The sequence below is a fragment of the Lycium ferocissimum genome, chromosome 2 (genome assembly GCF_029784015.1).
Source record: "Lycium ferocissimum isolate CSIRO_LF1 chromosome 2, AGI_CSIRO_Lferr_CH_V1, whole genome shotgun sequence".
NCBI lineage: Eukaryota > Viridiplantae > Streptophyta > Magnoliopsida > Solanales > Solanaceae > Lycium > Lycium ferocissimum.
In genome coordinates this window covers 23,584,167-23,649,442 of record NC_081343.1, presented here as the reverse complement: position 1 = coordinate 23,649,442, position 65,276 = coordinate 23,584,167, and the positions used below count along the sequence as shown (strand labels likewise).

The 65,276-nt window shown below is 40.4% G+C and overlaps 1 protein-coding gene across 2 annotated transcripts; it reads right to left on the bottom strand.

Moving 5' to 3' along the window:
- Positions 1 to 39,788: 39,788 nt before the first annotated feature.
- Positions 39,789 to 60,449, bottom strand: LOC132034206 (pterin-4-alpha-carbinolamine dehydratase 2, mitochondrial). Of its 2 annotated transcripts, XM_059424493.1 has the most exons (8): positions 60,318 to 60,449; positions 60,185 to 60,240; positions 58,803 to 58,906; positions 47,182 to 47,267; positions 46,994 to 47,117; positions 44,931 to 44,999; positions 44,319 to 44,515; positions 39,789 to 39,943 (listed from the first exon to the last, which is right to left on the bottom strand). In XM_059424493.1, exons 1-7 carry the CDS (start codon positions 60,345 to 60,347, stop codon positions 44,409 to 44,411), a joined length of 576 nt encoding a protein of 191 aa, XP_059280476.1. In that variant the 5' UTR covers positions 60,348 to 60,449; the 3' UTR covers positions 39,789 to 39,943; positions 44,319 to 44,408. The 2 variants fall into 2 exon arrangements, with proteins under 2 accessions (XP_059280476.1, XP_059280482.1); XM_059424499.1 differs by lacking the exon at positions 58,803 to 58,906 and having other exon boundaries at positions 60,185 to 60,340.
- Between the last annotated feature and the right edge of the window lie 4,827 nt (positions 60,450 to 65,276).

Sequence of the window (65,276 nt, the reverse complement as noted above, 5' to 3'; positions counted from 1 at the left end):
CAAGCTAAGATGGTTTGGGCATGTGATGCGGACAGATGCAAATGCCCCAGTGCGGAGGTGAGAGAGGCTGGCTAGCAACGGTTTCAGAAGAGGTAGAGGTAGGCCGAAAAAGTATTGGGGGGAGGTAATTAGACAGGACATGGCACATTTTCTGCTTACCAAGGACATGACCTTAGATAGGAGGGTATAGAGGACTCATATTAGGGTAGAAGGCTAGTAGGTAGTCGCGTTTATCCTTTCTTACGAGTAGTTATATTCCTCTATAGTTTCTTGTCTCTTGATTTCTGCGAGTATCTGTTGGTTTATAATGGCTTATTTACTTTCATTGTTTTCATTTTCATAATTGCTTTGATTTGTTTGCCCGTATCTGACCTTTCCTATGCTTTTTCTTGAGTCGAGAGTTTTCTGGAAACAGCCTCCCTACCTAAGGTGGGGGTAAGGTCTGCGTACACTCTACCCTCTCCAGACCCCACGCTGTGGGATTCACTAGGTATGTTGTTGTTATTGTTGTTGTAAAGGATCATATTTATTTCTTCAAGTATTTTGGACCGGAGATAAGAAGTATCCCCAAGCCGGACCAATCCGCTTCGTTGACTAACTGTCCTTTTTCGGATTTGATTGTTACTGTTCAATAATATTTGCTATTACTCTATAAGATCTCATATCATTAAAGATTTAGCTCATCCACATATTCTATTCACCACTTACAAATTTAATTGTTGTTCACAATCCGGGGTAAACAATCATGCTCAAATAAACAACGGGAAAGATTTTATTTTAATTCTTTCTTTATGTTTTAGTCAAAACCCCTGAAGTCCTCCTTTCAACCGCAATACATCGTTTTAGCCTCAACTATTCAAACTGCCGGTCAACCGCATTTAGCGGATTTTTCAAGGTGCCTAACACCTTCCTTGGGAGATCACTAGAATCCCTACCCGTTCGTTGATACTTAAAAGTTTTTCGAAATTAACCTTAAAAATGATTTCCTAATTTTGAGATAAAAATTAGTTGTTAACTTTGACATTCGATCAATAAAGAGTCAAGTTATGTGTGTAAAAGTAAACCGTAACATCAGGGAACCAATGACTCAACAGAAGCTGAAGCCATCTTATTTTGGCTGAAATGGTGTGCCAACGGGGGATTATCCTTGATTCTAGGGGAACTGATTCAATGTTATTCACTAGATGCATCAGAGGGGACTGGAAACCACCTTCGAGAAAAAAAGACCACATACAGAAGATCCATAAGATAGTTGAAGACCAGAGAATCAGCATCAATCATTGTCAGAGAGGCTATCAAGCCATTTAGCCACTTTTAGTCAGAGAGTTTGGGATCAAAGTCTTCAACCTCTTCTCTGACCTTGCTAATCATCGTAGAGGGCTGGTTAACATGGATAAAGGAGCCTATCCTCCTTTAGAACTAAACCTACCAAAGCTCACAACATCACATATGAACCCTCATGAACATGCTATTGTTATCCCCCAATTTTTGGTTAGGACAAGTTAGGAATCTCATCTCAATGATCATGATACTAAACTCAAATTATAACTTTTGCACTTCAATGATTTAAGGAGACTGTTTATACACACACACACACACACACATACTTCTCTTCATTTATTTGAGATTACCTCGAAGGTTTACCATTGAGAAATAAACGTACATCCCATTGGTTTAGGGGTAATATTTGGTTTTTGTGAGAATAGAGTTGGAAGTAGAAGAAACTGAAAAGGAACTTAACAGATGTCTAAATTTTTGTTTCTCCATAAACAACGTGGCAATGCAATTGCTTAGGCAAGGATTCCTCAAAATGTTTTATCAATTCACAACCGATTTTAAACTAAAGTATTCGGATAGGATGCAAAGTGGAGAAATTGCACTGTACCTCCTTGACTACACTTGCAATACACTGTTGATTCATTAATAACTATCATACTCCTTCCCCCTAAGCTACTTCTTTTTCTATAAGACTGGTGTGTTTGAACCAGCATGTCTAAACCTTAACTCTTCTACCAAACGTCTAATATCTTGCTCCAGCACAAGTACTGGGTGGCTTTAGTATAGTCAAAGCTAAGAGCCTAAGATGAATAAAAAGAAGTCACCCGGTATTATCTTCCTCCAATACTAGTGGTTATACAACTAATGGGTAATGTCACGACCCAAACCGATGGGCCGTAACAAGTGCCCGACCACTACTGACCAAGCACTTCTATGCTTGCATTTATTCCTCACTGACTGTCCTGGGCCCATACACAATCTGTAACTGAGCTAGACTATCTCCCGGACAATCAACATTGGAGACACCATATCGGGAACTCACGGCCAACACATACAAATAAACATAAATGCTGAGAGTAACAGTACAAGCCGATTTGGCCACTACATATATGATGTACAACAAAATAAGCGCCGACGGGGCTGCATAACATCACGGCTACATATCACTGTCTACAGACCTCTATGGAGTACAAACAGTAGAAAGGACAGGACAAGGCCCTGCCGAACTCATATAACAAGATAGCATACCAAAAAGGGCTAAAGCTCTGGATCAATGGAGCGTACCGACTGCCGCTGAGGGGAGGTCCTACTGCTGTGGATTGTTTGGCTGGCTACCTGATCCTACGGGCATGAACGCAGCGTCCACAAGAAGGGATGTCAGTACGAATAGAGTACTGCGTATGTAAGTCATGAATAATAACATAGTGAAAGATCCGTAACATGAATAATAACAGGATGGAAATATAGAGCATATCGTGAGGTAAGAGAGTAACCTGTACATCTGAGTGCCCTTAAGGCGGATATGCATGCTTAGTGCTGCGGAACGTGCATCCCGATCCATATATATACATGTATACATAGTAGTGCCGAGGAACGAATGGCCCAATCCATTTAACCACATATATCCCGCGTCCGGGCATTCCGTGTCCGGGACGATATCATATTATACAAACTGATTAGGTGGCTATCCGTCTATAGCGCCTCGCCCCTTTTCCCATATTCCCCATATACATATACATATACATATATCATATTCATATATCATATAAGCAGCATGCATGAGAGCCTAAAAAAAACTATAACTCTATCGGAGTAATGTAAGGTCGGTAACCTCTGATTATATTATGGAATAATCATCGCTCTATCTCACCTTGAAGGAACAATTATTATAAGATAAGACCAACAACAGTGAATAAAATTGAGAAAGTCACGAAAATAGCTCAATAATCTCACAAAAACATCGATCTCATAACTTGAGACGTTTTTCCATGAAAACATCATCATCATAATCATCGTAGAAAATATTCTCACTTTTAACATCATCACTATCATCGTAGAAACATGTTCGTTGCTGTTATCACAAGAGCTCACATAATCATAACCTTTGGTTTGGAAAATACGAGCATTTGGAAAGACATTTCTGGGTTATCGGAAAAGGAATCATGCTTTGGAGTCATAAACATCTAGCTTTTGGAAACAAAGAAGTTATGAAAACATGTATGAAATCATAACATAGGAATCATGCCTTTGAAAGAAAGGGACAAGCCTTAACATACCTATTCAGCCTCCTATTAGCTACGCTTATTTGTCCGAGTTCGCAAGTCTACATTTAAGAGGATTTACACTAATGTTAGCCTCCTTATCGCACACTTGTATCAAGTTTCAAATCAAACTATTCTATATTCTGTCAAAAATTGGGCAGCATCCCCCCTGTTTATATGCCTAGCCCGAATTCTCAACTCAACAACCAATAACCACAACAACAATATCAACATTAATAGCATCATTTCCCACACTAAAATATTCCATAGAACAGCCCACACACTGTTTTCCAACTTCCATAACTAATCAACTCAGTATAAAATTATTTAACCACGCTTTCTTCGTAAATAAGCCGGTATTAACATAAATAGGAAGAGATTCATACCTTTTTCTTGGTAATGTTGCTATATATTCACTTTTTCACCTTGAGCTTAAGCCACAACGCGCTGATACACAATTTTATAGTTGCAACTATACGTCGTTTGGATTGGGATTTGGGAATTATACCTCGTTTTGGGTTAAAAAGTTGAGGTTTGGAAGGTTGTGGAAAGTTCCAGAGGAATAGAGAGGATTTTGGGGTGTTTGGTCTGAAAAAATGAGGGGTATCCCCTTTTTATAACAGTCCAGGTTTTGCCTGGACCGACTTAAAATTTGCTCAGCGCGATGGCGCTGCCATGTGGTGCGTTCGCACTGAGTTACCAGGTCCTGCCCTGCGCTTTCGGGTCACCTTCTAGCGCGTTCGCGCAGGGTTATTTTTCTGCCTAGACAGCCGATCTTAAAATGTGCATAACGTGTGATCCCGGTATCGTATGAGGGCCCATGACCTATGGTTGGAAAGCTAATTCAATTATCTACAACTTTAATTTTTTTGTTTTTCCAAATTACAAACTTATAATGGCGCTTTGGCCTCTTCAAGTCAGATCGTCCGAAAACATTTCCTTAAATCATCTCTTTGGAGGGCTTATGCCCATATTTGGCTTAAGGGTCCTTCTTAGGACTTGATCAACTTTCCATGTACTACTCATATAATTTTCCATATGTTCTTTATAAACTCTGACGTGTGGGCCCCACTTGGCTTACAGTAACGAGGGCTTTTTGTCAAGCAACCTATGAATTGATTCACCTCATATGGTCTCCAAATGTCATATACATATATATATTCTTATATTCATATCACATAATCTTTGTCCCTAATCTTTGTATGCCTTTACTCTTCCCTGAGCTCATACCAAGTCGTCTACAATCTTAGTAGCGCGAAATTTTTTGGGGTGTAACATCCTTCCACCCTTAGAACATTCATCCTCGAATGTTGCAGTTTGTAAACCCAAGACATCATCTTTGATTCTCTAGAGCGGTTATTCTCCTCTTAGGGCCCGATTACCATGTGCTCAGACTATAACTCGAGTCAGTCTCTTCTCATTCTTCCTTAACTCTTTTATCGCCTTCAATCAATTTCTTTCACTTCTTTTTCCTCATGTACATGATCAGAAATTAACTAGTATTTCTCTCTCATTCTATCTCCATTATTGTAGTCTTGACTTGCCATGCCATAGCTATTCATCGTCTTGCAAGTATTCTCTTTTTCTCGCTCCTTGTTTCCTTGTTGGTGACCAACTACCTTTCTCGTATACGGTGCCCTTTTAGCATTTACTCCTTCGGTACTATCTCGGCTATCCTTTTATACTCGTTGATCTTAGATGTACACTGTACTGACTCCTTGTAGTTCATTGGTCAGGTTCTTTAGTCCTTACATCCTTGTCACCATCTCTCTTACCCTTACATTCCAAATGTTTATCCAATATGACTTTGTCGCTAGTGAGCATAATGGATAAGCTCCTTTCCAAGGCCAGTTATATCAATATCCGAAATACATATATACGAAATGTTTCTTCACTGTTTATTATCCTTCGCAGTACAATTACACTTATGGCAACCTTATCATCCGAGTTCAAACTAAATTCGTAGCTCACAATATCTTTGAGCTCCTGCCACACTGTTTCTTTAACCTTCTTCCCTCAGATCTCGCAATACAACCCAGAAGCATAGGACTACGGCAATTCTTACTCCATTACGTGCAATGTAAATATATTTTTCTTCGATTCCCTTGTACCGGCGATCACTTCGTCAGTCATTATTCCATGTTGGCTTTCCGGTGTGACTTTCTTGCAATTGTAGTTGGGCATAGCTTCATGTTGACGGTTCATATAATTCCATAGCATATGCTCTCATGTTCAGTATAATTAGTGATCCATGAAATATTTTCTAATATCCGGTGAACTTTTTTATTTCCATTCATAAGAGCAGTGTTCTTCCTTTCTTCGAAAAATTAACAAACTACCAATCGTTGTTGCTTTTGTTACAATAGTCCCCAAGTGTCCTTTGGGTTCGTCATCCTCTCTATCACCCTTTGTGAATTTAGCTTGGAGACCTTTCTTTATCTTTTTATTACCCTTTTGGACATGTCCCTGCATACTTAGGTACGGCGCAATTTCGCCTGATACGAGGGGTTTAAATCATTGTCTAGAAATATCGTAGTTCATATTGGCGTAAAGTGCTTTCTTGAGTTGTCTTCCATATTTTCTCCCTATGTCTGCCTCATGGTACACTTATTGTCAATTCGTTTCTGCCTCTTTCTGCTACCTTCCTAATATGCCAATACGCCTCGAACTCTGGCCCCGAGCTAATAAATTTCCTTTTCTGGAGCTTGAAACGTCATAATTCTTTTCAAGTCTAGTATGTTCTCCCCCCCCCCCCCCCTTATTAAGGAGGTCCTTAAACGCCTATAGCCTTCGAGTATCTGCTGTCTTCGATAATTATTTGTCGCCCTTCACGATCTTCTTAAGGCCGGGGTTCCGTCATTGTATGGTCTGACTCATCTATCTTCTTTCTAGTTACAGTCTTGTATCCAATCGGAATACTTATAAGGGTTAGATCCAATTTCGATGCCTTCTTTTCCGTCTTTTCACACCTCTGTCTTTTATGACTAACGATTTTCCGGACTCGTAAGTTAATGGGGACATCGAGATTCACCACGTCCTTTATGAAGTCTTCGATTATACCTTACTCCTAGTCTTTCTTCCCGACTTTACTTATAACATATCTAAAACCTCTTACCCTGAGTTCTTCTTCTATTTATGTCTATATTACCATTTTTGTCAATATTTCCATACCCTTCCATCCACAACTAGTCCTTTCGCCCGTTTAGCTCACTTACTCATAATTCTTCTTAACTACGTGTTTGTGTTGCAGCTGTGCATCCAAGTTTTTCGAGTGTCCTGCTACTTCTTGCTCTTAGCACGGGATCCTTACAATTTACACTCTCTCCATCCTCGTTCATCGAGCCTTTATCTGTCTTTCTGATGCCGCGGCCAGGTTGCCTTCCATGCACGTTCCCTACATTTCACTCTATTTACTCTATAATCAAATCTCTCAGTCTTTATAGGAATTCTTGCCTCATATCATTAATCTTCTAATCATATGTGTCACCCCATCATCCTCGTTCTTATCTCGGTGATTGATTGGTTTCCTACCGCCAACTCGTTAAAGTATCCTTCTTACTCCTATGGTTAAAGATTTCCAGTTACTTTACTCCTAAATGCTCTCTTATTCCTTCGATCAGCCTATTAGTATACCTTCCCTACTTTCACCCTTAACCTTCCTTGAGTTCCTTCCTCCTCGAGCGCCCTTCTTCTCTTGTTATTTATAGTATCGGCTCCAAAGTTCGTGAAATATTCCTTTAAACGTGCAAATCTGTTCTATTCTTAAGTCATCTTTTAGGAAAGCTTCTCCATGTCCGAGGCAACCATATCAATATGACTACACATTTATCCCTTTATATATACCTTTCGAGAGTTGGAAATCCTTTAGCATCGTTGCAAGGCCTAATTATTCTTTCTCTTACTTTACATCCCTCGTTGTGGTCACTATCCTTTTAGTCCCACTTATCGAAGTCCATTCTCTGACCGCACACATTCCTCTCTTGTCCCATGCTACCACACTTTATCCCTTTCACATGCCTACCTTTGAATTTTTTTTACCCAAATAGCCCCGTGCTTGCCCGTCGTCTCTCTTGGAGGCTTCACTCACTCATGTTTCTTACTGTTTACTTTTTCGACATTTTTATCTCCTTACCTTCCATATACTCGCTTTCTTTCTTTTCCAGATGTCATTGCATTAGACCTCTCCAAACCTAACCTGTAGTGAAAATAACATCAGTTTACCTGGTAACGTTTGCCACTTGAACTTTACTACCCTGTTCGATCAATGCCTTCAATATACCGCAACGTCAGTTGCTGGGATACACATACCCGTTGATACAATCACATATGGGATATCATACGCATTCAGATATATTTTTTCTAACGCCTCGCTTACAAAGCATTCCCAAACGCTACTTAAACTCATCATAGTTCTAGAGCTGTGATGCACCTTCTTTCTCTTCATCGGTCTAGTCCGCCTCGTCCTACGCGACCTTTTAAGGTCTCCAACCACTCCACACATTCCAATTTCCCCTAGGCTACTCTAGCTTCTCATCTGTCTCTTATGTCTGGATTTATAGAACTTTTAGTACACTTCCCAGGGGGTCACTCATCCTAGTACTTCTCTCACCCCGGCACACTTAACCTTGGAACTCTAATGAAATCCGGTGCGTTAATCTTTGGTATGATCGCATCCACCTCACCGCATGACCTTCACCACATAATCTAGAGCAAGTTGAAGTCTTAATAGATTTCCAAACATTCTCGTAACGCATCTCCCTCCGAATTAGAAAGGGTCTCTTACTCTTCCGACTACACAATTACTATTTTGGGCTTCTCAATCCTCAATATTCACCTTTCACCTATGTGTATGACTACCTTTCATCCTAGATTTCGATATTCCCAATGGTGGCAAAAACACCTTGGTCGTCGTTACTTATAAATACTTGGTTATCGGCCCCTTTGGATTTTCGCTCGCGGCTATTAAGTAATAATCTACAGCAAATACACATACATAGAAAATTCCAATAAAGGCTCATATACCTGTAGCCAATCGGTCTCTAGTCTGATCAGGTGGACTATAAGGTGAAGTGTACTCCTCGTCATCGTCTACCCACCATCCGTTCGTCTGACCTACATCATCTCTCTCATCTGAGTCCGAGCAATATGGATAGTCGGGCAACTCCTGGTTTACCAGCGGCCAGGATAGAGGGCTAGAGTAATCCGTAACACTCACCGGAGTAGCTGGTCTGATGTAGTGCTCCACCATAGGAGCAGCTGGTATGGCCTCGGGGATCTCCTCCTCCGGTGTCCCAGATGAATACTCAGACGGATCTGTGTCATAGCTGTCCCCTGAGGGGTCTTCCTCTCTGGAAGTCAAAAACTCCGGAGGAATCGGGCCGGGTCCTCCAAGGGATCATGTTACACCTCGAAAAAATTTTCGTTGATGCACAGTAAATAGACTAACGAAAGGTACGAAGTATACGGTGTTTCGATAAGTGGAGAATGACATTTGATGACCCTAAGTAAGATTTCAAAGACATTTCAAGTAGGTGACGAAAGTTGTTAAGGAAAGTAAGGTATATGTCCTGTGTCGGGCAAGATTTACGAGTATCGGATTAATGATGACTTAATGAAGTTTTGAAGAAGAGTTATAACGTCCCTTGGATTGCTAATGAAGTGATAAACAAGTGTTAAGAAGGTTTCATAAGGATTGGAGATCAAACGAGTCGATGAGAACAAGATCGGAATCACTGTGCATTATACGGCCAAACATACTCGCCGTATAAAACATACGGACCGTAGGTTCAACCGTACTTCCAGTCCAGATTGAGACCCCTCTCTGGACCAAATCTACGGCCATACATACGGTCAGTATAAATTATACGGACCGTATGTTGGTCCGTAGAAGTTGGTCGGATCAGAATTGAGTTATTAAATAAAGATCCAAGTTTTATTTCATTTCTTTTCCTTTTCACTCCCTTTCTCTCTAAAACATCTCTCTACATTTCTCCCACAAGAATTCATGAAATATTAGTGATCAACTACATCACACTAAGTGAATCAAGCATACGAAACCCATCAAAGTTCATCCAAACAAGAAATCCAAGTGAAGGAAAAACTAGGGTTTTGCTCAAGTGAGGTATTTGCACCCGAGGTTCAATCCTACACTATCTAAGGTAAGTTTTATGACATTTCCTTGTTGTTTAAGGTATTTAAAAGTTTAAACACTTGGATTACATAAGGAAATAGGAAATGGGTCACGAATGTGGAAGTAGTGTCACTTTTGAGTAAATGTTTGGGTTGAGTTACGATTCTTGATACATTATGATTATAATCCTGTTATAAATGATGTTGAGAAGATGGAATAGAAATTGTATATATGAATGAACGTAATCACGTGATATGACCATGAATATGGATGATTGGGAATGAATTGAGAAGTAAGGATAATGTAAGTGATTAAAGGCTATCGTTATGACGTTGTGAATGATATTAATGATGTTTGGGAGTTGATATGTGATATGAGGGAAGTTGTATAAATAAAGGAGATGCTGTCCAATTTTCTCTAGCTTTAGTCATGTATACTAAGTCATCGGTTCTCTAATGTTAGTATGCACTCTAATGAAGGTAGAACGTGAGCATTGAAGAAGAACGTACGAGTGATAGAATAGTTGCACGAAAAGGTATGTAAGGCTAACCCTTCTTTCATAAGGCATGGTTCTTTGGCCAAATATTATTCCTCTATGAGCCTATTATATTCTTCAACGATCCTATCTCTAAAAGCTGCTAAGCTTATGATTCTTGATATGATACGATTGTACTAAGTTCCTTATATGACGAGTAATCCTCTAAGGATAGAATGTAATGAATGACGATAGTAAAAAGGCTAAAGATGCTTATGAGCTTATATGTATATGTGCCCATGTGTGGCTATTATGAAACCCCGAGCTTATATGGCCGGGTAGAATATAGTAAATATGTATATATGTAATGTGCGCGCACCACTGTAGTTGGGTACGGATAACCCTGAGCCTTGGTAGGGCTAGGTATGTATGACACTGAGCCTTACTAGGGCCAGGTATGTAAAACACCGAACCTTCATGGTCGGGTATGCTATATAAAATGCTACGCTTACGACATCAATATGAGTACGAATATGCTAAGTATATGTAGATGCTATGAAAAAGCTATGTATATGCAATGTATAGGAGATGTAAAGGATATGAATATGAGTATGAATGGAAATATGAATACAAATATGAAAATGGATACGAAAGGTAAAGGAGCACGGATATGGATGTATGTACACGGATACGCAATAGAAATGGAATATCCCTATGGAAAGCAAGTAAGTGTTATGACGATGATGCTATTATCTCCCATTTTATGCTATTTCATACGTTGTCTATTATGCTTTCATATTGATATTGATCATGCTTTACATACTCAGTACATTCTTCGTACTGACATCCTTTTGTTTGTGGACGCTGCGTCATGCCCGCAGGTGGCCAGGGAGATAGACTTGACCCATAGTTGCTTTATTCAGGGATTGTATAGCGGAGCTCCACTACATTCGGCGCTACAGCTTTTGGTATAGATTCCTTTGTGTACAGATTCATGGGCACGGCGGGGTCCTGTCCCGCCTATATGATATGATGTATTCTTCTTAGAGGCTCGTAGACATCTGTATATGGTTAGATATGTTTGGCCTTATCGGCCTATGTTGGGATATTATTTTGGCAAGCCTTGTCGGATATGTATGTTTATTTGGGCATAGTTTTCAATGTTGATATGAATGAGTTGTCGCCCAATGAGATTAGAATGATAATGAATGAAAAGCATGATTTAGCTATGTGGCTCACCTAGATGTGATGTATAAGTATGTTAAGGGGTGCACGGGTAGGCTAGCACCGGGTGCTCGTCGCGGCCCTCCGGTTGGGTCGTGACAAAAGTGGTATCAAAGCAGTTCAGTCCTAGGGTGTGTCTACGAGTCGTGTCTAGTAGAGTCTTGGTTATGGGTGTGTTGCACGCCACACTTATAAACAAGAAGCTGCGGGCATTTTAGGAATGAATGACCTTCTTTCTTCATAAGAATCGTGCTATAGAGCTATGACGTAAGAACTTCTTGTTCCTTAACTGTGTGCTATGTATTTCAGAGATGCCTGTAAAGAAAAAGGCTACAGCAGCCCAAAAGGGCAAGACGGTGGCAGAAAAGCGGGCTGAAAGAGCACCGCCACCGGTAGTAGAGGAAAGTGAGTCCCAGAGTGCGGCTCAATCTCAGTCCTCCCATTCAGTGCCTATATTAGAGGAGCGTGAGGGAGCTTCAGCCCCAGCTCCAGCACCTCTGGTTCCTCTACCGGATGCTTCAGGCCAAGATGTAAAAGAGGCCATTCATTTGCTTACTCAATTGGTTGCTGCCCAGACTCAGTGGGAAAGTACAAGGCAAGATGATAGGGCTGTTAGTACAAGGGCCCGCGACTTTATTAGTTTGAACCCTCCATAATTCTTTGGATCAAAGCCGGATGAGGACCCTCAGAATTTCATTGATGGTATGTTGAGGACGCTTCGGCTGATACATGCTTCGGACACCGAATCGGTGGAGCTAGCGTCCTATAGATTGAGGGATGTCACGGTTCATTGGTACACGGTTTGGATGGCTTCACGAGGAGCCAATGCACCTCCTTCGGTATGGCAAGAATTTGTAGATGCATCTCTCTGACATTATTTGTCACGACCCAACCCCGTAGGCCGTGACTAGTGCCCGAATTGGGCACCCAAACACAATCACAAATTCGAGTCGCAAACAGATGGCTTATACAGATCAAAATATCAAACGCTGTTTCAGATCATATCAAACTGTCTCAAACACATCTCAAACACAACCGAATATATATCAAAAGCCGGCAAGGCTATCAAATGGCGCAACGGCCCAAAACATATACAAATGCAAGCCGACGAGGCTGCCACGGCGAATGGGATCGCCCAGAACATATATCATACGAACACAATTGTACAGAATGGGCATAACCCACATACATGTCCACAGACCTCTAAACAGACAAACAGAATCATATGACGGGACAGGGCCCCGCCGTACCCCTGAGCAAATATATACTATGCAACGAACGAATATATACCAAAATATGGCTCCAGAATAAGGGGAGCACTCCAAACAGCAGAAGAGGGTGTCCTAAACAGGTGGATCACCAAACTGTGCGTCTGTACCTGCGGGCATGAAACGCAACCCCCGAAGAAAGGGGGTCAGTACGAAATATGTACTGAGTATGCAAAGCAGAAAATGTAGTATACAAATCTGAGTCATAATCGAAATAGAAGTACGGAAAATAAATGCATCTCCAAAATATCAAAATGTTTACTTTAAAAATACGAATCATGCAAAGGGCACAGAAAATATGGTCGCCCGCCTGTCGATGGCGCCATAACACAGCATAACACCAGAAAGTTTCAAATCTCCGAATCCCCGTCACATATCACAACACAAAGATAACACGCCAAACACAAGATATCGCCCCAATATAAGCGGAACCCGGCCCTCGAGCGAGGAGCTCGGTGATCCGTAAACACAGCATAACACCGAAGTTTATCATAATGCGCACGACAACAGAACCAGCCCGGGACTCGGCGAAGAATATAACAGAATGCACGAACGGAGTCGTGAGTAAACATATGCATAAAATCATTATCATAGGCATCAAATGATAAGTAAAATGACCATACTTAAAATCGGGATATTAGTCATATCATATCTTGTCAAAAGTCGTCAGAATTACAAAAGAAGAGTCGCGGGGCCCACGGACGGGTGTTGACCCGAGTCGGGCCCGCCTATGAAAAACATACTTATCATACATCATACAATCACCTACGAGCATATCGAGGCAATCCGAGCCTTTCTGTGAAAGATACGAGCGTTCGTAGTTACGGAACTTTTAAAAACCAAACTTTTTGTGCAAAAGTTGAAAATCAAATATTTCAAAGGCATAAAGGCCAAGATTTCATCATACCAACATACGAATTTCCAAGAAACGAATAGGAGTCATAAACATGCTCGGATTGAGAGATTAGAATTTTCTCGAGGCTCGTGTCATAGCCTATTTGTAACTAAGGCATGCCAAAGAAGAAAGAATGGAGCTTTACATACCTCAAACGCTCTCCAATATAATCCAAACTCAAGCTAAATCCAACCTACGTCTCGGGCTGCCCAAGGTCTACAAATAAGTCATAATATGCCAAACGTTAGCTATAGACATTTTGGGCATTAAATTCCAATTTAGCCCTTAATTCTACAGAAATTTGGGCAGCATTTCTCCTGTAAATAGGCCACCCCGAGAATTTAACTCGGCCAAATCAATCAACAACAACAACCAACCTAGCAACATCAATAACCAATCCGGAGGACAATATAACATTAATAACTCTCTTTTCCATCATTCAACAACATTCATAAATTCAATTCAACGGCTTACCTTCAAGCCAACATTAACGCTTATACATTCAAATACTAATCCGAACCCATACCAACAATATTTAAAGACATTCCAAGTAATTCATACAACATTTCAAACAATCCAACAATTTCTCCAAGCCACCCGAAATCAGTCCCCAAACCCGAGAACCTCACTTTAACACATTCCCCATTTTCAAATCATGATTTGCATCCACAATTCACATTCTAACAATGCTATTCTCATCAATATACAAATTACATTAAATACACAATAATCTTCAAATCAGCCCATACAATTACAACACCAATCTAGAGTCATTAAAAGCTCATTTCCAACATAGAATTCATTACGACAACCACTAAAACGCTAAGCGACATTAATGCGTTCTTCGTCACATAACATGACCCATTTTCGGCCAACACTATACATATACAAATATGGATGATTCTCAATCATTTCTTCACCCTACAATGATCACAACATGCTAACTAAGCTTTAATTCATAGCTTCAACATAACATAACACACACCCACTTGCACGGCTAGCACACCATGCACACAACTCACTTCCAACATACTATTTTTCATGATATCCATCCATTTTAACATACTACAACATGCATACAACCTTTATAACACATAAAACATAATCAATTCTTACCTTTCTTCTTCAACTCCATAAGAGGCTAGGGTTTGCGATAATGAAAACTAGCGGGTTGATCGCTCCAACAATACTTCCACACTACTTAGGGACCTCAAAATAGTGGGTTAGCATCAAGGAATTATTTTTGGAAGTGGCTTGAATGGAACTTGGTTTTTTTTTTTTTCTCCTTGGCCGAGAGCCTCTCTTGTGGGTTCTTCAACTTCTAATTTTTTTTCTAAGTGTTGGAAATGAATTTGGATGACTTAGAAGATCATCTTTGTGCTTATAATATGAAGTGCACAAGGGTCCCTTGGCCCACACCATGTGTTGGAGCAATAGAAATTGAACACAATTTGTGTGGGCCAACTCCCACACTTACACGGCCACAACATGGAAAATGGATGATTTTCAACTTTCATTTATTCCATTTTTGGTCCCAAATTTTCCTAATTGTTCCATGCAAACAAATTCATGCACAACTTATGCCTCAAAATAAAATCGAAGGTCAAAAATCCCGACTTTGTATCCCGAAATAGTTTTGTCCTTAACTTATCATAATTAATCCGGATTGTTCCAATGTACAAAAATGCGGGATATAACATCCTCCCCCCCTTTAGAACATTCGTCCTCGAATGTTAGATTAACCTTACGGGATCTTATAAGCATTCGGGGGAGTTTCTTTTCCAACAATCACACACACAATTCATTCATCAAACAACAACTCACTTATCAACAACATAGTCAAGTAAAGAATTTGGATTACCTGTAGGTACCAAAAATAGGTGAGGATACTTCTTCTTCATCTGCTCCTCAGCTTCCCAGGTCATTTCCTCTCGGTTATTATTCCGCCACAGAACTTTAACAGAAGCCACATCTTTATTCCGCAACTTTCTTACCTGGTGATCCAACATGGCTATAGGCTGCTCCTCATAAGATAGCTCCTCTGTGACCTGAATATCATCTACAGGAAATATTCTGGAGGGGTCGCCAATACATATTTACGAAGCATAGAAACATGGAATACCGGATGTATTACTCCCAAATCAGCTGGCAGATCTAATTCATAGGCAACCTTGCCTATTTTACGAATAATCTGATAAGGCCCAATATATCTCGGACTGAGCTTCCCTTTCTTGCCAAATCTCATAACACCCTTCATAGGTGACACTTTCAGGAATACCCAATCTCCGTCGAAACTCTAAATGTCGACGGCGATTATACGTATGATTTCTGTCGACTCTGAGCCGCTAACAACCGCTCCCGAATGAGTTTCACCTTATCCACTGCCTGCTGGACCACGTCTGGGCCAAGTAACTCAGTCTCCCCAACATCAAACCAACCGATCGGTGACCTACACTTTCTGCCATACAATGCCTCGTACGGTGCCATCTGAATACTGGAGTGGTAGCTGTTATTATAAGCAAATTCAACAAGCGGCAAATGATCATCCCAGCTACCTCTAAAATCAATAACACAGGCTCGCAACATATCTTCCAACGTCTGAATAGTGCGCTCGGCCTGTCCGTCGGACTGGGGATGGAATGCTGTACTGAGACTCACCTGCATCCCCAATCCTGCCTGAAACGATCTCCAAAAATTAGCTGTGAACTGGGAACCTCTATCGGAGATAATAGATATAGGAACTCCGTAAAGTCGCACAATCTCCTTAATATATAATCTGGCATAATCCTCAGCTGAGTAGGTAGTCCGGACCGCAAGAAAATGGGCTGATTTCATCAGCCGATCAACAATAACCCAAATGGAATCATACCTCCGTGGAGTGCGAGGTAAGCCGGTAATAAAGTCCATATTAATGATCTCCCACTTCCACGACGGTATCTCCATCTCCTGCAATAGCCACTCGATCTTAACTTGTTGGCAATTCGGATACTGAGCGACGAACTCTGCTATGTCTCTTTTCATACCATCCCACCAATATAAACATCTGAGATCATGGTACATCTTCGTCGACCCTGGGTGAACAGAATAACGGGCATAATGTGCCTCGCCCATAACCTGTCGCCGCAACCCTGCAACATCGGGTACACATAATCTGCCCCTGTGTAATAATACTCCATCGGATGTAAGCTCGAACGGGGTCTTTTCCTTCTCAAGGGCTGTGTCTCTGTAATGTGCCAGAATAGGATCCTCATACTGATGCCGCTTAATATCTTCCGTAATAGAGGATTCAGCAATACCTCGAACGAAACCCCAACATCTCGAGAATCGCCAAACGAACTCCAAGACTAGCCACCGATAGATCTCGCGAACCATTTCTTTCCTCTCTGATGGCACGTCTGCTAGGCTGCCCATAGACTTGCGACTAAGTGCATCTGCCACAACATTAGCTTTCCCCGGATGGTAGAGAATATCAACATCATAATCTTTTAACAACTCTAACCACCTCCTCTGCCGCAAGTTCAGCTCCTTCTGCCTAAAGATGTACTGGAGGCTCTTATGATCTGTATAAATATCAACGTGAACACCGTATAAATAATTTCTCCACATCTTCAAAGCATGAATCACTGCGGCCAGCTCTAAATCGTGAGTAGGACAATTCTTTTCATGTTTTCTGAGCTGCCGGGAAGCATAAGCTATCACCCTGCCGTGCAGCATCAACACACACCCCAAACCAATACCAGAAGCATCACAATAAATCACATACCCATCTGGACCCTCGGGAAGAGTCGGGGCCGGAGCCGTAGTCAACTTCTCTTTCAAAGACATCGGAAGCTACGCTCACAAGCATCGGACCACCGAAACTTTGCTCCTCCGAGTCGGCCTTGTCAAAGGCGGCTGAAATCGAAGCAAATTTCTCCACGAACCTCCGTAATAACCGGCTAATCCCGAAACTACGCACCTCCGTCGGCGTCGTAGGTCTAGGCCAATTCTTTACGGCCTCAATCTTCGGGTATCCACCCGGATGCCATCGGCTCCAATAATATGTCCCGGAAATGCCACTAAAGTCGGCCCGGAATTCACATTTAGAAAATTTAGCATATAATTTCTGGTGCGGAGTGTGCCAAGTACCGTCCTCAAATGGTCCGCATGCTCGCTCTCGACCGAGAATAAACCAGAATATCATCGATAAATACGATCACAAACATATCCAAGAACGGTCGAATACCCGATTTATCGGGTCCATAAATACTGCTTTGGGGCATTAGTCGCCCCAAAAGACATCACTACGAATTCATAGTGCCCGTATCGGGTCCCGAATCTTTGTCTTGGGAATATCGGCCTCTCGTACCCGTGCCGATGATAGCCTCGACCGCAAGTCTATCTTCGAGAAACACCGACACCCCCGGCGATCAAACAAATCATCAATCCTGGGGAGGGGATATTTATTCTTGATGGTTACCTTATTCAGCTGCCGGTAATCAATGCACATCCGCAGCGATCCATCCTTCTTTCTCACAAACAATACCGGCGCTCCCTAGGGTGATGTACTGGGCCTAATAAAGCCCTTCTCTAATAAATCTCTCAACTGCTCCTTCAACTCCTTCAATTCTGCAGGTGCCATTCTGTACGGAGGAATAGAGATAGGCTGAGTATCTGGCAACAAATCAATAGCAAACTCTACCTCCCGCTCGGGGGAAGACACGGAAGCTCGTACGGGAATACATCTAAGAACTCATTAACCCTTTGGGGACTAAAGAATCGGTGCTCTGCCTCTAAATCATGAACACGGACCAGATGATAAATATAACCCTTTCTGATCATTTTTCTGGCCTTGAGGTATGAAATAAACTTACCCCTCGGCGATGCTGTATTACCTGCCCACTCTATGACTGGCTCCCCTGGAAATTGGAAACGGACTATCTTCTTTTGACAGTCAACATGAGCATAACAAGAAGCTAGCCAATCCATACCCATAATCACATCGAACTCAGTCATATCTAACTCTACCAAATCGGCCTTAGTACAGCGGCCACAGATAATCACTGAACAATCTCTATAAATCCGGTGGCTATAACGGAATCCCCTGCGGGTGTAGCTACCTCAAAGGGCTCTGTCGGCTCGATTCTATCCCAATTTTATTAGCAACAAGGGGAGAAATATATGATAATGTAGAACCGAGGATCAATCGGTGCATACACATCTCGAGAGAAAACATAATATACCTCGTAACAACATTAGGCGACGCCTCCGGGTCCTGCCGCCGGCCAATGCATATATGCGGTTCGAAGGATCGCTAGAACCGGAACTCCACCACGACCCCCGCCTCGGCCCTGGCGGACGCCGCATACCTCGCCCGCCGGGGCGCGTAGCTACCGAGGATGAAGATGAACCACCGGGCCGACCCGGCAGGGGACCGAGCCGCGCCGCTCGTACCACCTCTAACCGGACATCTCTCATCGGATGGCCTGCGACGCGCAAGTAAAGCACGCGCGGTGGCACGAAAAACACTCTCCGTGTTGCCTCCCACGCGGGGAACACCTGGAGGTCCGGGTGGTCTCATCTCGACCGTCGGAAACCTCTCGTCCAACTATGAGCTCGAAAACCTCGGGGGCTCGGCCTCGCCCTCGAATAACCGGGCACCCTCCCATCTCCGGCCGGCAAACCGCGGGGTGTGCCCCCGTGCCGGGCCGGGGTGATATCCGCCCGCCGCTCGGCCGAGGTCGCTCGCCTCGAAAATCTCCGTGGTCACCCGTACGATCTAGCCCCCTCGGGGTCGCTCCTCCCCGTCATCAGCCCCTATCAGCCGGCGCCCGCATCCGTCCTCCATGCTCCTCTTGGGGTACGGGCTCCGTATGCGGGCAATATCCATAATCGTCGGGCCGCCAACACCAAGTGCAAATTCGTCGAACAAAGTATCGGTCCAACCCCACTATATATCTGGCATCCGTCACCATGTCAACAACATATGTAGGCGCACATCTGCAGCCGGGCCGAATCAAACTCTAAATCGTACTCCCGGTGACTCGGCTCACTCCTCTCGCTTCAACAAATAGAATCCGTCTACCCCGGCTCGCTCACCTCGCAGGCAGAAATGGCGTAAAAGCTCTGCAACCTCGCCCATACCGGCCGAGGGCACCCTCGTTCCTCTCGGACGCATCCACGACTCATACCAATTAGCCGCTACATCGTGCAATCCCAGAGATGACGCCATCTCAACCGACTCGTCTCGGAAGCACCAATCAATCGTGTGGCACGCCTGCAGACTGCGGGATGAACCTCATGAGGGTCCTCTCACGGCTTTGACCCAAAAACTCGCGGCCCACAAAGTAGAAAATCACTGCCCTTTGACTATCGCGCCTCGACTACACGATCATCCCCTCGCTCCCCGTTCGTGGACCCGCCCCGCTACTAACCGAGTCAATAACCGGACCGCCTCTCGTGTGGTCCCATCATCCACCCCCCGGCCGGGGGCCGGAGGTACAGTACCGGTGCCGCGGAGCCGGCGGGAGCGCCCCTCGGCTGCGCAGCTATGGGTCGCTCCAAATCCCTCCGATATCGGCGGCGTGGCGCAACCAGGGCGGTCGGAGGCACACCCTCCCCGGCTCCGAGCACGAGCCCTAGTAGTCATCCCGGGCCTTGGCCGGTCTCACCAACTAGCTGTAGACTTGCCCTTCGGGCAACCGTGGCCTTCCTCGGAGGCATCGGCCGAAAACATAGCATTTTGTCGAAAAGAGTCATCCCGATAACACGGCTACTATCGCACGATCTAAGATCGAAGGAAAGACAACATCTAAATGCCCCGTAGCTTCGCTATAGATGTGGTGCACAACACACCGATAAACAAGACTCTACTAGACACGGTCTGTATAGACATTCCGAGGACGAACTGCTCTGATACCACTTCTCGTCACGACCCAACCCCGTAGGCCGCGTGACTAGTGCCCGAAGTTGGGCACCCAAACACAATCACAAATCCGAGTCGCAAACGTATGGCTTATACGTATCAAAATATCAAACGCCGTTTCAGATCATATCAAAATCTCAAACACATCTCAAACACAACCGAATATATATCAAAAGCGGGAAGGCTATCAAATGGCGCAACGGCCCAAAACATATACAAATGCAAGCCGACGAGGGCTGCCACGGCGAATGGGATCGCCCGAACATATATCATACAAACACAATGTACGAATGGGCATAACCCACAAACATGTCCACGGACCTCTAAACGGACAAACGAGAATCATATGACGGGACGGGGGCCCCGCCGTACCCCCGAGCAAATATATACAAATGCAACGAACGAATATATACCAAAATATGGCTCCGTGGAATAGGGGAGCACTCCAAACACGAAGAAGAGGGTGTCCTAAACGGGTGGATCACCAACCGTGCGTACGTACTACGGGCATGAAACGCGACCCCGAAGAAAAGGGGTCGGTGACGAAATATGTACCGAGTATGCAAACGAGTAAAATGTAGTATACAAATCGAGTCATAATCGAAATAGAAGTACGGAAAATAAATGCATCTCCAAAATATCAAAATGTTTACTTTAAAAATACGAATCATGCAAAACGGCACAGAAAATATGGTCGCCCGCGCGTCGATGGCGCCATAACACAAGATAACACCGAAAGTTTCAAATCTCCGAATCTCCGTCACATATCACAACACAGCATAACGCCAAACACAGCATATCGCCCAATATAAGCGGAACCGGCCCTCGAGCGAGGAGCTCGTGATCCGTAAACACAAGATAACACCGGAGTTTATCATAATGCGCACGACAACAACCGGCCGGGACTCGGCGAAAGAATATAACGTAATGCACGAACGGAGTCGTGAGTAAACATATGCATAAAATCATTATCATAGGCATCAAATGATAAGTAAAATGATCATACTTAAAATCGGGATATTAGTCATATCATATTTTGTCAAAGTCATCGAATTACAAAAGAGAGTCGCGGGGCCACGGACGGGTGTTGACCCGAGTCGGGCCCGCCTATGAAAAACATACTTATCATACATCATACAATCACCTACGAGCATATCGAGGCAATCCGAGCCTTTCTGTGAAAGATACGAGCGTTCGTAGTTACGGAACTTTTAAAAGCCAAAAACTTTTTGTGCAAAAGTTGAAAATCAAATATTTCAAAGGCATAAAGGCCAAGATTTCATCATACCAACATACGAATTTCCAAGAAACGAATAGGAGTCATAAACATGCTCGGATTGCGAGATTAGAATTTCCTCGAGGCTCGTGTCATAGCCTATTTGTAACTAAGGCATGCCAAAGAAGAAAGAATGGAGCTTTACATACCTCAAACGCTCTCCAATATAATCCAAACTCAAGCTAAATCCAACCTACGTCTCGGGCTGCCCAAGGTCTACAAATAAGTCATAATATGCCAAACGTTAGCTATAGACATTTTGGGCATTAAATTCTAATTTCGCCCTTAATTCTACAGAAATTTGGGCAGCATTTCCCCTGTAAATAGGCCACCCTAAGAATTTAACTCGGCCAAATCAATCAACAACAACAACAACAACCAACCTAGCAACATCAATAACCAATCCGGAGGACAATATAACATTAATAACTCTCTTTTCCATCATTCAACAACATTCATAAATTCAATTCAACGGCTTACCTTCAAGCCAACATCGACGCTTATACATTCAAATACTAACCCGAACCCATACCAACAATATTTAAAGACATTCCAAGCAATTCATACAACATTTCAAACAATCCAACAATTTCTCCAAGCCACCCGAAATCGGTCCCCAAACCGAGAACCTCACTTTAACACATTCCCCATTTTCAAATCATGATTTGCATCCACAATTCACATTCTAACAATGCTATTCTCATCAATATACAAATTATATTAAATACACAATAATCTTCAAATCAGCCCATACAATTACAACACCAATCTAGAGTCATTAAAGCTCATTTCCAACATAGAATTCATTACGACAACCACTAAAACGCTAAGCGACATTAATGCGTTCTTCGTCACATAACATGACCCATTTTCGGCCAACACTACACATATACAAATATGGATGATTCTCAATCATTTCTTCACCCTACAATGATCACAACATGCTAACTAAGCTTTAATTCATAGCTTCAACACAACATAACACACACCACTTGCACTACTAGCACACCATGCACACAACTCACTTCCAACATACTATTTTTCATGATATCCATCCATTTTAACATACTACAACATGCATACAACCTTTATAACACATAAAACATAATCAATTCTTACCTTTCTTCTTCAACTCCACAAGAGGCTAGGGTTTGCGATAATGAAAACTAGCGGGTTGATCGCTCCAATAACACTTCCACGCTACTTAGGGACCTCAAAATAGTGGGTTAGCATCAAGGAATTATTTTTGGAAGGGCTTGAATGGAAGTTGGTTTTTGAGTCTCCTTGGCCGAGAGCCTATCTTGTGGGTTCTTCAACTTCTAATTTTTTTTCTAAGTGTTGGAAATGAATTTGGATGACTTAGAAGTCATCTTTTGTGCTTATAATATGAAGTGCACAAGTGTCCCTTGGCCCACACAAGTGTTGGACCAATTAAAATTGTCCACAATTTGTGTGGGCCAACTCCCACACTTACACGGCCACAACATGGAAAATGGATGATTTTCAACTTTCATTTATTCCATTTTTTGTCCCAAATTTTCCTAATTGTTCCATGCAAATAAATTCATGCACAACTTATGTCTCAAAATAAAATCGAAGGTCAAAAATTCCGACTTTATATCCCGAAATAGTTGTCCTTAACTTATCATAATTAATCCAGATTGTTCCAATGTACAAAAATGCGGGATATAACATTATTTGCCTCCAGAAGTTCGGCGAGCTAGAGCCGACAAGTTCTTGAATTTGAGGCAAGGGAGCATGAGTGCTCTAGAGTATAGTCTCCGCTTCAACTCTTTGGCTAGGTATGCTTCGGCCATGGTAGTGGATATGGGTGACCGAGTGCACCGGTTTGTGAAAGGCCTAGGGCCCCATTTGATGGATAGGTGCTTGACTGCGTCCCTTCAGGACAACATGGATATTTCACGCATCCAAGCCCATGCTCAGAATTTTGAAGAAAGCCAACAGCAGCAAAGAAGTGAACGTGAGCATGATAGAGGGCATAACAAGAGGGCTAGATCTTCGGGTCCGATGAGTGAGTATAGAGGCGGGCACATACAGCAATTTTTGAGGCATTCAGGCCATTCTATGACTAGTGCGCCTCTACGGTATTCGAGCCGCAGAGATTTGATAGATCTACTGTGTCCCGGCCAGTCGAGCTTTTCGGGATCTCAATTCAAAGGTGATTCGGGTCAGGCGAGGCCACCCGTACCACGATGCTCCCAGTGTGAGAAGTTACATTAGGGTCAGTACCGATTGGGCTCCCATGTTTGCTATTCATGTGTCGACCAGGCCATATTATGCGTGATTGCTCCTCAGTTGGTGGCAGAGGTAGGACCCAGCCTTCAGGGTCGATAGCTGGATCTTCATCATCAATACGCCCTATGAGGCCAGGTTCACATGCGCCAGTTGGCCATGGTAGAGGAAGAGGGAGAGTCCCCAGTTCTAGCGGTCCTCAGCACCGTATTTATGCTTTGGCTGGACGCCAAGATCTTGAGTCATCTCCTGATGTTGTCACAAGTATATTATCGGTATTTTCTCATGATGTATATGCTTTGATAGATCCTGGATCCAAATTGTCATATGTTACTCCATATATTGCAGGTCGGTTTAGAATCAAACCGGAGTCGATTAAACCTTTTGAGGTGTCAACACCCGTTGGTGAATCGATAATAGCTAGCCGAGTATATAGGAATTGTGTAATTGTGATTTGTGATCGCCGTACTATAATTGACTTGCATGAGTTAAAAATGGTGGATTTTGATGTTATTATGGGCATGGATTGGTTGGCTTCTAGTTACGCCAATGTTAATTGTAGAATGAAAATGGTTCGCTTCCAATTTCCGGGAGAACCAGTTTTAGAATGGAAAAGAAATACGGTGTCACCAAAAGGTAGGTTTATTTTCTATCTAAAGGCAAGGAAAATGATCACAAAAGGGTGCATTTATCATTTAGTGCGAGTTCAAGATGTAGAAGCTGAACCGCCGACTCTTCAGTCAGTTCCCGTAGTAAATGAATTTCCGGATGTATTCCCAGAAGAATGGCTCCCGCAGAATTGAAAGAGTTGAAGGAGCAATTGAAAGACTTGCTTGAGAAAGGCTTTATTAGGCCTAGTTCATCTCCGTGGGGAGCACCCGTATTGTTTGTCCGAAAGAAAGATGGCTCCTTGAGAATGTGCATTAACTACCGGCAATTGAATAAGGTGACGATTAAGAATAAATATCCTCTTCCGAGAATTGATGACCTATTTGATCAATTACAAGGAGCCAAATGGTTTTCGAAGACAGATTTGAGATCCGGGTATCATCAAGTGAGAGTTAGGGAGAAAGATACCCCTAAGACAGCCTTCAGAACAAGATATGGCCATTTTGAGTTTCGGGTATTGTCATTTGGGCTAACTAATGCACCGGCAGTGTTTATGGATTTGATGAATAATGTGTTCAGGCCCTTTCAAGATTTGTTCGTGATTGTGTTCATCGATGACATCTTGGTGTATTCTAGATACGAGGAGAAATACGGAGATCATTTAATCTTGTCTCGAAATTCTTGACTCGGGAGTTGCTTGCAAAATTTTCTAAGTGTGAGTTCTGGTTAAACTCAGTGACATTGCTGGGGCACATTGTTTCAGCCGATGGTATTCGGGTAGATAGCCAAAGGGTAGAGGCCGTGAAGACTTGGCCAAGGCCCACAAGTCCTACGGAGGTTCGTAGCTTTCTGGGCTTAGCAGGTTATTACCGGAGATTTGTTGAAAGTTTCTCTTCTATTTCTGCACCACTTACAAAGCTAACCCAGAAATCAACAAAGTTTCAATGGACAAATACTTGTGAACTTAGTTTCCAAGAGCTAAAGGATAGATTGACTTCTGCACCAGTCCTGACACTTCCAGAGGGATTGGAAGGTTATGTTGTCTATTGTGATGCTTCAGGCGTTGGGCTAGGTTGTGTATTGTTGCAACATGACAAGGTGATTGTGTATGCTTCAAGGCAATTACGGAAACATGAAAAGAATTATCCAACTCATGATCTAGAATTGGCTGCAGTGATTCGTGCGTTAAAGATGTGGAGACATTATTTATATGGTGTCCATGTGGATATTTACACAGATCATAAAAGCCTTAAGTATATCTTCATGCAGAAAGAGTTGAATTTGCGGCAACGACGATGGTTGGAATTGCTGAAAGATTATGATGTTGACATTCTATATCACCCCGGAAAGGCAAATGTTGTGGCTGATGCTCTTAGCCGCAGGTCTATGGGAAGTTTGTGCGATGTACAACCAGAGAAAAGAGAAATGGCTCGTGAGCTCCAGCAGTCAGCTAGCCTAAAAGTTCGAGTAGCGAACTCAGGTAAAAGCGGAACTACCATCCAGAATTTAGCTTTTTCGTCGCTAGTAGTGGAAGTGAAAAAGCGACAATACGAAGATCCCATGCTAGTGCATTACAGAGATACACTCCCTCAGAAAGAGGAGTCATCGTTTGAGATTGCTACGGAGACGGAGTTCTCCAATGTCGAGGCGTATTATGTGCTCCTAATGTGGCGGTTTACGCCACCAAATATTGAGAAAGCTCATTGTTCCCGTTATTCTATCACCCCGAGACAACGAAAATGTATCATGATCTTAAGTCTATATATTCGTGGAATGGGATGAAGAAAGCTATAGCAGAATTTGTAGCTCAATGTCCCAATTATCAACAAGTGAAAATTGAGCACCAAAAGCCGGGTGGATTGTTGCAAGCTATAGAAATCCCAACTTGGAAGTGGGAAGTGATTAACATGGACTTCATTATAGGCTTACCTCGTTCTCGACGTAAGCATGATTCCATATGGGTGATTGTGGATAGACTCACAAAGTCAGCTCATTTCTTGCCAGTCAGAACTACGTATGTGGCAAAGGATTATGCAAAGCTTTATGTGAAAGAGATAGTGCGACTTCATGGTGTTCCAGTATCTATTATCTCAGACAGAGGAACTCAGTTTACAGCTAATTTTTGGAAGTCCTTCCAAGAGGGTTTAGGGACTCATGTGAGCCTTAGCACGGCATTTCATCCACAGACTGATGGACAAGCTGAGCGTACAATACAAGCTGAGCGTACAATTCAGACTCTTGAGGATATGTTACGGGCATGTATGTTAGATTTTGGAGGTAATTGGGATGATCACTTACCACTCATTGAGTTTGCTTACAATAATAGTTATTATTCTAGCATTCAAATGGCACCGTATGAGGCTTTATATGGGCGAAAGTGTAGATCCCCAATTAGGTGGTTTGAAGTAGGAGAGACCAAATTGATAGGGCCGGACTTGGTCCAGCAAGCCATAGAGAAAGTTAAGCTCATACAAGATCGGTTGTTAGCAGCCCAAAGTCGTCAAAAATCCTATACGGATAATCGTCGAAGGGACTTAGAGTTCCAAGTTAAAGATTGGGTATTCTTGAAAGTGTCGCCAATGAAGGGCGTTATGAGATTTGGCAAGAAGGGGAAGCTAAGTCCCCGGTACATTGGGCCTTATGAGATCGTGCACAAAGTAGGCAAAGTGGCTTATGAGTTAGACCTACCTCCTGATTTGGAGTTAGTTCATCCAGTTTTCCATGTCTTGATGCTTCGTAAATATGTTGGAGATCCTACTAGGATCGTCCCAGTAAATGATGTTCAAGTGACAGAAAAGTTAGCTTATGAAGAAATACCCATTGCCATATTAGATAGGCAAGTACGGAGGCTTAGAACCAAAGAAGTGGCCTCACTTAAGATTTTGTGGAGAAATAATGTATGGGAAGCGTAAGAAATCATGAACTCCAAATATTCGCACTTATTTCAGCCCCCGGAAGAGGGCCAAGATGAGACATCAAGATCATAAGGTATGTATGTTTTCCTTTTTATGCATTAGGTCGTGTGTGGCCAAATTCTATTGCTATTATGTTGTGGCCCTATGAGGCATTATTATTATGGGTTGTTGTGGCAGGATGGTAGTGCCATATTATAGGGCAAACTCTGGCGAAATTTTCGTAGAATTCTCGAGTGCTTAACATTCGAGGACGAATGTTCCTAAGGGGGGAAGAACGTTACACCTCGAAAAAATTTTTGTTGATGCACAGTAAATAAAGTAACGAAGGGTACGAAGTATACGGTGTTTCGATAAGTGAATAATGACATTTGATGACCCTAAGTAAGATTTCAAAGACATTTGAAATAGGTGACGAAAGTTGTTAAGGAAAGTAAGGTATATATCCTGTGTCGGGCAAGATTTACGAGTATCGGATTAATGATGACTTAATAAAGCTTTGGAGAAGAGTTATAATGTCCCTTGGATTGCTAATGAAGTGATAAACAAGTGTTAAGAAGGTTTCATAAGGATTGGAGATCAAACGAGTCGACGAGAACAAGATCGGAATCACTGGGCATTATACGGCCAAACATACTGGCCGTATAAAACATACGGACCGTATGTTCAGCTGTACTTCCAGCCCAGATTGAGACCCCTCTTTGGACCAAATCTACGGCCAGACATACGGTCAGTATAAATTATACGGACCGTATGTTGGTCCGTAGAAGTTGGTCGGGTCAGAATTGAGTTATTAAATAAGGATCCAAGTTTCATTTCATTTCATTTCCTTTTCACTCCCCTTCTCTCTAAAAGTTGAAACACTTGGATTACATAAGGAAATAGGAAATGAGTCATGAATGTGGAAGTAGTGTCACTTTTGAGTAAATGTTTGGGTTGAGTTACGATTCTTGATACATTAAGATTATAATCATGTTATAAATGATGTTGACAACATGGAATAGACATTGTATATGAATGAACGTAATCATGAGATATGACCATGAATATGGATGATTGGGAATGAATTGAGAAGTAAGGATAATGTAAGTGATTAAAGGCTATTGTTATGACATTGTGAATGATATTAATGATGTTTGGGAGTTGATATATGATATGAGGGAAGTTGTATAAATAAGGAGATGTTGTCCAATTTTCTCTAGCTTTAGTCATGTATACTAAGTCATCGGTTCTCTAATGTTAGTATGCACTCTAATGAAGGTAGAACGTGAGCATTGAAGAAAAACGTACGAGTGATAGAATAGTTGCACGAAAAGGTATGTAAGGCTAACCCTTCTTTCATAAGGCATGGTTCTTTGGCCAAATATTATTCCTCTGACAACTATTATATTCTTCAACGATCCTATCTCTAAAAGATGCTAAGCTTATGATTCTTGATATGATACGATTATACTAAGTTCCTTATATGACGAGTAATCCTCTAAGGATAGAATGTAATGAATGACGATAGTAAAAAGGCTAAAGATGCTTTATGAGCTTATATGTATATGTGCCCGTGTGTGCATTATTATGAAACCCCCGAGCTTATATGGCCGGGTAGAATATAGTAGATATGTATATATGTAATGCGCGCGCACCACTGCAGTTGGGTACGGATAACCCTGAGCCTTGGTAGGGCCAGGTATGTATGACACTGAGCCTTAGTAGGGCCAGGTATGTGAAACACCGAACCTTCGTGGTCGGGTATGCTATATAAATGCTACGCTTACGACATCAATATGAGTACGAATATGCTAAGTATATGTAGATGTTATGAAAAGGCTATGTATATGCAATGTATATGAGATGTAAAGGATATGAATATGAGTATGAATGGAAATATGAATACGAATACGAAAATGGATACGAAAGGTAAAGGAGTACGGATATGGATGTATGTACATGAATACGCAATAGAAATGGAATGTCCCTATGGAAAGCAAGTAAGTGCTATGACGATGATGCTATTATCTCCTATTTTATGCTATTTCATACGCTGTCTATTATGCTTTCATATTGATATTGATCATGCTTTACATACTTAGTACATTCTTCGTGCGACGTCCTTTTGTTTGTGGACGTTGCGTCATGCCCGCGGGTGGCCGGGGAGATAGACTTGACCCATGTTGCTTTATTCGGGGAATTCACGTATAGCGGGCTCCCTTCATTCGGAGCTACGGACTTTTGGTATGAAATTCTTTTGTGTACATATTCATGGGCACGGCGGGGGTCCTATACTGCCTATATGATATGATGTATTCTTCTTAGAGGCTCGTAGACATGTGTCTATGGTTAGATATGTTTGGCCTTGTCGGCCTATGTTGGGATATTATTTTGGCAAGCCTTGTCGGCTATGTATGTTTATTTGGGCATAGTTGTCAATGTTGATATGAATGAGTTGTCACCCAATGAGATTAGAATTATGATGAATGAAAAGCATGATTTAGTTATGTGGCTCACCTAGATGTGATGTATAAGTATGTTAAGGGGTGCCCGGGTGGGCTAGCACCGGGTGCTCGTCGCGACCCTCCGGTTGGGTCATGACAGATCAGTCTCAATGGAGTAACTGAGGCTCCTCCTGCTCGGTCCTGGAGCCTGGGGTCCTGGATCTACTCTGAGGACCTTCTTAGCACCCCCACTTCCCGAGGTTGATCTCTTCGTCTTCCGTCAGTCTGCACCTACCTATAGGAAAAGAGGTCAGAAGTGATCTTTCCTAGACTCTGACCCTATCGCACGATCTAAGATAGAAAGAAAGGTCAATGGTTCCTAAATGCCCTGCAGCCTCCTGTTTATAAGTGTGGCCGGCTTTACACCCATAAAGATGACTCTACTGGACACGGTCTGTAGACAATCCCTAGACGGCGCTCGATACCACTTTTGTCACGACCAAAAAAACCGATGGGTCGTAACAAGTGCCCGACCACTGCGGCCAAGCACTCCCGTGCTTGCATTTATTCCTCACGGATCACCGGGCCCATACACAATGCGTGGCGAGCTAGGCGTCTCCCAGACAATCAACATAGGAGACACCGTATCGGGAACTCACGGCCAACACATACATATAAACATAAATGCTGAGAGTAACAGTGCAAGCCAATTTGGCCGCTACATATATACTGTACAACAAAATAAGCGCCAAAGGGGCTGCATAACATCACGGCTACATATCCTTTGTCTATAGACCTCTATGGAGTACAAACTGTAGAAAGGATAGGACAAGGCCCTTCCGTACCCATATAACAAGATAGCATACCAAAAAAGGCTGAAGTTCCGGATCAGTGGAGCGTACCGACTGTCACTAAGGGGAGGTCCTGCTTCGCGTGGATCGTCCCCGTGCGGCTACCCGATCTGCGGGCATGAACGCAGCGTCCACAAGAAGGGACGTCAGTACTAATAGAGTACTGCGTATGTAAGGCATGAATAATAGCATAGTGAAAGATGCATAGCATGAATAATAACAGGATGGAAATATAGAACATATCGTGAGGTAGGAGAGTAACCTGAACATCTGAGTGCCCTTAAGGCGAATACCAAGCATGCTTAGTCTTTGCGGAACATGTAGCCTGATCCATATATACACATATATACATGTATACATAGTAGTGCCGAGGAACGAACGGCCCGATCCATTTAATTACATATATCCCGCGTCCGGGCATCCCGCTTCTGGGACGATATCATATTATACCAACTGATCATGTGGCTATGCGTCTATAGCACCTCACCCCTTTTCGCATATTCCCCATATACATATACATATATCACATATTATATATCATATTCATATTGTCACACCCTTAATCCGATGGGATGTGATGGGCACCCAACCCTTATTTAGGGCTGAGCGAACCCGCTGACTCTCATAATACTCATAATCATGCTGGCCCTCAAATCATGTCACAAATATATAAAATGAAAGTTTTTCGAAGAACAATATGTTTTTTACCTTTCTCAAATAAAATAAAATCTGTAACACATAAAACTTATAATACAATGCATAATAATACGTCGGCTTACATAGCCGCTTACATAATCGACATCTTATACCCACGACACTGTCTGCAAAGTCTCTAACACAGAACATAGAACCATAACACAATACTCGACTCGGTGCGCTCCGGAGAAAATGGAGCCCGCCAATCATTGAACATCTTGCTAATATCTTCAGCTCACACAGGTGTACACACGCGGCATGAAAGCGCGACCCCGGAGAAAGGGGTCGATGCAGAATATATGCGAGTATGTAAAGCATGAAACATAATAAGCGGGATCATACCAAAGTAGAGAGTACCGAAAAATCATAAGACTTGCTTTTAAAACATATGTCATGCATATCAATGTTATAAAATCATCGTAAAAACATATAGCGTGTCCCGGCCCTCTAATGACGGACTCGGTAGGTAAAATCATCATATAACATATAGCGTGTCCCGGCCCTCTAGTGAGGGACTCGGTAGGTAAAATCATATCATCATCATGTATGCATGCATATACATATATATATATATATATACATACCGTACCCGGCCCTCTGACGAGGGACTCGGTGAATAGCGTGTCCCGGCCCCGCTAGCAAGGGACTCGGTATGCCATCCTGGCCTCCATCCCCGTATCATCACATCATATATATATATATAGCGTGTCCCGGCCCTCTAGTGAGGGACTCGGTGAATAATGCAGAGGAATGTGCACGAATGCGTGTCCTGGCCCGGGTCTCAGTGAAAGACATATTGAGCTTCGCACGGCGAGTAGTGAGAAACCATATGCACATACATCATTTCCGAGACTCGATGAAGTAATATAAGCGAATCGTCATTTGAAAATTGGGACAAAAGTTATATCAAAAACCTTTTGGGACGTTATTCGGAAACATATCAAGTATTATAAACATATTAAAGAACCATAGAGATCATAGTCGTACGTCAAACTAATCCGAGTCCGCCTCAGAAAGTCACGAACCTTATTTACTTTAGGACTTACCATAAACATATCGAAGCGATCCGAGCCTTTCGGTGGAAGTTACGGACGTTCGTAGTTTCGGACTCATTTAGAAACAAAATTCTTTTGAAAACAAAACTTTATACAACTTCTAAAATTTAATCATACAAAAGACGTAAGGATCATGATTCGACTATATTAAGAATACGAATATCAAAAAGCAAATAAGGATCATAATCATGCTCGGATCGTCGGAGTAGAATTACCTCGAAACTCGTGTCACAGCCCACTTACTCTACGACATGCCAATGAAAGAAGGGGTGAGCTTTACATACCTTAGCCGCTTCCTAAGCTAACCCGAACTCGCGTGTCGACTTCTCACGATCTACAATAACGTCGTTAATTAGCAACCATTAGTCATAACACTTGTGAATTCAATTCCAACTCAACACTTTGTCTACAAAAATTTAGGCAGCATCTCCCCTATAAATCCATCAACCCCGAGAATTCAACTCGGCCAAATCATCACAACAATACCAACATTCATATAAACAACATCCATAATTAATTCAAAACACATTCTAATATCAACGACCTTCTTCCACATAGTTCGACGATATTTCATTTACATTCAAATAAACCGCATACAATCAATCTAACTTCATCGATCATACGTTCAAGTATTAATCCGAGACCATTCAAACACGATTTAAGGGCATTCCAAGCAATTCATACAACATTCAAAACAACCCAAACCATATACTACTTCACCCGAAATCCCCAATTTCCATAGGGACAACAACGATACATTTCCTTCTTCCAAATTCATTAATGACACCAATAATCCACACATTTACAACATTATTTCCATAAATTCAAGAAAGCATATCAAAATCACATTAGCTTCCAAATCAGCCCACAACCATTACAACTTGACTTGAACCATTAAACCTTCATTTTACATCATAGAATTCACAATACGACAACCACATTATACCAAATAAAATTAGTCCATTTCTTCCACACAAAACAGCCACCATTCGGTCAACACCTCCACACACAACTTCATGCATTTCATCCATTTCAACACATTACAACATGCTCAAAATGTTCATAACAATATCAACCAAACACTAAATAAAATTAGCTTAGCATGCCTACACCAAATCGGCCCCCCTACACGGCCATTCCTCAACATACATAATCTCATAAGTTTCATTCATTTTCGCACTCTACAACAACACATTAACATGCTAAATACAACTAATTCTTCACCCCCTACACATACACATATACACGGCCACACACACACACACTCATGGCTACACTCCCCACATCCATGTTTTCATGATTTTCATTCATTTACATACTTCACAACATACACAAATCATCCATAACATATGAAAAATAAGATTGAACCACACCTCTTTCACTTAGTTCCTCAAGTTGGGTACGAACCACGCCTTGAACCAACGCTTGTTCTTACTACTCCAACAACTCCACCACGTTGTTATGCACCTTCTAAGGAGTGAAATTGCTAGAGAGAATCATTTTTTTCTTTCACTCTTCTTGGTCTTGTTCGGCTCCAAGCCTTGGCGAATGGCCTTGCCATTTTTCTCTCTCACTTTCTTGAAATTTCTAGAGTTGCAAATGGTGGCTTATGTCTTATTTTTAGCACCACATGTATATATATATATATATATATATATATATATATATATATATATATATATATATATATATATATATACAAAGGGGCACATGGCAGGTCATGTGCCCTTTATTTTCCTCAATTTTTCTCAATTTTTCTAGAAATTTCTTTAATCATGAAAGATGAATAATTTGACTTGGTCATGAATTATACACATATATACACTTAACTCCCTCAAATATATAAAATGAACACATGTGCCATTTCATGGCTTGGAAATATTGGCCAACCATGGGTGGAACCCATGCCAACATGGACGGCCATCTTGGCCCCTTGGCCATTTCATGAAATCATTTTTTCCAACTTTCAGCCTCCAATTTCTCCTTATCCCAAATTTACCCTTACTACTCCATACCAATAAAAAGGTGAATATGCAACTTATGCATTCTTGAAAAAAATTATAGCCTTGTCCTTAACCTTCCGCAATTAACTCGGAATATCCAAATGTACAAAATGCGAGGTCGGTAACCTCGCATTTTGCTTATATGATATATGTGTTATATCATATATGTGTTATATGATATAACACATATATCATATAAGCAACATGCATGAGAGCCCAAAAAAAAAAAACTATAACTCTATCGGAGTGATGTAAGGTCGGTAACCTCCGATTATATTATGGAATAATTGTCACGACCCGAGCTACGGCCGCGACGGGTATCCGGGGCTAACCACCGAACACACTCCTTACACCTTATCTGCTTCGTTATTCATACTACATGCCTCCTTAATCACATAAAACTGTCATTTTCTGAAATACATTAGCCCTTATAAACATAAGCCCTTCGGCTATCAAAATAATATATATATACATATACATACAAGCCATGGGACCAGACTACCCACACTGCGTATCTACGAGCCTCTACTGGAGTACTAGACATATGGACGGGACAGGACCCCGTCGTGCCCAAAATATATATACACAAAAGACTGCCTCAAAATAGCACCTCCGGAATAAGGGAGGGCTCCGGTATATCTGCTGATAGCTCCTATGGATCTGCAACGTCTCCCTGTCTACCTGTGGGCATGAACACAGCGTCCAAAGAAAAGGACGTCAATCGAATATTGTGCGAGTATGTAAGGCATGAACAATAATAGAACATCAATGAAATAGGGGAGACATCCAATGGGGAGCAACTTCATGCGTGTATCATAAAAGAAATAGTGCGTCGACTTACTCTCATAAACATCATCATGTCATGTATGCATAAGTGTATAAGGCCCAGACCATTTAGGTGCGGTGGTATAAGCGCCCGACCATGTAGGTGCGGTGTGACAATCAATAATATTAGCCGCGTCCGGGCCTCCGTGTCGGGGGTACCATCTCATCCGTCCACTAGTGGCGGCGCACGTGTGCCGTTTGGTCATGGTGTATAGCTGCCGCGTTTTGCGGTGTTTGCCGCTCATTACCATATAGGCGCGGTGTGATATCATCATATGCTCATTACAACATGCTCATTATATGCTCGTTATAACATGCTCATTATATGCTCATTATAACATGCTCATTATGATATACTCATGATAGAATACTTATAGAAATACATGCATAGAGATTCATAGATAATTATACTTTATCGGGGTGACCCGATTGCATTATGAAGCATTTATGGGCATTCGCACTCACCTTGAAGGAACAAACATAAGGTGAGTGTATATACTAATCAACATCAATAGATTATAAGTTGTGCCATTGGCTTTAGAGGAACATAATATCAAGGCTTTACCATAATTAGCATCATCACATATACATACATCGACAAAACATACGTTAGGACTTGGAGGTGGCTATGGCTATGTCGGGGTGACATAAGGTCGTGAACCCCCGATATCACTATGAGCATTCGTAAAGGTTCTGCCTCACCTTGAAGGAACAAACATAAGGTGAGTGTGAATGATGATCAACATCAATGGCTATGGATAGCTTCATTAGCTTAACAAGAGCATCATATCATAGACCATAGCATCTCTAGGCTTAGCTTGACATTATCGTTATCATACTTGCCTTGTCTCTTTTCTCTATCTTACACATCTGCAGCTCCTTATATTCATAGACTCATCGTCATTACTATCGTACTCATAATATATCTCTTATCTCTCTCTCGTATGGCTATTCGTGAACGTAGACTCTTAGCTCTTCGGAAATTAGGAGACTCATGGATAAGGAGGAAAATCATGCCTTGAAAGGAAAGAAACGAACACCATAACTAGGTCTAGCAACAATAAGTAATAGTAAAGGGTCGTATGAAGGTCAGTAACTCGTAGGAATCTTGTGCCATAAGTTTTAGGATCTCTAGACTTAGGCTCGTCATCATATTCACAACATACCTTCTTAACTTCATCTCACGAGAGCTCTTTATAACATAGACTCATCATTCCGATACATACATATGTAGAGGGTCATAGAAAAGATAGGAGGATTCATACCGTAGAGTCATGCCTTAGAAAGAAAGATTGAGCCTTACATACCTTTGTCGTTTAAATACTCGATTGCTTGCTCATCTTCTTTCAATGCACTCGTTAATACCTTCAATGAGATTCGTATCAACATTAGTTAGACAATCATGAGAGCGTACTTACTAAAGTTATAGAAAATTGGGCAGCGTTTCCTTTGTTTATACTACTTTCCGCCATATTCCATATCAACTCTCAACATTCACAATGACAATCACCATATCGCTAGCAACAATCGCCATTCACTTACATTATTCACATTTCACAATTCTACTCCAATTCTCCAAAGTCATGACCAAAGTCTATTATCGCGTACTTTCACATACAATACTTATTTCATGTTCTAAATGTCATTTATAACGCATTTATAATCTCAACGTAACCATTTTCACGATTCACTCCAACTACTATTCCACAATGACATTATTCACCCTTTTGTAACCCATTTCCCATACTCTTTTATAATCCAAGTGTTTCAACTTTACAATATTTCAAATATCATGAGAATACCATAAAACATACCTTAGATGATGGAGGAACAAGCCTTGGATGATAATACACCTTTTAGCACAAAACCCTATTTTCACCTTTCTTGGATTTCTTGACTTTGATGGCTTTAATGGAGTTTCATAGGCACGATTCACTTCAAATCTTGTTATTGATCCTTGATTCTCTTGGTTTCCTTATGGATGAGAAATATGGAAGGTTCTAGAGGTGTGGAGAGGTGGAAAACGTTGATGGAAATGAATAAAATGAAGTAGGATCACATTTATAATCTTGGAACATTTCAGCCCGTCGGGAGTTCCACGGACTGTTCCACGGTCGTGGAACCAAATGCGCTTCGCCGTGGAACTGGTCGTGGTTCACGACCAGCCAGGCCTTCTCTGGCATGGCGAGTTCCACGGACCATCCACGGTCCGTGGAATATTATATGGGCCGTGGAAGTGGTCGTGGAAACCCTTTGCTTTCACCAAAGGCCGTTCCGTCGTTTCGTTTGACCTCCAATCCTTATGGAACCTTCTTAACACTTGTTTATCACTTCGTTAGCAATCTACGGAATGTCATAACTCCTCTCCAAGACATCCTTAAGACATCATTAGTTCAACACTCATAATTTGCCCAACACCTTCGACTTATAGTCCGCTTTTCTTAACAACTTTCTTTCCTTAACTCGAATGTCTTTCAAATCTTATTTAGAATCATCACATGGTAATTTTTACTTATGGAAGCATCGCATACTTCGTACTCCTCATTAGCCTATTCACTGTGCATCAACGAAAAATTTTTCGAGGTGTAACAATAATCATCGCTTTATCTTACCCAGAAGGAACAATTATTATAAGGTGAGACCAACAACAGTGAATAAAATTGAGAAAGTCACGAAAATAGCTCAATAATCTCATAAAAACATCGATCTCATAACTTAAGACGTTTTTCCATGAAAACATCATCATCATAATCATTGTAGAAAATATTCTCACTTTTAACATCATCATTATCATCGTAGAAACATGTTCGTTGTTGTTATCACAAGAGCTCACATAATCATAACCTTTGGTTTGGAAAATACGAGCATTTGGAAAGACATTTCTGGGTTATCGGAAAAGGAATCATGCTTTGGAGTCATAAACATCTAGCTTTTGGAAACAAAGAAGTTATGAAAACATGTATGAAGTCGTACCATAGGAATCATGCCTTTGAAAGAAAGGGACAAGCCTTAACATACCTGTTCAGCCTCCTATTAGCTACGCTTATTCGTCCGAGTTCGCAAGTCTACATTTAAGAGGATTTACACTAACGTTAGCCTCTTTATCGCACACTTGTATCAAGTTTCAAATCAAACTATTCCATATTCTGCCGAATATCGGGCAGCATCTCCCTTGTTTATATGCCTAGCCCGAATTCTCAATTCAACAACCAATAACCACAACAACAATATCAACATTAATAGCATGATTTCCCATACTAAAATATTCCATAGAACAGCCCACACGCTGTTTTCCAACTTCCATAGCTAATCAACTCAGTATACAATTATTTAACCACGCTTTCTTCGTAAATAAGTCAGTATTAACATAAATAGGAAGAGATTCATACCTTTTTCTAGGTAATGTTGCTATATATTCACTCCTCCACCTTGAGCTTAAGCCACAACGTGTCAATACACAATTTTGTAGTTGCAACTATACGCCGTCTGGACCGGGATTTGGGAATTATACCTGGTTTTGGGCTAAAAAGTTGAGGTTTGGAAGGTTGGGAAAAGTTCAGAGGAATAGAGAGGATTTTAGGGTGTTTAGTTTGAAAAAATGAGGGGTATCCCCTTTTAATAACGGTCCAGGTTCTGCCTGGACAGACTTAAAATTTGCTCAGCGCGATCGCGCTACCATGTGGTGCATTCTCGCTGAGTTACCAGGTCCTGCCCTGCGCGTTCGCGCCACCTTCTGGCGCGTTCGCGCAGGGTTATTTTTCTGCCCAGACAGTCGATCTTAAAACGCGCATAATGTGTGATCCCGATATCGTATGAGGGACCACAACCTATGGTTGGAAAGCTAATTCAATTATATACAACTTTCATTCTTGGTGTTTTTCCAAATTCCAAACCTATAATGGCGCTTTGGCCTCTTCAAGTCAGATCGTCCGAAAACATTTCCTTAAATCATCTCTTTGGAGGGCTTATGCCCATATTTGGCTTAAGGGTCCTTCTTAGGACTTGATCAACTTTCCATGTACTACTCATGTAATTGTTCATATGTTCTTTATAAAACTCCGGCGTGTGGGCCCCACTTGGCTTACAGTAACGAGGGCTTTTTGTCAAGCAACCTATGAACCGATTCACCTCATATGGTCTCCAAATGTCATATACATATATATATATATTCTTATATTCAGATCACATAATCTTTGTCCCTAATATTTGTATGCCTTTACTCTCCTCTGAGCTCATACCAAGCCGTCTACAATCTTGGTAGCACGAAATTTTTCGGGGTGTAACAGGTAACTCTGTTTACCAAGGCTTAAATAGAGGAAATGAGATCACCCAACAATTTTTTCAGTGGCATTTGAACGACCACTATGCCGCAACTTTGGGTTTGCACAACCTGAGAGACTGTTGGTCAATTTTTGTTCAATGGTCGTGAGAGGCGGAGAGAAGCTACTGAACAGCAAACATAAATTCGTTCTTTCCTTTTCAAAAGACCAGAAGCACCGTATAAATATACCACCATGTCGACAAAGAAATGGGATAGCCTTAATTGGGTAGCTTATAGTATGAACAAAATGTCCCTTGGAAAGACGAGGTCTCTAGAATTTCTTTTTTTTTTTTTTTTTGGTCAGGAAAGATAAACGTAATATTAACTAAACGGAAAAGGGCCAAAAATACCCTCAAACTATTGAAAATGGTGCAAAAATACCCTCCATCCACCTTTCAAATTTCAAATACCCTTATCATCCACCTATTGGGTCTAAAATACTCCTTATCACCATTGGGTCTAAAATACCCTTATCACTAACGAGAATCTTTTCATTAAACACGTGTCATTTTTCTATTGGTTGGCTTATAAAATTAATTAAACTAATTAATTTTTGCAATATTGACCAGATAGTGCCCCCCACCCCCACCGACCCCCCCCCCCCCCCCCCCCCGTGAAAAAAATATTTTTTTTGAAAAAAAAAGTTGACTTTTTTTTGCACCCCACCTGCGCCCTACCATCCCCCCCCCTACCCCCCCCCCCCCCCCCCAATGCAAAAAAAAAAATATTTTTGAAAAAAAAAAAGTTTTGACGTTTTTTTTTGGGTTTTTTTAGCTGGGAGGGGACAGGGGCGTAGGGTGCGGGGTGGAAAAAAAGTCAACTTTTTTTTTTCAGCTGGAAGGGGAGGGGGGGCGTAGGGTGTGGGGTTTGACCGGGGGGGGTGCAAAAAACCCAAAAAAAACGTCAAAACTTTGTTTTTCAAAAATATTAATTTTTTTTGCGTCGGGGGTGGGGGGGGGAGATGTAGGGTGCGGGGTGGGGTGCAAAAAAAAAAAATATTGTTACGCTTCTCAACTTCCTAGTAAAAAGGACAAGTACCGTAAAATGTCTTGATAAATTAAAATGTATAATGTAATTGAGTTACCAAAAAAAAAAAAATATATCTCACCCTAAAAAACATGGTATATTTTCAACCAAAAATCTAAAAGGCACAAGTGTAGACTACAATTTTTTTTTTCGCACCCCACCCGCACCCTACACCTCCCCCGCACCCCTACCCCTCCCCCCCGACGTAAAAAAAATTAATATTTTTGAAAAAAAAAAAGTTTTGACGTTTTTTTTTTTGGGGTTTTTTGCACCCCCTCAAACCCCGCACCCTACGCCCTCCCCTCCCGAAAAAAAAAAGTTGACTTTTTTTTTCACCCCGCACCCCCCCCCCCCCAACCCCCCCACCCTACGCCTCCCTCCCCTCCCGCTAAAAAAAACCCAAAAAAAACGTCAAAACTTTTTTTTTCAAAAATATTAATTTTTTTGCGTCGGGGGGGGGGGGGGGGGGGGGGCGGGGGAGGGGTAGGGTGCGGGGTGGGGTGCAAAAAACAAGTCAACTTTTTTTTCAAAAAAAAAAAAAAAATTCACGGGGTGGGAGGGGGGTCAGGGGGTGGGGGGCACTTGGGTTACCTGGTCAATTAGTTTAATTAATTTTATAAGCCAACCAATAGAAAAATGCCACGTGTCTAATGAGAATATTCTGTTAGGAATAAGGGTATTTTAGACCCAATAGGTGGATGGTAAGGGTATTTGAAATTTGAAAGGTGGATGGAGGGTATTTAGCGTATTTACCATTTTTGATAGTTCGAGGTATTTTGGCGGCTTTTCCGTTAACTAAATATTAGTACAGGGATAGTTGGCCAGTGGCCCGTCTGAATCCAGTGGTTCAGTAGTACACAAATGATGAGAAAGTGGTGAATAAGAAACTACATTAAAACGAAGTGCTACACTATGACTAGAACTAGGTGCTATACTATGACTAGTTGTATTTCCAGCTGGTACTAATCGCTGTTTCGCTTCTCCTCGTTGATCAGCTGCGAGTATACTTGTGACAAAATGGGGCGGTTCTTCCAAAACAGAGATTTCAGTCAAAAAATCGCCACTCGAAGCAGGTTTTGCAAGCACATCAGCAACGCCGTTGGTCTCCCTGTACGAGTGCACTACTGCTGGATCATCCAGCTGTTGGAGGAGCCACCTGCAATCACGTAAAATGTGAGTTAGGATAATGCAAGAGACGAAGTACCTCTTGAGCATCTATCTCAATGACAATGGGTTGAAAACTGTGTAATAGTGCTAATTTAAGCCCATGGTAGAGAGCGAGTAGCTCCGAAGTGACGCTATCGGTACTGGTAAGAGAACCCAAGTAACCAAGAACCCATTGGCCAGTGGAATCACGAATAACTCCCCCCAGCCCTCCTCGTCCAGTAGCCCTAATACAAGCACCGTCCGTATTCAATTTAAAAGTGTTAGATATTGGTGGAAGCCATTTAAGCCATAGAGGTGTAGGAGGTGTTTTGGGGGTATTGTTTTGACCTAAGGTACAGTATTCTAGGATCTTGGTGACGGTCAATTGAGGATTAGGCAATTTATGAGTATGATTGAAAAAGTTGTCATTACGATTATTCCACAATGCCCAAAAACCGAAACAAATCAATATGGCTGGAGTGATGTGTGGAAATGTATCAGCGGGAATGGCATGAATGAGCTGCGGTATCCATATGAGAGGTGCAATATCATGAGTGGTTATAGATTGAATGATCTGATGCAACCGAAAATGTGTCCAGAAGTGGACAGCCTTGGGACAATATAGTAGGATATGGGATATAGTTTCTGCAGTGTTGTTGCATTGGAAACATTCAGCAGATGTGGCTATCTTAAGGTGAGTAAGATAGGCTGCGGTGGGGAGACGTTGGGGGCAAGCTAGCCATATAAAATGTTGAAGTTTTGGAGGAATAGGAAGTTTCCAAATCCAGTTGAAGGAATGAGATGTCCAGTTGGTGGATGTTTGATCTAAAAACTTATAGTGATTTTGTACTAAAGAGTCCACTAGAAGTAAGGCCCCATATTTGAATGTCTTTACAATTGGGATAGGTAGGGATATGATGAGAAACAATCCGATGGTGTATGGAGTCAGGTAGAGAAAAGGGTAGAGGATCAAGATTCCAGTGGGATCGGATAATATAATTGGCCACTGATTTAGAATCTTCATGTCTAGGTAGAGGACCTATTAACTGTTGACGGAGGGTATAATTAGGAGCAATCCAGGAGTCCTCCCAAAAGTTTATATCATGTCCATCACCGACTTTCCATTGCATTCCTCTTTGGCAAGTTAGCCATCCTTTGAGAATAGTCTTCCACAGGGTTGTGACTATCTTTTTGGGTCTAGCATTGTCAGGAATGTAATGATTAGCGAGAATTGTTGCCCAAAGAGTGGATGGATTTTGTACAAGCCGCCAAGCAAGGTTGGCAATGAGGGCCTGGTTCTTAAAAGTGAGAGATTGGATGCCTAACCCACCACAGCTCTATGAGTGGTAATAGTATTCCACTTAACAAGATGCAGCTTGCGATATTGTTGGTTAGTGCACCATAGGAAGTTGCGTTGAAATTGTTCAAGTGTTTTGATAACATTCGTGGGAAGTAGAGTGAACTGCATGACATGATTTACAAAACTGTTAAGGGTGGATCTTATCAAGGTAACTCTACCCGCAAGATTGAGAAATTTAGTTTTCCAGCCTGCCAATCGGGTTTTAAAATTATCGATAAGGAATTGAAAATCACTACGTTGGTAACGCTTGGAGGTTAAAGGAAAACCTAGATATTTTCCAATTGTAGTGGCTTCCTTCATCTTAAGAGACTGAGTGATAAAGGCTTTGTCCTGTGAGGAGCAGTTATTGGAGAAAAATATTCTGGATTTGTCAAAATTATTTTTTTGTCCAGAAGCACTAGAAAACATGGTGAGGGTATCTATAATGGCATGGCAACTAGATTGTTGGACAAGAAAGTAGGATTATATCATCTGCATAGAGCAGATGTGATATAGGTGGTCCTCTCCGTCCTAACTTTAAGGGGAAACCATTCCTTTGCCTGTACACGAAGGTGGATAATTTGTGAAAATAGTTCCATACACATTTATAAATAGATACGGGGATAAGGGCTCTCCCTGACGAATCCCTCGTGTAGGATGAAAAAAATCAGTCCTTGTTCCATTGATGAGTATAGAGATGGAAGATGTGGAAACACAGGACATGATTAATTTAATCAGATGATTTGGAAGATGGAAGTAAATAAGGGCTCGTCTAATGAAGGACCATTCTAATCGATCAAAAGTTTTCTCCAAATCTAGTTTAACAAGCATGCTGCCTATTTTTCCATGTTTACTACGGAAACTAGAGAGGAGTTCTTGGACAATGATGGCATTATCCACTGCTCGTCGTCCTTGAAGGAAACTTGATTGGTTTGGACTAATGACTTTTTGTAGGTAAGGCTTGAGACGACGGACAATAGTTTTCGTGACTAGCTTATAAATAGTATTACATAACCCGATAGGACGAAATTGGTGGATTGTTGTGGGAGTTTTAACCTTAGGGATAAGACACAAAAATGTTTGATTGACCTCTTGGGGCATGATAGCAGTGGCAAAGATGTGTTTGCAAACGTCTCTAGAATTTCAATTCTTTGATAACAAAGGTTTGGCTCAAACGTCCATGATACCTAGTATGACAGAAACTAACATCAGAATAAAACCCTAAACTTGGAAGATTAAGCGCCGCTTTGTGCTGGTCTGCTAATTTTCTTGCTGAGAAGGTGCTGCACATCAAGCCCATTAATTTTGGCAGCAAGTATGAAATCATTTTCTGTGAGCCCACCTGCAAGAGAATAATTAAACATTTCAAGTTTCATTTAAGCTTTCCATGAAAGGCAACTTTTCTACATTTTCAAACAGCAAATTCACCAAAAAAATCTATTTATTTTAATACACATTTAATCATCTAAGGCAGATTTACACTGCCCATGGAATCACGTAAAGCCTGTAACTCATATGATGTATGCAGCCCGAAGCTAGTTCAAAGCTAAGTTATCCTCCTCTCTGCATGTCAGTTCTAAAGAGTTGGCGATACAAAACAGCAAAAGGCCTTCATGAATGCATGAGCAGTATATACTTAGTTCAGTAATATGCATATCTTAAAAGTTAACAAGCTAGGGACTGAACATAAACTTGAGCTTATACATACTGAGGAGGAAAATAAATAGAGTGAGAATTGATCAAATGACAATTCCTACCCACAGAATGCGTCCATATATCAATTTTCACATTATTCCACCCAACAAGATGAAGATCCGGATGATGACCTGCATAAACATAAACAAACTTATTACTGAAAAAATCGCCATCCAACTATGTAATGAGAATGATGGGTGTAAGAACATTGACAAAGCTAACTAAAAGGTGAAATGAAGCTGCAAGTTTAACTGGGATGACAGGCCAGAATTATTGCATTCTACATAGAAGATACTTTGAACTCCCAGATATAAATCCAGACTCATTTCAATAGCCTCATTCCACAACTTAGCACTAGAGTGAAAAGGAAAACAGCTTCGTGCTGACCTTTGTCTTAGTGGAAATATCTATGTAGAATTCATATATCTTATAGTTGCAAGTTATTTATGTGCTTAACTTTGCAATGGTTGTGGTGTGAGAAAAGAATATTGTCTTAATGCTTTCAAGAATACAGTGAGATGGCATTTAATCAAGTGTTTCAAATTCTAAATCATAAGTTTAGTAGCCCCAAATACAGTTTTAGCATGGATTTTCAGTTTTAGCATTGATAAAAGACCAACTAATTAAAACTTCACTGAAACAAATGCTATTTGTACATATTCAACATTTGAAACAGAGACTGAAAAAAGATTTGGGACATTGCAAGATCAAGAAGATGCTAAAAATTAACAAAATGAGAAGAACATAAAGAAGAACACCCATTAGAAATAGAAAGGAATGATCCGAATTTTGAGAATCAATACAAGTTAAAACATAAAAAGAGCTCACCATTATACTATAGTTTGGAAGAACCAAAAAAATATTGTAAATTTATATTTGAGTGCAACTTTTGTGAAAGATAAGAGAAAATTAGCGGGGCGGGTGGACGCGGGTGAAAATGCTATGCGGGGCGGGGCGGGTTGAGACAAAACCAGCACCGCACTCGCCCCATTGCCATCCCTATTTGTCTATTCAAAAGTATATCCATGATCTTCTTTTAGCTGCTATACCATTATCAGCACCTTTAATTTTCAGTAAACAACGTTAACTATTGAAACCAATATATTACAGGTAATATGTGCTTATGCACCAATCAACTATCCTAAACGAGATCATTGAGGCGCAATAAGTTATTAACACTGCAAAGTTAAGCTACCAAGGTTCTTTCTAGAGATTGCCTGGCAGTGCTGCGGTATGTGGAGTTACTTTGGGCTTTGAAAGATTACTAGGCTGCTGCTTTTTCACATATGGGAAGGATACTGCAGGGTAATTGAAGTAGTAGTAAGACCAGATACTTCAAGGGTGGTTGATGCACTTGGTAACGAGAATCCTTTATGCCTTCGTCATTCACAAGTGCTATTCTCAATAAAGTGAAGATGACGAAAACCAAACAGCTGGTGTTATGTCAACGTGGAAAGATGCCCATTTCTTATGTTGAAATGTTATGTGCTGGCAGATTTAGGCCCAAGAGGCATTTAATGCTTCATGATAACTGGGTTATTAGAGGCTTAAGTAGCAAACCCAAGTCTTGAGCTGGGAAGAAGCAGAATTTGTAAAGTCTATTCCCTGGTGATCAAGCCAAAGATCTATGAATTAGCCCATTCTTGACCTGCCAAGCAGACAAACAACCCTGCATATGTTTTACTCTCCGGACTTTTATGTGTACCAAGTACTTCACATCTATGACGAAATTTATGAAAATCGACCCACCAGTTCTTATATCAGACAAAGAAATCCTGTCTAATTCACTAATTCGTAAGGAAGATACTGAAGTTTCGTACTTGTAAAGATATCCAGAGATTTATGGAACTGGCAATGTGTGTCAGAAGATAAAAGCCAACTCTTTCCTTTTTTATCACTCAATTTGTTATGAGGCAGTAACTCTACTAATAAATGCTAAGATAGACTATGAAGACTCAGAATTTTACAAGGAAGGCAAGTGGCTGTCAAAAGTAAAAGAAAGACATGTACAAACAATAAATTATGCACAAAAGAAAATTTTAAAACAAATTTAACAAAAGGTAAACCCAAGGGTCACGACATACATAAAATAACCCATAAGAAGGGTAAACACTTGTGCATATACCTTCAGCTTCTGCAACATTCGCTACCTCTTGAAAGAACTCCAATCCTCTGGTGAAAGTCTTGACTTTCCAGGACCTATGCAGCTTCAGTGTGCCACCATCATTCACCAGACCCCACCCCGAAACCTGCACAAAGCAGTGTTAGTAAATTTAACGGACTGTCTACATGAAAACACGTTAAATTGCAAACCTGTGGCATCAACTGATTGGCAGCTTCTTCAGTCATAGGCCTCAAATCCTTTGTGTTGCATGGTACACACTTCTTAGTTGACAAATCTGAATTGAGCATTCAACTTATCAAAAATAATCTCAAATGGACAGGTAAAATAACAGTCACTGCCGCGATCATTTCTATTCTACAGACTCATTAAGCTGAGAAAACTCCTCCTCTTCCACCGCCACCCCCCCCCCCCCCCCCCCCACCAAAAAAAAAAAAAAGAAAAAAAAAACCGTCCACACGCCTAGCACCTTAACCTTTATCGTCAATCTCTTGTTTTCCATGTTTTCTTCAATCAACTTAATTAACACATAGATAAGCTTAACAACAGCAGCCATAACATAATCAAATTATTTCTCATAAATTCCAGCCACAACAAACCATATACATAGCCTCAACACAGCCCACAAAAAGATAACAATTCCTTTATGCCATGTCAATAACTATCTTGAAGATTTTCACTCAAACAATTCAACCAACACATGATTAACCTTAAGCACAACCAATAACATGATTTACTTACCTTAGGCAGTAGATACAACTTGAAATCCCAGCTGGTGCATCTCACAACAACCCTCAATCACATCACAACACTATAGGAGTGTTATTCTCTTCTTGAATCAACTTTTGGTGTTAAAGTTGGGTGTAAACCCTTGTATTTCGCCTTGAAACTCTTATGAACTATTGAGAGAGCTTAGGAGAGTATTAGGATCGATTTTGGTCGAGAAATGACCAAAGAAAAGCCCCCCAAACGTCTTTTAAAAGAAGCTAAGTCGGTGGCCGACTCAAGTGGGTTCCAACGGGGCTGCCTGCGCAGTCTCGCGAAAACGCAAACATCTCTTTATTCCGACGTCGTATCAACGAACGGTTTAATGTGTTGGAAACTAGACTCGTAGATCTTCAATTTGGTTGGTGGATCACCCCGTAACTCCAAGTACATTGGGAAAAGCTCTGTGACATCAGACCCTAATTTCAGTTAATTTATGAACGTTACTTGCAACAACTTTTGCCGACTTTTGTTTTACAACTCGCTTGACTTCAAAACTTAACATATGACCATTAAACAATTCAAACACCTTAAAACACGAACTCCTCAGCCTATTAAGCACTCCTAATTTTACCCCGAAAATATGGGTTATAACATCTTCGATTCGTTTAACCTCCAACCCTCACAATAATTCCTTAACACTATTTTAACACTTAAATACCTTCCATTAAGACCACGTCGTCAACCGCTCCACATCAATTTCTTAAGACGTATTCTAATACGAAAATGTGGGTTGTAACATCCTCCCCCCTAAGAACATTCGCCCTCGAATGTAAAAGTCTCCGGGGAGACTAACTCATTAAGGATTTTTATAAGAATTTTGGCATAGTTTCCCTGCAAAATGGATACTATCCAAACTTGCAACAGTCCATAACAACCTACAAGCCTCACGAGGTTACACAAGCATAGTACCCATATATCGGATTTCACATAGTCGTCGTGTGAAGAATCCTCATCAGCCGTCGTTTTACTTTATAGGGCTAATTCTGCTGTCGTTATTTCTCGTGGTATCTTAGTTCGCTCGGTATCTTAGCTTCTTTTAAAAGACATTTGGGGACTTTTCTTTGGTCATTTCTCGACCAAACTCGATCCTAATACTCTCCTAAGCTCTCTCAACAGTTCATAAGAGTTTCAAGGCGAAATACAAGGGTTTACACCCAACTTGAACACCAAAAGTTGATTCAAGAAGAGAATAACACTCCTATAGTGTTGTGGTGTGATTGAGGGTTGTTGTGAGCTGCACCAGCTAGGATTTCAAGTTGTATCTACTGCTTAAGGTAAGTAAATCATGTTATTGGTTGTGCTTAAGGTTAATCATGTGTTGGTTAAATTGTATGAGTGAAAATCTACAGGATAGTAATTGACATGGCATAAGGAATTGTTTATCTTTTTGTGGTCTGTGTTGAGGCTATATATATGGTTTGTTGTGGCTGGAAATTATGAGAAATAATTTGATTATGTTATGGCTGTTGTTGTTATGCTTATCTATGTGTTAATTAAGTTAACTGAAGAAGAAAACATGGAAAACAAGAGATTGACGATAAAGGTTAAGGTGCTAGGCGTGTGTACTGTTTTTGAAGATTATTCTTAGGGAAAAGGGTCAAAAATACCCCTCTACTTTGGAAAAAGGGCTAAAATATCCTCCGAACTTATTTTGGGTCAAAAATACCCCTCCCAGCCTTAAAGTTTTCAAATATACCCCTGTCTTGATGGAAATTATCCCCCAAAATAACCCGAAATCATTTTCTAAACCCGCTCCATCATTTAAACCCGACCCAACTAAATAATAACCCATAAGATCCCCTTATTCCCCCAATTCCCTCAATCATTTTCTAAACCCGCTCCATCATTTAAACCCGACCCAACTAAATGATAACCCATAAGATCCCCTTATTCCCCCAATTCCCTCAAACTTCAAACCTACGTATTGGGGGAATAAGAGGATCTTATGGGTTATTATTTAGTTAGGTCGGGTTTAAATGATGGAGCGGGTTTAGAAAATGATTTCGGATTATTTTGGGGGATAATTTCCGTCAAGACAGGGGTATATTTGAAAACTTTAAGGATGGGAGGGGTATTTTTGACCCAAAATAAGTTCGGAGGATATTTTTAGCCCTTTTTCCAAAGTAGAGGGTATTTTTGACCCTTTTCCCTTATTCTTATGATGTTTGGGCTGAAAATAATATTTTTAGCCCTTTTTCCAAAGTAGAGGGGTATTTTTGACCCTTTTCCCTTATTCTTATGATGTTATAGACGTTGTAGGCAGATTCATGGAAAAGGAAATGGATTCAAATTATATTTTGTTAATCGTAAATCGAGCTTGCCACTCAAAATGGTTGTTGAAGTAATCGGAAAGCTTATTGTGAATTGTATTGTTGTTGTTTGGGCTGTTTGGTGACTTTCAGTAACTTATGGGATGTGGTATAAACAGGGAGGTGCTGTCCGTTTTCTTGTAGTATAATGTTGTCGAAATATGAGAGTTACGACGCTTATATGATGACGACAAAGTCGTTTTACCCATTGTAGACGTAAGAACATCATATTGAGCTTGGTTAACGATTGGAGAGAAGATTGCAAAGATATTTAAGGCACCTGCTTTCATTCTTTTGGCATGATCCTAATGAACAAACGTAAACGAACGATATTCATACTAATGTTCTACTCTTAGTAGCTATAAAGGTTTATGCCTATCCTTCATGATGCAATTCTGATCCGCATGCTTCATGGCTCATGTTTGTCCCTTGTCGGGAGTACTTTCGAGTCATACAAGTTATATCTCATGTTACGAGTCTCTCAATCAAAAAAAAAAAAAAAAAAAAAGGAAATAGAACAAGAATAGGGATGGCAATGCGTAAAGCCTCTGAATTCTTAAATATTCATTTGGACTAACTACGGCTGTAATAAATGGATTAAGGTGTCGGCAAATGCCACAAGATAGAGATGGTATGCTTGGAATCATGAAGATGTGTGTCTTGAAGGAGGAGTTATGCTAAGTTCATGCCATTGCGTTACTCTAAAGACATAATTTAGAGTTGCATGCCAAGTTCATGCCTTACCATGGAAGGTCCAGAACCTCATGCTAAGTTCATGCTCTAGCATTACCAACTTCAGAACCCTGCGCTAAGTTCATGCCATGGCATGACCGCCAGACCTATATATAAGTGCAAAAACGGGATTTTTTTATCCTAAACAAGAACAATAAGGCTATGGTTCGATTTTTTGGGGAGATTCCCAACCAAGAGAAATAATCTATCACACGAGGTAAGATCCTAACATACTTTACGTTAAATCATTACTTCTAATCGCTCGTAATAACCAGTGTTATCAATAGCGAAAAGCGCAAAAAAAAGCTCTAAGGTCCTCTGAGGCTTTAAGCACAAAGCGCAATAAAGTGTGAGCTTTAATGAAAAAAGGAGCAAATGGAAAAAAAATATAAAGATGTATGTGTAGTCCAAGATTAATAATCACAAACACGAATAACAAATAAATGGACAAAGAAATTGAAAAATAAAATGATACAGTGAAGTATCAATTGTTTAGTGTCTCATCTTCAGGATTACACTCATTGGCAATAAAAAGAATGTCTTAGAACTTTGATGATGACACTGAAGCGCCCATAAAGCGAGCTGAAGCGCTAAACATGTTTTGCGCCTCGCTTCAAGGCCTTAGCGCGCTTTAAGCGCGCCTTTGACGACACTAGTAATAACAAGAATTCATCTCGAAATCATTAGATTTCCATCAAGGATTATGTTGATGTAAGCGCAAGTTATGCAGATGAGAAGGCTACAAGCTAGATCATTCCTAATTCCCTCACGCCAGCCGTTATTTGGTGAGCTCCGCTTTTGGTTTGTGGAGTTTCATTAGTTTCAGTCACTCATTTAATTATTCTTTTATTTGTTTTGAGGATTCACCTAGGAACCCTTGGCCGAAGTAATCCATCCCTTTATTCCTTTTTTTTTATAAGGGTAAGATTAAATCCATCCCTTTATTCTGTTAGAGGCTTCATAGACATAGTAAAGTTGAGTATTGGATTTCACTTTGCATTTCTAATTCTCCAGCTTTCAGATATTTTATCGAAGAATGATTTGATTTTAGAATATTATTTGAATAATGTTTTCGACAATAGGTATTGTGCCTTTTTAACAAATGTCGATGTGCATAACATACTAGATTCATAATAGAACAGAACAATGAAGAAGGTTCTCTCGGTCAAGTTAAGGCACCCAAGTGTCGACCACGACTCCACCAAAAATCGGGCGTGACAATCATATAGGAAGAAGTTGTCTTGAGATCTACAGTCTCAGACCTAGAGGAAGATAGTGCATAATGGAAGAAAAAGACCTATACATGCGATACTATTTACTTAGTATTAAGGTTTAGTCATGTCAATTCGTTTTTAGAGTCTATTAGAATCTGTGAAGATTCTAGCATATATGTAATACAGTAGATAGAATATTATGTAATTAGCATAGAATATTATGTAATTAGTAATTGATTTGTATTGATTTCCTTTCCTTTTTAGGACATGTAAACTTAGCTATTTAAACCCAATAGCTTTAGGGAATAATCAAGCTGAGTTCCTCTCATTTTCTCTTCCATTTCACAGGGTATCAGAGCCTGGTTGAGGCAAAAGACATAGGAAGAGAAAATTTAAAACTCAGAAAAATTTTCCGGCAACCTTTCTTGGCTGTCCGACAAGATTCTTCGTTTTCGTAGGTGTTGTGACCAAACCAACACCACCACGAAAAGCGGAAGATCAGCGCGAGCCAACCCCAGCAAGCTCCGTCGCCTTCTGACGTCTGACGCACCACCACGCGCTAACCAGATCTGTTCACGCGCCGGCGCGTGAGTCATTTTCCAACCACTTTTCCGGTAGCTTTTTTTTCAGTAGGGTCGCCCCATCATTCCGACCCTACCCATATACTTTCTTCCGGTGTCCAAGCATTTTTCGACGACTAGATCTACTTTTCCGGCAAGTCAGTGTGTTTTCCGGCGAGACAGTCAATTTTCCAGTAATTTGCTTCTCCGGTAACTGTAACTTAAAATTGATTCGAAGTTATCTCGACTATTATTTGAGAAAAATGTCACTCAGATCAGATATTTTTTCTAAATCTATGGTTTCCAGCAATCCGAACCATTCCATCACCACTGAACCCTTGATTAGTAGTGCAAACTACTTATCTTGGTCTTCCTCTGTTCAGTTATGGTGCAAGGGACAAGGTGTTTAGGACCACTTGGTTAAACAAGCTAAGGATATTACTGAAAAAGATAGGGGTGAATGGGAAATGATTGATGCTCAGTTGTGGTCTTTTGTCGAAATCTATTGACTCAAAGTTGATGCCATTGTTCCAACCGTTCCAAACTTGCTTCTTAGTTTGGCAAAAAGCCCAACATCTCCCGTTTTTATAATGTGGTTTCTCGCTTGAATAACCTTAAAAAGCAGGATTCGGATATGTCTACCTATCTTGGACAGGTTCAAGCGGTTATGGAAGAATTTAATGAGTTGATGCCCGCTACTCCAAGTGTTGAAAAACAATTGGAGCAATGTCAGAAGATGTTTTTGGTTGTCACACTTGTTGGACTTCCATCTGATCTTGACTCTGTGCGTGATCAAATTTTGGCTAGTCCCACTGTTCCTGCTATGGATGACCTGTTCGCTCGATTATTACGACTGTATGCACCACCTATGTCGTTTAGTTGTCCAGTCCGGGGACACCTGCAAACTCTTCCATTCTAGCATCTCAGACCGGAAATCGACATAGAGGCCGCTCTGGCAAGTCTCAGTCAAGGTGTGGGTATTGTAACAAATGGGGCCATACTCAAGATGTGTGTCGTGCCCTCCATGGTAATCCAAAGAATGCTCATGTTGCTCAGACTGAATCCACTTGTAATCCGACCAATCAATTGTTCTCTTTACCTGAGGCAGAATACAATGACTATCTTCAATATTAGGCGAGTAAACAGGCATCATCTCCATCAATAGCTTCTGTTGCTCAGACTGGTAATCATGTTGCTTGTATCTCACAGTCCACCAGACTTGGCCCTTGGGTCATGGACTCAGGCACTTCTTACCACATTTCTGGTAACAAATCCTTATTGTCTAATATTACTTTTTCTCGGTCCCTTCCTAGTGTTACCTTAGCTAATGGTTCTCAGACCATGGCAACTGGAGTCGGTCAAGCCAATCCTTTACCTTCTTTGACCTTGAATAATGTTCTTTTTGTCCCTGGTTGTCCCTTCAGTCTTCTGTCAATCAGTCGTTTGGCTAAGGCTTTAAATTGTTTCATCTCATTCTTTAGTGACTTCTTTGTCATACAGGACCTCAGTACGGGAATGAATATTTAAGAATGATGATGAGGGAATTACCAAACTGAAACATCACCTTTTTCAGCACTTTCAGACTAAGGATCTTGGTCGATTGAGGTACTTCTTGGGCATTGAGGTTGCTCAATCCTAAACAAGAATTGTCATTTCACAGAGGAAGTATGCACTTGATATTCTTGAGGAAACAGGGATGACAAATTGTAAGCCTATTGATTCTCCAATGGATCCAAATGTTAAGCTCCTACCAGGTCAGGGGGAGCCTCTTAGCGATCCTGGAAGATATAGAAGGCTGGTAGGAAAGTTGAATTATCTCATAGTGACTCGACCTGATATTACCTTCCCGATTAGTGTTGTAAGTCAGTTCTTAAATTCTCCCTGTGACAGTCATTGGAATGCAGTTATTCACATCCTTCGATACATAAAATCTGCTCCAGGAAAAGGACCACTCTATGAAGATCGAGGACATGAGAAAATTGTTGGCTATTCGGATGCGATGCAGACTACGCAGGGTCACCCTCTGATAGACGATCCATTTCTGGATATTTTGTTTTAGTTGGGGAAAATTTGGTGTCTTGGAAAAGTAAAAAACAACATGTGGTTGCTAGGTCTAGTGCAGAAGCAGAAAACCGGGCTATGGCAGTAGCGGCATGTGAACTCATATGGATCAATCAAGTACTGAAGGAGTTGAAATTTAGAGAGATTAAAGTAATGAAACTTGTGTGCGATGATGAAGCTTCACTTCACATTGCATCGAATCCAGTGTTTCACGAGAGGACCAAACGCATAGAGATCGATTGTCATTTTGTCAAAGAGAAGGTACTCTCAGGAGACATCGTCACGAGATCCATGCAGTCAAATGATCAGCTTGCAGACATAGTCATCAAGTCCCTAGCCGGTCCTGGAACGAATTACTTATGTAGCAAGCTTGGTACATATAATTTGTATGCACCAGCTTGAGGGGGAGTGTTAGAATCTGTGAAGAATATTATGTAATTAGGAATTGATTGGAATTGATTTCTTTTCCTTTTTAGGACATGTAAACTTAGCTATTTAAACACAATAGCTTGAGGGAATAATCAAGTTGAGTTCCTCTCATTTTCTCTTCCATTTCACAGAGTCCAATGTCTGTTATTAGTCTGTCTTGTTAAAGATTTATATTCGAGTAGAAAATGTAGGAAACTTCTAGTGCTAGAAAAAACTATTTTTTTATAATATTGGAGAGGGGTTTATATGGATGGATAGAGAGAACTCATATAGCCAATGCCAACTTGCTTGCAATTGAGGTGCAATTGTTATTTTTGAAAAGTTATAACCATGCCTTGTATGTGGGTAATGCTTAAATGGATTCCAAAAGGGTAAACCTTTAGAAAGCTCTACACAATGTTTCTGAAAATGAAAAAAAAAAAAAAAAAAAAGAAATCAAAGTCGAAGCAGCTTGAAGCAAAAGCATAAACTGAAATGCATGCTCCTGTGAGGTTAAGTGCACATTTTACGAAAAATTTAAAAATTACAAAATCTATATGAATTAAGCATCTTAATAATCAGATTGCGACTAAAATGATTAACTTCATCATCAAATATACAATATTGTCTACATTTTCAAAAAAAAAAAAAATATATACAATATTGTCCATATTACTCTGATTCCTCAAAGATGAGATCCACTTCACTTTCGATGCCGTACCCGTGTCGACACGACAGGGGTTTGGGTGTGGGGTGTGGGATCCGTACCCGATCTGGTCAACCGATTTTGTAGACTTTTACCAAAATCGACGTAGAAATTCTGGACAAATTCAGTGATTTCTTTAGTCAAAACTAAAGTTAAGGTGAAATTGAAGAAAATGGAATACCTTGTATATAAAAATTTCTATGTCACTCTGTTTCCTTTTATCTCCTTCAGGGATTCCTCCTCTTGATCAATATTTTTTCGGCAAAGGGTCATATATACCCCTGTACTATCCCCAAATAGTTGCGCGTATCCCCCGTTTGCTTTTTCGATGATATATACCCCTGCCGTTAGCGTTTTGGTCATATATACCCCCGCATCTAACGGCTCCGTTTAACAAGGACACGTGGCACGATCTCAATAGCTCCAACCATTTTCTTTTTTATTTAATCTAATTTATCATTAAAAAATTATTTTAAACCAGAAAGGGGCTATTATTTCTGAAATTCAAAATGTGGGGTTTCTTCTTCTTCTCCAACTAATTTGCAACTGAAATTCACCCAAAAACCCACCGAATGCTTCACCAAATTATCCCAAATTTCAAATATCAACTCTTCAAGATTTAACCGATCTTTTTCAATAACATTCACTCGAAACAAAGCTCGTTTGAAGAAACCCAAAACTTGAACTTGAAGCTTCAAGTTTCATTAATGGCTGTCCATGGAGTTTCTGTTTTTTCTTCACGTTCCAGCTTCTCAAGACAAGCTTTAATTACAGTTTTTAGATTCAATTATCAATACACAATTTATTCCAACAAATTTTTCACCATTTTGAATTTTTTTTAAGCCATTATTTTCGTATGCAAGAATCTAATTGTAGAGTTCATGAACCTTATGGGCAGATTTCAAAGTGAGTTTAATTTTGGATCCATGAATATACCGTTGCAGTCGTCGGATGCCGGTGGTGGAGCTTCGCCGGAGATTAGACTTTCTAATTTTCAATTTTTTATTTTGTTTTGTGTTTTTTTAATGATAAATTAGATTAAATAAAAAAAATGGTTGGAGCCGTGAGATAGTGCCACGTGTCCCTGTTAAACGGAACTGTTAGACGCGGGGATATATATGACCAAAACGCTAACGGCGGAGGTATATATCATCGAAAAAGCAAACGGGGGATACACACAACTATTTCGGGATAGTACAGGGGTATATATGACCCTTTGCCGATATTTTTCTCTCAAGTTTTCCACATAATATTCCATAATTTAGGTTTTATAACTCGATTTTTTGATAGTTGAATTTTTTTAACCGAATCCCCGCACCCTTATCGATATTTGGATCCGTATCCCCGAATCTTAAAATTTAGATCATGAAGGATCCGACATCTAGATCCGCACCCGTATCGGACACCCGCACCCGAGTCCGAGTAACTTAGCTTCTCATTGGGGTTATTTTGTAGATCATTGTTTGAAGCACACACTTTTTTTGAGCACAATGGTTTCATCCACGAAGCGATGATCCCTCACTTTGCATCGCTTTATGGCTTCAAGTGACAAAGCCAAATGGCTTTTATTCACACTGATTGTAGGTGGTGCTTTTTCAGGAAACCTCCGAGGCGAAAGGTGTCTATATTTGCCAAAACAGCTTAGATGTTTTTATTTCCATTTATTTCTTAAAATTGTTTACAACGTATATTCTAAATTCTAATTGCATGATCAATGAAATCGTACAAAATGGTGTTCATATGTCCAGGCAAACACTGTTAGATTACAAAGAGGTTCTTTTTCAGGATATTGACTTTAACATGAAGCTGCTGCAGAATAGTTTTTTTCTAATCAAGAAATCCCCAAACTCTTGGCGCACGGTTTGAAACTCAGTGGGTGATAGATCCCCCGTCAATCCTTCTCCACTTAAATACCAGGCTTCTGTCTGAGGTAGATCTCAAACCTGTGATGTGCACCTAACCTACATATCACAACGCTCTGACCAAAGCTCTGAGGTCAGCTATTGCAAAATATTTTACTGCAAATGAGATGGGTATCTATAAAGTGAAGAATTTTTTGTGCATTAATTTAATGGAAATGCAAGGGACGTACTCTTTAAAAGAGTATTTACTGTAAAGTAGTCCATGTCCCCTGATTTTTTAAGTTGCAAAATTAATTCCAACAACACGAAAAGGAACATGGGTTAGTCCACTAAGAGGGAAAAAAGGACTACAGTTTGTTTACATTGAGTAGTTAATATTACAAAAGAACGATCACAAAATAATTGAAAACTAATAAATTAGAAAATAAGAGAGATTGAGGATGATGTCAAAGGGATAAAAGGAAAGAAAGATCTAATTTTTGATAACAGAAATTAAGAAAAATGTAAATAGAGATATAAGAAAGGCAGGGCAAAGCCAGGTCTAAATGGGGAAAACATAAATGGAGCAAGGCAGGGAAAGACTTTACTCGCCCGTCCTGCTTCCATCTCTAACCCAGTGCATTTCTGGGGAGATAGCAGCACCGATGTTGGACAATTATAGATAAATGACAAGTTATTAGAAGTGTTAACAATTATTAGGTCATCCAGAAAGTTGTAGAGCAGTATAGATTCTCAGACTTGGTAAGGTTTACATTATCTGCTGATAGATTTGAAGTGTAATGCACACACATTAAAAGTGTAATGCATCTTAAGTGTACTGCAGTGAAATTAAGTACAACACAGAAACTAAAAGCTAAACCTAATATCCTAACCTGTTAAAAGTGTTTCTAGTGTATCTATCATCTTAAAACGCACAAGCACGCATTTTACTTAGATTTTTATAATAATGTTTAATGAATGGACAATACCCTCCTTTCCTTTTAAGCCTGTTCATATTGCTCTATCATTGTTCATTTATATGTGATGACCTTCAACCTTTGACCCAAAACTTGTTTCCTCTATTGTTTTAATGGCCATGATTTGTGCGCTTGACAATTGTCTATACTGCATTGTTAAAATGAACCCTAATTGAACTTCACAGATTTCACTAGGAAAGGTACAAAAAAGTTGCTGATGAGATCCAATGACACACCTGCGGCTGAACACACAGTCCTAAGCCCGTTATGAGTGTTAGTATTTGCTGACACTGCAAGATGACTGCACACTATCCCAGTTCCAGCTACATTCGTATTTGAGCTGTATATGTATATAAAATTATGCACAGGAATAATTCTCTCTCAAATTGGGTGCAGTGGTGTGGATTGGGAGAGAGGGAGCATGTATAGAACTATAACGAGGGCAAGAGAAAGGTAATAATTCATATTGGAACTATAGTGAAAAAAGAAAAATGGAAGATCTTCACGCGGCCTTTCATGGAATAGGGACAGAAGTGATGTAGCATAATGTAAGGAATTTTAATAACACATATTATGGACCTGAGCAAATCATTCCTACCATAAATTGAGCAGTTTGTCACAAACTTGACTTTTCTAACCAATTTTATCTCCTACTCTCCACTCAAAAACCTATAAATTCCGGCCTTTTGTTTACATGAGATTACTAACAGTACATGTTTCTCGTTCAATGGGATAAAGTCTACAATCAAACTCAAATCAGGCAATGCCATTAATTAGATAGTGATAAACATAGAAGATCAATAAAAAATGTGGACCGAGTTAATAAGTGTATTTTAGATAGTAAATTTGTGGCACTATGGCCCTTTCTGTAAATCTATAAAGCATCATATAATTGGTCTCTTTTATAAAATCGCAATAGTCGGCTTGTTAGCCCTTTTTCAAATCATAATTTGTGGCTCAATAGCCTAAAATATACGTAACATCATCTGTAAAACTTTTAACATAAGTAAGAAAACATTTTAGGAACATCTTGTGGACCTTTTAAAAGGAACTTGAACTTAGTCGATGTCTAGACTTAAACCTGTAAAATATCATAAGGAATTTCACAGAAATTAGGAAACATATATACAAGTAGGTGATGAAGTCATAGAAAGACTCTCATAGAGGAGTTGACATAAACGTAAGAGGAGTCTAGAGGAGTTGTCTGAATTGAAAGGCCACAAGAAGCTCGTATCACTTATTGATCTTTCTTTAAGAACTTGAAGTATCTTTCGATAGAGGAGAGACATAGAAGAAAACTTATTCAAGCTTAAGGAAACCAACACTTAACCCCATAAGAACCGGAAATCTTGTAAAAGACATGACTGGCAATGCGCGGTTTCTCAATTTTAAACCTAACATATAGTATGAGCAATCAAAATCAGAAATTAATTGAACAGAGTCAATAAAGAAAGACAGAGCCCGTGATTCAATTATTCTAAAGACCCGTAATACAAATTGATTACCCACACAAACAATTTATAAAGCTTGGGATAAATTGAGTAACATATGGACACAAACATATACAAAATGAGTAAAAGAAAGAAGCAAAATAAAAGAAATGATTTAGAGTAATTACCGTCCATGGTATGTGGAGAAGCTACGGGAGAGTGATGTGAAGGATATCCGAAGAAACTGAAAACAATCACACCTTAATAGTAAGTAATCGTATGCATAAGTTGAAGTGCGGAGAGACAGAGAGAGAGAGTTACTGAGAGACGAGATTGAAGCGTCCGAATCATCGACACGTCCTGCTCAACTGGGAAACCCGAGCTCAGGTTATAACCGCTACTAGTGGGATAGCCCGTGCTGGAAAGAAATTTCGTCGAGTGTATTTTTTAAACTAGTAAACTTGCCGGGTGCTCGGGTCTTAAGAATCATCTATATTATCTATATTATATTAAAAGCATAAATTTTTTAATTTAAAAATTAAATTACATAAATGTTCTTTTTTAATTACTTAAATATCTAATTTAATTTATATTAAAAAACACGCACTACAAATAGACTTTTTTTCCCACCTCTACAAATAGACGCAACTTGCCGAAGAGTTGCACCGCTACAGGAAGATGCTTTGATTTTTTAATGGGTCTTAAGAGCATATATGACTATATATAATTGCTTTTACTTTTTCCACTGATCCCTCCTTGTGGGTCTGAGCATATATGACTATATATAATTGATTTTGAATTTGCCCCAGATCTCTTGGTGTGGGTGTAGACAATAAAATTCGCATCGAAAAAATAATAATCAAGACAGAAAAATATCGCAACAATTATTGTATTTGATTTCAGAATATGAGTGTTACAATCTCTATGATTCTTCTGATTCGTCTTTTCAACAATAAATTCAAGGGCTTTTGAGCTTGATCTTGAACTTGATGGATTTGATTTTGACTTGGACTTGAATTCAAGGGCTTTTGAGCTTGGTCTTGAATCTTCGTCTAGATCTATAAAACTTCTAGAGAAATGCTTGAGTGCTTGAATGCTTTCAGCTTGTAGAGAAATCTGCGGCGTTTGATCCACGAGCTCTTCCTGGCTTCTTGTTAGAATTTCTATCTTTTTTCTGAATTATGAGACCCCTATTTATAGTTGTAGGATGGAGGAGTTGTGATAAGGACAGGCTTCTTTCGACCAATCAGATTTCAGTTGATATGGCGATATTTGATTGGTCGGAACATGTCACTTGTACACGTGGCACATCTTCATTAGCCTTTGATTTGACTAGACATGCTGCATCATTTTGACACGTGTCTCGCACCCTATAGGCTTCTTTGTTTGACTTGGCATGCCACTTCATTTGACACGTGGCACTAAAGTGCCCTCTAGGAAGATGACATTTTGGGCTTAGCAAAGTGGGCTCATTATTTATAGCCCAAATTAATGGACTAGCCCAATAGAAATCGGATCTTTAATTAAGTCCGTATTATTGGACTTAAATAATTAACCCAATTATATTAACCCGTAACATTTATTTGGACTAATATATCTTGAATTTATTAGAATCCGAATTTCTTACAGATTTAAATTCAATAAAATTTCATTATCTACAAATGCCCCTTACTTCAAAATTTGTCGGAGTATAAACTCATTAGATTTTTTAGAGACTAGTTTTGAAGTATCTGTGGAGTATTAAATTGACAACTTCGAATACCCCAGTGTGAACAATTGTATCTGAGTTTAATTGCATGTATTTCCACTTTTTTATGCCTTTGCCAATAATTCTCGAGTGACTTGGAAAGGCTTTTTTCTTTTTGACCTATACTCACGTGCCTATGCCATAGTCTTTATTATGGGCTTCTTTACCAAGGACCAAAAATAAAATAAAAAGCATGCAATTATGTGGGTCCCATGTGTCCTTATTTGACTCAAATTGAAATACCCCATTTCTTTCGCACGTTGCATCAGACTAGGATTTATTCATTCACATCTTGTGGGACTCTGTATTTGAATTGTCATTGATTTAGGACACATTCTTTCAAACCAATCCGGACTTCTATTGAAGTAAAATCACCGCCCTTACCCATCTATAAATAGGGACCTGCACTTCTTCATGTTTTTATCAGCTGTGCCATCTTAAAATCTTTGACAGGTAATATTCTTCTTCAACTTCTTATTTCACTGTCTCGTTCCTTTCCTTTTTTTTTTTTTTGGCAGGTCAAACACATAAAGTTCATGAGAGATCAGCTTAATTTGCGAGAGAATAATATTACTTCCGACACCTTGAGACTGACAAATAAAGATCATTTTGACGACGTATGCAAGAAGCAATCGACCCAAGTGCGAGAGATTAATATTACCTCCGACACTTTGAGACCCCGACAAGTAAAGACCCCTTTGATGACGTATCCAAGAAACAATCGGCAGAGTGCGAGAGAATACTATTACCTCCGACAGTTTGAGACCGACAATTTGCGCTCCTTTTAACAATACATTCACAAAACAATCAGCTTAGGGTGCGAGAGATTAACATTGCCTCCGACACCTTAAGACTGATAAGTCCCGTTTACATCAATTCAATCAACTTCAACCTTGTGCTTAACCAAGCTTCTTTTGTTCATGTCTCGAAGTTTTTGCGAGCGGCTTTACATGCTGAAACGCCATAGTTTCGATTCGCGCGGTTTTGCAAAAAAATTCATATCTCGATGTAGGAGCGTTGAAATCACGAGCCGCAAAATTCTCAGGAAACTAGACTCATAAATCTAACATTATCCAAAAATCAAAGTCAACAACCATCTGAATCATCCCAGATAAATTCAGAAAGTTGGTTTTATATGCTGAAACACTGATATTTTTCAGATTCGAATAGTGTCGCCAAAAAAAATTCATATCTCGATGTAGGAGCATCCAAATCATGATCCGAAAAATTCTAAGGAAACTAGACTCATAAATATACCATGTGCCCAAAAATAAAAGTCAACAACCATCTGAATCATCCGAGATAAATTCAGAAAGTTGGCTTTATATGCTGAAACACCGATATTTTTCAGATTCGAGCAGTGTCACCAAAACAATTCATATCTCGATGTAGGAGCATCAAAATCATGAGCCGCAAAATTTTCAAGAAACTAGACTCATAAATCTAGCATGTATCCAAAAATCAAAGTCAACAAACATATAGATCATCCTAGATAAATTCAATAATTTGGCTCTACATGCTGAACGGCCAATATTTCTCAGATTCGAGCAGTCTCGCCAAAAAATTCATATCTCGACGTAGGGGCATTGAAATCACGAGCCGAAAAATTTTCAAGAAACTAGACTCATAAATCTATCATATGTCCAAAAATCAAAGTCAACAACAATCTAAATAGTTCCAGATAAATTCAAAAAGTTGACAATACATGCTAAAACGTCGATAGTTTCAGATTTGCGCAGTTTCGTCGAGAAAATTCATATCTCAATGTAGGAACATCAAAATCATGAGCCGCCAAATTCTCAGGAAATTAGACTTACTAATCTAATAAGTATCCAAAAATCAAAGTTGGAAACCGTCTGGATCATCCCAGATAAATTCGGGAAATCCACCTTAGATTTTTTTTATTCCAACTTGAAAACTTGATGGATTTGAAGGATTGAACTTGAAGGCTTGATGGATTTTAAGACTTCAACTTGCAGACATGGTGAATTTAAAACTTTAGCTTGAAGACTAACATCTTTGAAGGCTTCGCCTTGCAGTTGCGATGGCTTTGGACTTCAACTCAAAGAATTGCCGGATTTGAGGCCTTCAATTTGGAGACCAATGGCTTTGCAGACTTTTAACTCCTTGATTTAACCATTTGCTAAGAGATTACAATCATTTCATTGGAGAAACCCATTTGTCATGGAGATTTGCCTTCGTTGGACCACTGATATTTAGTGAAAGTCCAAATTGAAGCAAAAGGATGCTTGTATGTACGATCTCGATGCGCTTGGTCAGGCGAACTTCATTTTGAACAACGCATAAGGGGATGCATTTTTTTTTTTTTAAACTCATGCGACTGAACTTAGAATAAAACTCCAAGTGCCTACGTACCTTGGTGAAGAGGATCAAGTCATACCGTAGTTCAGAAAAATGAGTTTTTTTTTTTTTTTTTTTTGTCCTAACTTTTGCCTGAAACTTGCCCTTCTTACCGGGGTTTTCAACCTAGCGGACATTTTTTTTTGTGTCCTAACTTTTGCCTAGTAGCCTCTTTACGATTTTCAACCCTAGCGGACATTTTCTTGGGCGTGCGGTTTATACTCTTGCGGGCCGGGGTTACATGCGGTTGTACGTACCTTAAGGAAGCGTCATCTTGCTTTAAGGATAGTGCTTCAAGAACTTTGCGTTGATGGGACCCGATCCTCGGGCCGTCCCCATATCAACAAGCTTGTAAGCGCCCGCAGATGAATATGCACATGCGACATGTGGTCCGTCCCATTTTGGTGAATTTGCCCCCGGACCCTTATGGGAAACGATGATAGGTCTTCTTCTTTACAAGGACTTGATCTCCTGGTGAGCCTTGAATAGAAATCGTAAAGAAAGGGATTTAGCGCCAAGGGTGGGGCTTCACCCCAAAAGCGAATAGGGGTTGTTGCGTTTTGGGCGTGTTTTATATCCCCCGCTTGATTCTTTGAAAAATGTTTTACTTGGAGACAATTTTAAAAAAGTTACACAAATCTTATTGGAACCTCAAACCGTTGGGGCGGGCAGATCAAAATTTCCCTTTTTTTGGAAGATCTTCTTGTTCTAATTTGTTATAAATGGTTTCCATTGTCCTTAATTAACAGAATCAAGCGGGGAAAAATGTTTTCTGGGGAAATTCGAAATTCTCTTTTACTTCTTTTGGCGGCGCTTACCCTTTTTGGAATTTTGGGTTGCCAAGATTCAAATATCCACGAAAAAACTTTTCGGGCCAACGACATCCAAACCCCAAAGTAAAAGGCAAAATGCGGCGGGGGAAATTTGAAGATGTATAAAATTAGCTAACCCCCCAAGCCTTTTTTTCTACGACAAAACGAGGTGACTGTCAGGGTTTTTTTTACACCGGCCTCATCCCTCTACCGGGGAATTTAAATAAAAAAACTACGTGGCCCATCTCCCAAAGTTATAACCTTTAAATTAAAAAAATTTAAAAAACTTTTTATAGCTATATAGGCGTCCCAAAAAAACGAGAAGGTACCCATCCGTTTTCAGTAAACATATATACTACA

Coding starts and splice junctions, on each gene's coding strand:
- LOC132034206 (XM_059424493.1), bottom strand. CDS start 60,347: ATGATTCGGACGCTTCAATCTCGTCTCTCA. Junction 60,241..60,317: donor CGCTTCAATCTCGTCTCTCA/GTAACTCTCTCT, acceptor GATTGTTTTCAG/TTTCTTCGGATATCCTTCAC. Junction 47,268..58,802: donor GACTGTGTGTTCAGCCGCAG/GTGTGTCATTGG, acceptor TGCTCAATTCAG/ATTTGTCAACTAAGAAGTGT.